Source organism: Sceloporus occidentalis, unplaced genomic scaffold (assembly GCF_023333645.1).
Source record: "Sceloporus occidentalis isolate IW3139 unplaced genomic scaffold, rSceOcc1.0.p SCAF_35, whole genome shotgun sequence".
Taxonomy (NCBI): domain Eukaryota; kingdom Metazoa; phylum Chordata; class Lepidosauria; order Squamata; family Phrynosomatidae; genus Sceloporus; species Sceloporus occidentalis.
The window spans coordinates 10710704-10780499 of record NW_028317015.1 but is presented as its reverse complement, the minus strand read 5'-3'; the positions used below and the strand labels follow the sequence as shown (position 1 = coordinate 10780499).

The following is a 69796-nucleotide window of genomic DNA, read 5'->3' as shown; positions in this document are numbered from 1 at the left end:
AACGTCAGACTAGCCAGTCAGTAAAGTGTTAACAGTCTCCACCGGATCAGCCCAGTTGCTCTAATCCCCGGACGGTGTCGTGAGACTGACACTAATTTGGACAGCCCAGTCGCCTGTCCCCAGTATATTATATTACTACAGTGTGTGTGTATGTGCCTCGTATCCGAAGGTTTCGGACGGTTGCGGACAAAGTTACGATATTGTTGCGAAATGGGGAACGATTACAGCGTTCCAAAAGGGTATTGTACACCCTCCCAAATAGTTGCGAATAGACGAGGGAAAAAGTACATCAAACAATTGTCAAAGTTAAAAAAGCGATATGACATACTGAAAGGAGGGACATTATCAGTTGGTGTTTGGCAAAACCTCCTAAATGACATGGCTGAAAAATTGAACGATGAAGGATTGAAAGATACTGTTAAAATTTAGCTAGATTGTAGCAAAGAATTTAAATCGCTAAATGGTAAAAAAATATATAATGACAAATATTCAAGATATCTGTATAGAATTCCAGTAGCGTCTACGCCACCGCCCTATGATGGCGCCGAGTTGTTGGATAGGTGGAGCTGCTCAGCCTGTAATGCTATGACGTCAGGTTCTTTTTATCATTACTGTAAGGCACCCCGCCCTCTGCCTGATTTGCCCACCCTGTCATGTGTGACAAAGGCATCAGCGCCATCTTGTGCCGCACCTTATCTACCGGCAGTAGTAGAAGGTCCCTGCCCACTGCTTACTCCGCCCACTATGCAATATCCGGAGCAAACGTCAGCGCCATCTTTGATAGCCGACAACGCCCAAGGCCAGGGCCTATCTCCAGCCCCGGCACCCCCTATGAGAACCCCCACGACATCACTGTATCCGGTGATCAACCCCGATGGCACATACGTGTTACCTTCTACGGAGTTGACACCTAACAACACAGCTCCTATTATGGTTGCGAGAAATAGTGCCGAATCAGGAAAAGGAAATACTATTATCAATATCCACATAAATAGACAAGCCGAGAAAGGTATATCAATTAAGGGAGGGAAAACAGTAGAAAAACCTAAAATGGTATTATTTCCACCCGCCCCTCATGGGACCCCTATAACTAGTCCACCAGCCCAGGTTATGATGATAAACCCGGAGGACAGTTCAGAAGAGGAGGAAATAGATACGACTGAGGGTGCAGCGGCTGCCCCGACCCAATCCGATGCCGACCATGGTATAATGCTGAAGAAGGGAAAAAGGTTACCTATACCAACTAAACCCCAGAAACGAACTAGACCCAAATATACGTTCTCCCCCAGATTCCAAGACCCACCTGTGCTCCTTTCTGAGGAGATAGGAACTAAGCCCAAACACCCATCTGTTAGTACCACTACTGAGGATGTGGGTATCTGTGATAGTCAAGAGGAAGAAGAGGAGAATTACTCAAATAATTACCAGGGTTTACCTCATCCACCTACTTCTTCTCCTCAACCACCTCCATCGATGAGAGATACTAATCCCAGAAACCCTATCTCTCCTCAATTTGCTGAAATTATATCTGATATGGCAACAATAGTAAAAGCAAGTCGGCTTGCCACTGAAAATACTGCTCAGGCCACCCGACTCGCCACTGAAAATGTTTCCCCACGAGATGGTCTCGCTTCTACAGAGCCGCGTTCTAAGTATGTAGCATTTAATCCGCAACAACTGTATACAATCATCAAAGATCTCTCTGAACCCGAGTCACATCCAATGCTATTTTACCGGAAAATCTGTCAGGCTTGGACTACCTATGGTTATACTTGGTCTGACCTAGTTAATATTGTCCAAGCCAAAACAGGAAACTATGCAGATCTTATTCTCAATCAAATTGTACGAGACCCATCTACCATGCCAGATGACCCCAGATCCACTGAATCAAATCACCAGTTCATCAAACAATTAGAAATCTGGGCAAAAGATAAATTGTCTAATCAAACAGTATTTTTACAAGATATAACCCAAAAAAAAGGAGAGTCCGTGAAAAAATTTGCCTACAGAATTAAACGATATTTTTATGATTTAGGATTCTCACTCCAAACAACGGCACATATTCGTATGTTGAGTCGGGCCTTTGTAGATGGCCTCCGCCCCGATCTCAATAAAGTACTCACCACCTGCCGTCCAGAATGGAGAGTAATGGATCTTAAGGGGGTTCTGATACCTGTAGCAAAAGGATTAGAAGCCGGAAACATCAAAAAGAAGTCTGCCATTATGGCAGTCATGACTGAAAACGATGTTGTAAAGGAAACTACAGATGGACAACGACAACCTCGCAAATATTATAGATATGGAAAGGTTGGTCATATAAAAAGAATGTGTTGTAGCCGCCATCTGTGGGCTGCTCATCAGGCTCAGAATCAGAACCAGAACTCTCTCCCGCCTCCACCTCCTCTTCAGCAATAGAAAACAGGCAAGCAAATGGAGGAGGGGGACTCTATTTGTATGGCCGTCTCCACCCCTCCTTCTGGCCCTTCTTCTAAGATCACTCTTGATGTAGCCGGAAAACCATGCTCATTTCTTGTTGACACTGGTGCTGCTCGCAGTGTACTCTGTGAGACGGATGCGCTACTATCCTGGCTATCAGATATACAGCTTTTTTATAGCGATATAACATATCCAACTCTCTAAATGTTTTGCTTGACCATCTTCCAGACACCCTATAAACCTCAGAGCCTATGGACATTGGACAATTCAAGGTTCCACCAGTTCAAGTTGTACTCAAGAATCCGAATATTTTTTTTACAAGACCCAATATTCTTTGTCGATGACCCAACAAGATGCAATTTTTACCCAAGTCGCGGCACTCCTAGAGTCCGGTGCAATAATACCCATCTCTTCTCCCTGCAATACTCCGCTGTATCCAGTCAAAAAGAAGCAGATCAAAGGACAACCTCCAGTATATAGGATGGTACAAGATCTGTGTGCTGTCAATGAAGCCACGGTTTTAGATGCTCCTATTGTGCCAAATCCATATATTTTTCTGTTCAGTATTCCACCCACGGCATCGTGGTTCACCGTAATTGATCTTGCAAATGTTTTTTTTTTTTATTCCATTGCACTCTTCGTGTCAATATCTTTTTACATTTATTTATGCTGGTTGACAATATATCTGGACGGTGATGCCACAAGAAGGTCAGAACAGCCCGTCCAGCTTCAGCAAAGCTATATTTTCTGTGCTTTCTTCATGGCAGGACGCTTATCCGGAAGTTGAACTTCTGCAATACGTGTATAAATTATTTCTCTGTGCCCCGGATCTATCCACATGCCAAGAAACTACCTTGGATTTGCCAGATGTACCACCCGTAGCAGGGGCGTAACTAGACGCCTCGGGGCCCGGGTGCGAGAATCTGTTAAGGGCCCCCCCACCCCCTCACCCCCCCAAAAAAACATGATTTTTACCCAACAATTTTTTTTCAACTAATTCAACAAATTCAATTTTCATATCTGTAAAAAAATCAAAGAAAAAGGGGCGCATGTACAAAGGGCATAATCCAGGGGTGTCCAAGTTTTTTCTGCAGTGGGCCACTTCATCAGAATTGTATACGTGCGCGGGCCGCACTCATTTTTCACTGTGAAAAAATATGGCCTTTAATAAAATATGCAGATTAAAATAAAGTAAAATGACACAAAACCTTTACTCTTCCTCTCACTGATTTCTGGGCCTTGAAAGTTTTGCGACTACAAATTCAGGATTCCCTAGATTTATTCTAGGGATGAACTAAAATGAAAATTCTGGACCAAAACATTCAGGGTTCACTTAGCCAAAACTGAAAATGACCCCCACCTTTAAAAATAATAATAAAAACTCACATGTTTAATAAAAGTAGGTAACACACAATTGGACAAAATTAGCAATATGACTTGGCATGATAGGAGTGTGATTGCTAACAGCAATCACACTCCTATCATACCCAGGCAACCAGTAAATGCTGGTACCTAGGCATGATGGGACTGTGCTCGCTGTGATTGCTGTTAGCAATCACACTCCTATCATGCCAAGTCAGCCAGTACATGCTGGTACAGGGTGGCTGTAAGTGATGTGCAGACCCCATACTGCTGGCAGTATCACTACACAAGGGGGGCAGCTATCTAGGTTTCAGCATGTACTGGCTGACTTGGCATGATAGGAGTGTGATTGCTAACAGTAGTCACAGTCCCATCATGCCTAGGTTCCAGCACTTACACATCCATCCAGTAAATGCTGGAACCTAGGCATGATGGGACTCTGATTGCTATTAGCAATCGCACTCCTATCATGCCAAGTCAGCCAATACACGCTGGTACAGGATGGCTGTAAGTGATGTGCAGACCCCATACTGCTGGCAGCATCAATACACAAGGGGGGCAGCTAGCCAGGTTTCAGCATGTACTGGCTGACTTGGCATGATAGGAGTGTGATTGCTAACAGCAATCACAGTCCCATCATGCCTAGGTTCCAGCACTTACACATCCATCCAGTAAATGCTGGAACCTAGGCATTATGGGACTGTGATTGCTGTTAGCAATCACACTCCTATCATGCCAAGTCAGCCAGTACATGCTGGTACAGGGTGGCTGTAAGTGCAGACCCCATACTGCTGGCAGCATCACTACACAAGGGGGGCAGCTGGCCAGGTTTCAGCATGTACTGGCTGACTTGGCATGATAGGAGTGTGATTGCTAACAGCAATCACAGTCCCATCATGCCTAGGTTCCAGCACTTACACATCCATGCTATCACACACACACACACACACTCATTTATTCATATAATCATTAATTCACAGATTCATTCCCTCAATCACACACACTCATTCAAACACCCTCCCCACCCCCTTACCTGCACTGCATCTCCCTTCGATGCCGCTCACAGACTTCAGCAGGGGGCGCGGCCTCCCTCTGCCTTCTCTGCTAAAGCACAGAGGAAGTAGGATGTCACGTGAACTCCGCTTCCTCTGTGCTGTCCAGAAGACCCTCCCACAAGTAAGTAGCAGGGCTTGAGGTGCGGCTCGTGTAAGATCGGTTGCCCTGGCTGCCGATCTTACGCGGGCTGCCCCTCGAGGTCTCATGTTGGACGCCCCTGCCTTATTTAAAAAAAAAAACAAAAAACTTAAAAAAGATTTCGGGCGGCCCCTTGGCTTGGGCCCCCCTGCCGCCGGGGCCCGGTCGCAGTCGCGACCCCTGCGACCCCGGTAGATCCGCCACTGACCCGAAGATGACCCATATGATTGTCTGACTATGATGCAAGCGGAAGTCAGTTCGCCTCCAAATATACAAGATATTTCACTCTCAAACCCAGAATGGACTCTCTTTGTGGACGGTTCCAGATATGCCGATGACAAGGGTCGCTTCCATACGGGAATGGCGGTCACGACTGACACCACTGTACTCTGTGCAAAAGCTTTACAACCGGATCAGTCAGCTCAGGAGGCTGAACTAGCTGCCCTCACTGAGGCCTGTATTATGGCTAAAGATTCTACCGCAAATATCTATACGGATTCCAGGTACGCTTTCGGAGTTGTATATGATTTTGGAGTAATCTGGAAAGCAAGAGATTTTATCACTGCCGCCGGGACTCCAATCAAGAATGGGAAAGCAGTGGAAGCTTTGATGACTGCGGCCCTACTCCCGAAGCAAGTTGCAGTGATCAAAATCAAGGCACACTCACGGGTTGACACTACGGAAGCAAAAGGGAACGCCTTAGCAGACAGTGCAGCCAAACAAGCAGCCCTCAAAGAAGACTCAACGGTCCCTCTGATGACGGTGACCAAGGAAGCACCAATGGAATTAGACTGGGATATTCTAATTCAATTACAGTAACAAGCTTCAACCAAGGAACAAAATCAATGGATACAAGAAGGAGCAACCAAGGATGAACGGAAAGCCTGGGCCAGAGGCCAATATTTTTGTCTACCCCGGACTTTATATCCTTTGGTCGCGTCACTAGCCCACGGACCGACATATCAGTCTAAGACCATTATGAAGGAGATTATTGACAAAATCTGGATCGCACCTGGAATCACTACGGTGTTGGCACGAACCACCGAAGCGTGTTTAATTTGTGCACAGTGCAATATCGGAAGGACAGAACCTACACCATCTAAATGTTTACCGAATGCTCAATACCCTTTCCAACGGATTCAAATTGACCATATTCAAATGCCAATGTGTCAGATGTTTCAGTATGTATTGGTAGTGGTAGATGTGTTTTTCGGATGGCCAGAAGCCTATCCAGTACGTAATCAAACTGCACCCACTACCGCAAAGAAACTTATTCAAGAATTTATTTGTTGTTTCGGCGTTCCTGAGGTCATAGAAAGTGATCAGGGACCTGCATTCACGGCAAACATCACTCAGGAAGTATGGAAAATTATAGGTTCACATCTTGCTTTCCATACCCCCTACAGACCACAGAGCAGTGGGAAAGTGGAAAGACTAAATGGTATAATCAAGTCAAAAATGCTAAAAATGACTCAAGAGACTGGTCTAAACTGGGTACAATGCTTACCCATTGTACTTTTTGCTATTAGACATACGCCAAAGGCGACACATAAATTGACTCCATATGAAATACTTTTTGGAAGTAGTTCTAGGCTAGGACAGTATTTCCCACATCAGTTGCAAATGTATTATGAAACAATGGCAAAATATGTTATTGCTTTGACTACTCAATTGTCTAACATACATGCCCAAGTTTTTTTTTCTATTCCAGATCCTAATACCCTCGAAGGTACTTACTCTCTGTTGCCTAAAAAATGGGTGGTCGTAAAGAAATATATCCGATCTATTCTGGAACCGAAATTCAAGGGCCCTTTTCAAGTGCTGCTAACAACCCCTATCTCAATAAAAGTTGAAGGGAAGCCCACTTGGATACACGTATCGCATTGCAAGAGAGTCAAAGGATACGATCCTCCAGCCAGCGACTCCTAGAATGTATATCCTTTGCAATAAAGTGGGCATTCTGCTATTATGGTTCATGTTCCAGTATATAAAAGTGATTAGATCCCACGGGCATACAGGATCTACAGCTCAAGCTATCAATCACCAGGAGGGTCGAGTAGCCATTACAAGAGATGCAGACCAAGCCCCCATTTTTTGGTACAATTCCAGTAGCACAACAGTAGCCACTTACTCATTTCTATATTGTATAGATTGTATCTCCAGCGCTGACAATTATAATTCTAAATACTGTAAGAGTAAATGTGTAGGGTACATATGCTATGTTGGAGGGCAATGGGGGGACGACTGTGAGTATTGGAACTCTGTTATAACCAACTCAGGCACCAAATGGGGATATAAGCTCTCTGAAGCCCTAGCCCTCAAAGATCAATATGACAAATTTTTATTTACACGAATTATTTTTTTATCCACCGGAACTAGTAATAATCAACGATTCACATTTACCATAGAAAATCCACGGCCAACTGATGCTCGAAAATATATTTTCGGGGTATTGCCAAGACCCAGGGTTATCGGCGACAAGACTTTTTTCTATTTTAAGGATATGTATAATAACCCGAAATGGAAAAAGCCGCAAAGTACCGTATTTGCTCGATTATAAGACGACCCTGATTATAAGACGACCCCCCAAATCTTAATATTAATTTAGGAAAAAAAGAAAAAGCCTGAATATAAGACGACCCTATAGGAAAAAAGTTTTACCAGTAAATGTTAATTCATTTAAACACTTTTTTTAATAAAAGCTATGCTTGAGAAAAATATTTTGGTTTTATTTCCTTCTATTTTCCAACCTGTCCCCCAGTTATGCACATCTGCCCCAGAAGTGCCTTATACCCCCTATATGCCACTGTGCCCCATGATATGCCTTTTAACCCTCTAAATGCCACAGTGCCCCATAATATGCCTTTTAACCCTATATGCCACTGTGCCCCATGATATGCCTTTTAACCCTATATGCCACTCTGGCACTTAGAGGGTTAAAAGGCATATTATGGGGAAGAGTGGCATATAGGGAGGTTTAAGGCATTTCAGGAGGCAGAGTGGCATTAAAGGGGTTAAAAGGCATTTCACAGAGCACTCTGCCTCCAGAAATGCCTCAAACCCACATTTAACACTCCCCCTCCCTCCTCCAAACTTACCGGTGCTTCTGAGTTGGGGGGGGCGCATAACACAGGAGGGTCCAGGTCCCCTGCATCTGAGCCCCAGGTGCTTAGTCCGGGCAGCATGTAGAGCTCCACGCGAATCGCGTAGAGCTCTAAGCACCGGGGACTCAGAAGCACCGGTACGTTGGAGGGGGCATAACACAGGAGGATGCAGGTCCCCTGCATCCTCCTGTGTTATGCCCCCCCCCCTCCAACTTACCGGTGCTTCTGAGTCCCCGGTGCTTAGTCCGGGCAGCGTTTAGAGCTCTACGCGATTGTATCGTGTAGAGCGTAGAGCTCTACACGATACAATCGCGTAGAGCTCTACACGCAGCCCGGACTAAGCACCGGGGACTCAGATGCACCGGTAAGTTGGGTCGGGGGTTAACACAGGAGGATCCAGGTCCCCTGCATCTGGGTCCCCAGTGCTTAGTCCGGGAAGCGTGTAGAGCTCTACGCGATTGTATCGCGTAGAGCTCTACACGCAGCCCGGACTAAGCACCGGGGACTCAGAAGCACCGGTAAATTGGGGGGGGGGGGATTAACACAGGAGGATCCAGGTCCTCTGCATCGCTGCGGGGGATCTGGATCTTAGTCTCATAATCAGACCTATTTGAGGTCTGATTATAAGACGACCCTGATTATAAGACGAGGGGTATTTTTCAGAGCATTTGCTCTGGAAAAAACCTCGTCTTATAATCGAGCAAATACGGTAATCCCTCAAAACAACCGGTCTCAAAACCACCAGAAATCCCGTACAATGTCTTGCGTGCCATCCAATGTATGATAGCTATTGCAAATCTCATTTATGATGATATTGTAGCCATAGAAACCGGGTATAATGATATTAATCTGTGGCTCGAGTGGATACAATATTCTGCCCTAAAGCACAATAAGTCCAATTGTTATGTGTGTGGTAGAGCCCGTCCCCATTTTGGAACGGTATCTTTACAGTTGCCCTATCAATTATTGTTATGTCTATTGTCTCTTCGTCCCGCCCCCTTGAAGACACGGTGCGAAGCTGTAGGGGGCGGGCTCACAGAGTCAAGAGCTCGTGTGTCAGTCAGTGCAGTGGAAGAGAGCACAGAGCAGGTGGAGAGAGGAAAAAAGGTCTGTGGTTCTAAAAAAAAAATAAAAAAATAGGGGCTGGCTGGGGGGCATCACTTACATCTTAAAAGAACGGCCACCCGATCGCCGCCATCGGAGGCGCGAGACACTGCTCGCAATGCTTGTCGCGCACGGGTATTAGCTTGCCCGTGCCTGCCGGGACCCGGGGAAACAACACCAGTCCCCGATGCCCGTGCTTGCCGGGACCCGGGACTGTGACAGGTATAAATACACAATGGGGGGCTGGCTGTGGACAACAGACAAGGGAGTTAGGGGTATCACATAAAGGGGGGCTGGCAGGGGCAATACACAAGGTTGTGGGGTCACCGATACACAAGAGGGCAGCTGGGGCCATTACATGATAAATCAATATTAAAGGGTTTATTATAATTTTAAAAAGAATGGGAGGCTAACCTTAGACTTTTTTGTAATTCTAAAAAAACTCTTCCAATGATGCTTAGCCAGCATCATGGTGGATACCTGGTTGGCTGAGCATCATGGGAATTGCTATTCACAGCTAACATCTGCAGCTTTATCAACTGTTAACTGTATTTCCCATGATGCTCAGCCAGCATTGGTGTGCTATCTGGGTGCTGGCTGGGGCATTGCCTGGATGGGAAATCTGGATCTTTGGAACGCTTGTGTGTACAACCTTGATGCAAAGTGATGCTTTGGAAGGTTTTGTTGTTGCAATCAGGTACTGTGGGTTTAAGGGATGTGGGGGCAATAATGTAAGGAGGGCAGGAGAATTCAAGTGAAGGGCTCTGATATAGATAATGCATGTTACTGTGTGATATTACCTGTCTAGGGCTCTGATATATGATAATGCATGTTGCTGAGACATATTTTCAGCATAAGTAGGATGGATTAGTACCAGTGTTAAGGCTGATCTGCCTTTGCTGTTGTATTAGATTATAATTTTTTTTTTTTAGTAAATTAGTTTGGTTGAATTCAATGTGTTGGTTATTTTTGTATTTGAAATACCCTGGGGTATTTAGTTTTCAAAACATATGTGGGCAAATTGAACTGACCGGGTTCAAAGATGCCCCTAACAGGACATTGGCGGAGTATGATGAGATTTTAAAAATATGGTTGTGAAGTAACAATTTGCAAATAGTAATATTGCCCTACAACTTGCAAAAAAAATAAAAAAAATTTGAAATCAGGACAAATATTAGAATCTATTTATCTAATTGTCTTCATTAGCTTTTGTAGATGATTAAACGATTTTTCAAATAAAAGTCAGAACATTTTTCACCATATTTTTTATTTTATTTTAGTACATTAGATGATGTAAGCAAAATAATGGTATCTAAAGAAAAACCTTCTTATAATATATAACAAGAATATATATTTTGTGTGGGTACCCCAAACAAGAGAAAAACAGCAACACCACAAAAATGTGAAAACAGCCATTGTCACAAAGGGTACAAAAAAAATAAAGGGTTGAAGAATAACACAATTTATATAATACACAATTTGACTTACAGAAACAAGGCAAGGAGCTTGCAATCTAGAAGGATTTGCAATGTATTACACAAGAGGTAAAAGTGCCACTGTAGGGAAGGACCAGCCACACACTAATATATATATATGTATATGTATTATCCGTAGGCATACAGAACTGTCAGGGTCCACTCTCTGCTGCCTGAACCATGGCTGAATTATACGTCAGGCTAATACTTCAGTTACCACTAGTGGCCACCCTCCTCCCTCTGGAGTGATCAGAGCCTGATTATCAGGTACAGCTGCGCCTCATGAACTGAGTGAAGCCCTGCCTTTATAAGACCTGCCCTGCCCATCAGTCAGGGCCTTGGCATTGTAGTTGTAGGACTGCCTTTGCTCTGAGCCGCTACCTGAACCCGTGCCCGTGCCTGAACCCGTGCCTGAACCCGTGCCTGAGCCGGTACTCGTGCATGATCCAGTACCCGTGCCTGGCCCGGTAGTACTCCGTTCCCGGCCGCCCTGCCAGTGGGCCTCCGTTCCCGGCCGCCCTGCCAGTGGGCCTCCGTTCCCGGCCGCCCTGCCAGTGGGCCTCCGTTCCCGGCCGCCCTGCCAGTGGGCCTCCGTTCCCGGCCGCCCTGCCAGTGGGCCGGACCTGTACCTGTACCTGCACCCGAGCCTGTACCTGTACCCGCACCCGAGCCTGTACCTGTGCCTAAACCTGCCTGTGGGCTTACCTGCCAGTGGGCCCTCACCCGAGCCTGTACCTGTGCCTGAACCTGCCTGTGGGCTTACCTGCCAGTGGGCCCGCACCCGAGCCTGTACCTGTGCCTGAACCTGCCTGTGGGCTTACCTGCCAGTGGGCCCACACCCGTGCCTGTACCAGTGCCTGAAACTGACTGTGGGCTTACCTGCCAGTGGGCCCGCACCCGAGCCTGTACCTGTGCCTGAACCTGCCTGTGGGCTTACCTGCCAGTGGGCCCGCACCCGAGCCTGTACCTGTGCCTGAACCTGCCTGTGGGCTTACCTGCCAGTGGGCCCGCACCCGAGCCTGTGCCTGTGCCTGCACCCGAGCCTGTGCCTGCACCTGCACCCGAGCCTGTGCCTGCACCTGCACCCGAGCCTGTACCTTCCTCTGCTCCCGTCTCTCTGCCTCAGGTCCCGTCCTTTCCAGTTCTGCTACTCTGTCTGTACCTATCTCTCTGTCACCATGCATAAAGGGGTACAGACAGAGTCCCCCGTATCCCCTGCACATGGACTCCTACCAGACCTGCTCGCCCGGGTCCTGACAGAATGCCAAGGCCATGCCAAGGAGTCCGCGGGGATGACTGCAGTTCTGGAGGTATTGGAGGAGTGTCTTCTGCAGCTGTGCATCTGTAAGGTCTGTGTTGGAATGCGATAGCACTTAACAAAAGCCTATGACCAAGACCAAGGGCAAGAAAGCTCCACAGAAGAGCTTTAAGCGTGAGCCTCTCACCAAAGAAGAGAAACAAAAACGGCGAGAGGACAGCTTGTGTTATTATTGCGGTGAGACCGGTCATAGGATAACATATTGTCCGTGGAAACCTGCTAAGCCACCCGCAACCCACACTGACCAACCCCGTGCCCAGGAAACCAGTATATGACACCAGCAACCTGTCACAGCTGGAGCACACCCCGTCTCCTCAGCCCGGTGAACCAGAGGTTTCTCATGTCACGGCACCAGGTGAACCTACGCCTTCAGAAGCCATGTCAGAGGAACCCCAGACCATGTCTGACGACCCTGACTGGTCTGACATGGACGATGCTTCTTCAGAGGATGATATGGCATACACACCCGAGCTCCAACATACCACGGGTGTTTGTGCGGTTGGGACTACCACTCCCATCACTCCTAGGAACCAGAACAAGGAACCCCAGAAAGCTAGACACTCCCTTGGGGCCCCCGGTAACGTCCTGGCGTCCGATGGGACAATCGTGCACAGGAAAGACCTGAACCGCTACGAGCAACTGCTGCGCGATCAGAGGTCTGGTACACCCTCCTACGTTCTAGCTTCCACCCAATCCAGTCCTGGTATTATCCAACGCCAGGGACTTTGTGTACAGGGGGAATTCCTAACCCCTGACGAATGCGGAAGTCGGACAAGACAATTGCTTCCCGGAACCATCGCATCTGCGCATTCAGCGGCTAAGGCCCATACCACCCAGGCCAGCGCACCTAAGGCCATGTCATCAGAGTGTGTGGTGGCGTCTAATGGGACTGTCGTACGTCGAGGTGACCTGCAGGTTTTCAACAACGCTCTACGTGTGAGAAAAGCTTTCAGCACCATTGGCTACTGCCACACCACTATCCTAGGAACGCCCGGAGGCCGCTCCTTGAGGGGGGGGGGGGCTCAGGCACAGGTTCAGGCTCAGGCACGGGTTCAGGAGCAAGCTCAGGTACAGGTAGCGGCTCAGAGCAAAGGCAGTCCTACAACTACAATGCCAAGGCCCTGACTGATGGGCAGGGCAGGTCTTATAAAGGCAGGGCTTCACTCAGTTCATGAGGCGCTGTACCTGATAATCAGGCTCTGATCACTCCAGAGGGAGGAGGGTGGCCACTAGTGGTAACTGAAGTATTAGCCTGACGTATAATTCAGCCATGGTTCAGGCAGCAGAGAGTGGACCCTGACAGTTCTGTATGCCTACGGATAATACATATACATATATATATATTAGTGTGTGGCTGGTCCTTCCCTACAGTGGCACTTTTACCTCTTGTGTAATACATTGCAAATCCTTCTAGATTGCAAGCTCCTTGCCTTGTTTCTGTAAGTCAAATTGTGTATTATATAAATTGTGTTATTCTTCAACCCTTTATTTTTTTTGTACCCTTTGTGACAATGGCTGTTTTCACATTTTTGTGGTGTTGCTGTTTTTCTCTTGTTTGGGGTACCCACACAAAATATATATTCTTGTTATATATTATAAGAAGGTTTTTCTTTAGATACCATTATTTTGCTTACATCATCTAATGTACTAAAATAAAATAAAAAATATGGTGAAAAATGTTCTGACTTTTATTTGAAAAATCGTTTAATCATCTACAAAAGCTAATGAAGACAATTAGATAAATAGATTCTAATATTTGTCCTGATTTCAAATTTTTTTTATTTTTTTTGCAAGTTGTAGGGCAATATTACTATTTGCAAATTGTTACTTCACAACCATATTTTTAAAATCTCATCATACTCCGCCAATGTCCTGTTAGGGGCATCTTTGAACCCGGTCAGTTCAATTTGCCCACATATGTTTTGAAAACTAAATACCCCAGGGTATTTCAAATACAAAAATAACCAACACATTGAATTCAACCAAACTAATTTACTAAAAAAAAAAAATTATAATCTAATACAACAGCAAAGGCAGATCAGCCTTAACACTGGTACTAATCCATCCTACTTATGCTGAAAATATGTCTCAGCAACATGCATTATCATATATCAGAGCCCTAGACAGGTAATATCACACAGTAACATGCATTATCTATATCAGAGCCCTAGCCAGGTAATATCACACAACATGCATTATCTATATCAGAGCCCCAGCTGCTAATATCACACAGTAACATGCATTATCTATATCAGAGCCCTTCACTTGAATTCTCCTGCCCTCCTTACATTATTGCCCCCACATCCCTTAAACCCACAGTACCTGATTGCAACAACAAAACCTTCCAAAGCATCACTTTGCATCAAGGTTGTACACACAAGCATTCCAAAGATCCAGATTGCCCATCCAGGCAATGCCCCAGCCAGCACCCAGATAGCACACCAATGCTGGCTGAGCATCATGGGAAATACAGTTAACAGTTGATAAAGCTGCAGATGTTAGCTGTGAATAACAATTCCCATGATGCTCAGCCAACCAGGTGTCCACCATGATGCTGGCTAAGCATCGCGTGCAGTGTCTCGCGCCTCCGATGGCGGCGATCGGGTGGCCGTTCGCCGAGGTCTGAGACGCGAGGGTCTACCCCGCTGCAGCGGGCTGCTCGCCAAGGTGGTGACCCCCGGAGACAAGCACTTACCCGATCTCGGCGCATCCATGGTCCCCACGAAGAAGACGGGGGCGTGACATAGCTGGAGGCGCGGTCTTGACTGCCGGCTGGCGCTGCATCTTTGATGTGATCTAGGGGGCGGGGCTTATGTCTGGCGCCGGATTTAAAAATCCAGAATCCTCTCTCCAGTTACCCTGTTGTGGTCTTTGCTGTGTGTACCATGCTGTTTAAGTTTCCTGGATATTTTTTGACCCTTTGCTTGCCTGATGTCTCTCTTGCCTTCCGATTTTGTACTGCTACCTATTCTGATTTGGCTACCGATTTGGCTTGTCTGACTAACCTCTCTGGATCTTGACCCCGGCTTGTATGACTACCCGATTTTTATGTACCGACCCGGCTATCCTGACTATTCGTTTGGCATCTACCCCTCCCTGCGGAGATCCTTTACTGGATCCTTCTATGCTCATCCTGTACCTTGTTGATCCAACTCCGTTCCTATATTACCTACCTCTGCCTGGCCTCCTTGCTGTTGGGATCATCTAAATCCTGGGGCGCTGCTGCCGCGGGCTTCTCCTTCAGCAGTAGTACTTTGGGTGGAAAAACCTCCGCGGTGTGTGCCAGTGTGGGGGTGGTCGTGACAATACCACCAGCCAGCCCCCTATTAGTATAGATGTGATGCCCCTAGCCAGCCCCCCATGTGTATTAATGCCCCCACAACCTTCCCCTACTGTAGGTTGTGGGGGAATTAATACACAAGGGGGGCTGGCTTGGGGCATCACTTACATCTTAAAAGGGGGCTGGCTGGTGGTAAAAATACACAATGGGGGCATTGAAACATAATAGAGGCATCAAAGAGATGGGGCAACAATACATAATGAGGAGAAGGCTGGGGCCCCCTTTTAAGATGTAAGTGATGCCCCCCAGCCAGCCCCTATTTTTTTTTTATTTTTTTTTTAGAACCACAGACCTTTTTTCCTCTCCCCACCTGCTCTGTGCTCTCTTCCACTGCACTGACTGACACACGAGCTCTTGACTCTGTGAGCCCGCCCCCTACAGCTTCGCACCGTGTCTTCAAGGGGGCGGGACGAAGAGCCGTTGCCCTACCGATGTCCCGCTTTGCCGTCCTGTCTTTAAATAGCCGGCTTCTGTGTGCCGTGCCGCTTCTGCAAGCGGCATGGCACACAGAAGCCGGCAGTTTAAAGACGGAACGGCAAAGCGGGACATCGGTAAGGGGTTAAGTGGCTTGATAGTCTGCCCAACATACTGGCCGGAACACTTCAAACATGTAATCAAATATATAACAAAATAATTGTGACAATGAAATATTGTCTTTTCGTCACAGTAGCAGAAAAGCTTTCACTTTGTTTAACGTGATGCAGGCCCAGACTGGGACAAAAAATAGGCCCGGGCATTTAAGCCTGAGCAGCCCATTATTTATTTATTTATTTATTGTTAAAGATGTACCATCTTTGCATTTACTCACTCATTCACACAGATCATTAACACATTCATCAATGGAGTCTCACAAATCATTCAAGCAATTCATCCACACATTCATTCATTCTCATACGCATTCACACTACCCCTCTCCCCATCTTATCTGCCCCTTCTCACTATGTACCCCTTACCCACTTCTTAAAATGTACCCCCTCTCACTATCTATCCCCTCTCCCCATTTCTCACTATCTAACCCCCCCTCTGCCCCTTCTCTCCCCCCCCCTCACCCTACTTACCTTGTTGCCGCAGCAAGCAGCAACTGCGACCGGGCCCACGGCAGGGCCGGATTGACTTAGGGGCTGATGGAGCTGCAGCTGCAGGCCCCTACCTTAAACTAGGCCCAGTCAGGACCGGACTGACTGGGCCTATGTGGCCTCTACGGCCGCATTAACGCAGGGCCCCTTAAGCCCGCCGCAACTGCGACCGGGTCCGCCACTCTAAGGGGCCAGGAAGCCCCCACCAGGGCTTAAATTAAAACAATCGTTTTTTTTTTAAACTTTATTTAACATCCTCCATGTTAAATAAAGTTAACAAAAACTTTATTTAACATGGAGGATGTAAAATAAAGTTAACCCCCCCCCCGATGTTTTAATTTAAACCCTGTGCGGCCGCACACCCATAAGGACGGCCCTGGTGGGGGCTTCCCGGCCCCTTAGAGTGGCGGACCTGGTCACAGTTGCGGCGGGCTTAAGGGACAGGTGCCCCTTATGCCCTGCGTTAATGCGGCCGTAGAGGCCGCATAGGCCCAGTCAGTCCGGTCCTGACTGGGCTTATTTTAAGGTAGGGGCCTGGAGCTGCAGCTCCATCAGCCCCTAAGTCAATCCGGCCCTGCCGCGGCCCGGCCCACCGGGCAGATGCCCGGTGTGCCCGATGGCCAGTCCGGGCCTGACGTGATGACATCATTTACATCTGTTTGAACCACATGCGTACCTGCCAATCCTGCAGAGCCAAGGAGCTTTTTTTCCTGTTCTCTTCTCTTGAAAAAATAATGGGGTCAAGAGAGAACCCAGAGTCTTTCTAGCGCTACATTGAAAATTGGATTTGAAGAGTTTGTAATATAATTGGTCCAAATGCAAAAAGAGGAGTGTTTTCTAACAAGCTGAATATTATCATTTTTTTTCAAAGGTTGTAATTAAAAGTCAACCCACTCAGATAATCCTTACCTCAAAGAACCCATATCTAAAATAATGGGATCCCCAAGGGGGTCAATTAGTGAATTATTGGCAAATGATAAAAGGTTGCCGCAAGTGGATTCTTTCTGAAAATAAAAAATGGTTATTGATTAACCTCTCTGCTCGGCCAAAATCTAAAAGTTGATGAAGGGATTTGGAAAATAATCTAGTTGGATCTGAAAGTGATTTAACATAAGTATTGTTATCTGCTAACTGTCTTTCTTACAATAGTATTTAGTATCAATCACCACCACTTTTCCTCCACGTATCTCTATATGTTAGTTGTTCATTAGGGGCTTTACTAGCATTTACACTATTTAAACATATAGAATTACCCTCTTTATCCCTATAGTGAGAAGCTATTGATGGTATAGAATTAATGGCGCCTGACAAATCACAAGATGTATTTGTGTTAAGACCTACTTTTAAGGAGGTTGAAATGGCCATGGACATTTCCGCTAAAAAAAGTTTTTAAGATGCCCCAATGAAGAGCAGACACACCTGACGTTGAACGCCGAGGCGGAGCTTTGGTGGGTGCAGGAGTATGGCTGGTCCGGTGAAGGAGGATGCTTTTGTGGCGGTATTGAGGGGACGGTCCGCTTTCTAAGTTGGGGGTCATGACTGGCTTTGCAGCCGAGGTGTCTGGAGTGTGGCTTTCAACGGTTATCTGGAAGCTCATTTAAATCAACTGAACAGCTGATTTCACGAATTGGAACTTCTTTACAAATTTGCTGATCATTAATCAAAAGTTGAATCAGGTGCAAAGTACAGATAAAATATTATATGTTAATCCTACTTATTTACAATGATCTATGAAGCTGTTTAAAGAAAGAAGGCTATAAATAATCCTGTACTCGGGTTAAACGTCAAATATTTAAAGCCTGTATAACTAAATGTCTTACCCTAGTGAACCTGTCGGGCAACTAACAACACTTTATTGAACCAAAGGCTGCTGCTCAAAGAGTAGAGCCTAGATACTTTGTTATACTTTGGACTGTTCTCCTAAATTTGACGGTTTGCCTGAGTTACAATTTTGCAAACATCTACAAAAGGTGGACAGAGGGCTTATTACATCCAGACACCTTTCCACACAGGCACTATAACCATATTAAAATTACCACTTCTTATACAAGGCCTTAACAACATACATTGCAGACATTAGATAACTACTTACGTTCCTCCCATGGGCTAAGGCTCTCCTCCTCACTCATCACCTCTTCCTTTTCCCGTCTACAAGATTTCACTCGAGCTGCCCCATATCTCTGGAATCTTCTCCCAAGGAACCTTCAGCATTCTCCCTCCCTCCCAACATTCAAGAAACATCTAAAAACCCACTTCTTCAGAGAAGCATACCATCTTAGCTGCTAGAACTTCCTTGTCATCGATACAACCCCCACAATACCTCTCACCCTTTCTCTATGCCTTATGTTTGTCACCCCATTTCCCTCTAGATTGTAAGCTTGCGAGCAGGGCTCTCTCCACCAAATGTATCGGTTTGTCTTAGTCTGTCAATTCTTGTCTTGTCATATCCCTTGAATTTATGTATTGTATTAAGCGCTGCGTAAACTGTTGGCGCTATATAAATAAAGGATAATAATAATAATAATAATAGAGGGCATCTTCTGATCCTACCTTAAATTAAAATAAAGCTGACTTTAGTTTGTGTTCCAGTTTGAAATTCAAGGTTAATTTAATTCAGTATAAAGATTTCTAATTACTGAAAGATCAGTATTGAAGTAGAGAAGAATTATCAACAACGCATATTTTAATATGCAAAACTGTTCCAACAATCTATTTCTCTCTCTCCTACTACGTTCTTGCTCCTCTGCCTTCTTTATCTTTGCGCTTTTGGATCATAACCCATATTTTTGAAACCCTATAAAGCTATAAAAATCAAGATACAATGCGTCCAAAAAATACAGACAAGGAAAGAGAGAAACTCTCAATGGCAGATAAAAATAAATCTATTAGTATCTTCTGCTCTCCAAAATCACATATATCAGCTCAGGAGCACAGCAACCTCTACCAGGTGATAGAGATTCGATATTATCTTGTAAAATTGAGGATCAATTGGTCACCCCAGCTCCAGCTCAACACTTAATCACTCAAGAATCTTCAGTATATTTAATGGAGGAGTACTATAAAAAATATTAAGCAAGATGTAGAAACAAACATAGCCCAGATTCGAGCTGAAGTACAACAATTTTCAGACATACTTGCCAAACATGAAACCTTAATATTAAACATCCAAGAAGATAAAATTCTTCATGCAACAAATCTGGCTCTGGAAAAAAAATTAGAAACTTGGAGCTCAGTATTACTGATGAAAAAGATCGAGCCCGCAGTAAGAATATTAGATTGAGAGAAATAATTGAATTAATTAAAAATGAGAACTTGGAAAAATACTTGAAAGACCTTATGACTATATATATATATATATATATATATATATATATATATATATATTCAAGAAGAAGAACTAGGCCCTCATCCATTTGAACGCTTACACAGACTGCAGAAACCAAAATGCTACTATATTAAAGATAAAATCATGTAGGGGATAAAGAGTAAAAGGGACTCCTACAAGGAAATTCAAATCTTTGCGGATAATTCAGCAGCAACACGGCAAGCCAGAAGATCCTTTACAGAAGATTTTACACCCATACCGAGGAATAGCAATTCACTATTAGACAGGGCTTCTCCACAGCATTAATAATTACCTACAATGGAAACTCTTATCAATTTAAAGATCACGCATCTGTCGAAGCTAAAATGCTTGATCCATCCTCCGAAGGACTAGGACTGAAGATCGCTCTACATGCCTACACGCCATAGAACCGACGAGGAAGAACGATACTAACATGGAACTGCATAAAATACTTAAAATACTGGCTGTAACAGATGTGAAGTTTGAAAATTAGGATTTCAGAGACCTAAGGATTAAGACAACCTACGCAATTAAAATCATTAAGCGTAACCTCCTTTATTACACTACTACTTATTTTACTTTTTGTGACGGAACCCTCCATCACTGGGACCACTGGAGAGGCCTGACTGCCACCCTATTGACTATGGGCCCTGGGTTTGTAAAGACTTCTGTGGCTACCCCAGCAGTATATCATCCCATCACTTGCTGAGGGGATTATCTCCAGCAGACAGCCAGGATCTGCAAGCAGGGAGTGACCACCATTGTTTTAATTTAATATCAGACCCCTCCACCCCATGGTGCATTATTTTGTTGCCCCCCCTTCCCCCCAGTTCCACTGCTACAGACATTTACCCCGGCCATCTCTGGAACTGGTTTTGGCCAGCAATAGATAGTGGAGGTTGGCACCCTATTGTATTGTTAATCCCGTTACTGCCCCTGTTGTCTCTGGGACGCAGATTAAGGGGGCGGTTTGTATCCCAATATCTTGTTTTATGTTAATGTGTGTTTTGCTGGATATAGCCAGCCGTTTTGTGAGAAATAAATCAGTCTTTGTTTTGGTTTATACCCTACACTGAGTCTCGGCTAGTGACTGGGGAACCGGGGAAAGTGTGGTGTCCCAGGCTAAGGGAGCACAAGTCAGCAGAGGTAGTCAGTCGGACTAGCCACCTCCGTGACACTTTTATTCAACACTAATTTTGTATATCCATTTTTGCATTGTGTAACTTTAACTTAATTATCAATTTATCACATATATTCCCCGACTATCCTTTTTTAGGAACACTTATATTTTACACATCACCACACTTACCTCAGCTTCCTTTTTCTTTTTTTTCTCTCTCCTATTTTTACTCTATTTCTACACTATAATATACACCATTTCATCACACTTCTTAGTATTTGTTAACACACATTTCATTATCACTAATCATAATTAATGAGACCCCAAGTCTCACTCTCCCCTGACTACTCTCCTGTGACGCAGGGCCAGGCTGGCCAACATTGAAAGGGGCCGTCATGCGGCTGCAAGGTTCAGAGTGCCCGTAGTGCGGTCGCAAGGTGTTTAGAGCGGCCATAAGACCGCATGCGCCGACTACCTAATAAAATTAAAGTGGCCGGCATGCACACACCCCGTGCCGCCCAATGGCAGTGCGGCTCTTCATCCCGCCCCTTTCAAGACGCGATGCTCAAGGGGGCGGACTCACAGAAGAGTTCCTTGTGTCAAGGAGAGGATTGTCCCGTCAGAGGAGAGCAGGAAAAGTAATAGGGATTAGCGCAAAGGGGACAAGAGGGTGGTTGGGCATCACATAAATCTTTACTAAAGGGGGGGCTGGCTGGGGACAATACACAAGGGTATGGGGGGCATCACATTAACCAATACTAAAGGTGTGGGGGGCATCAATACACAAGTGAGGGGGGTTGGGTGGTAGGCATCACATAAATCAATACTAAGAGGGGTCTGGATGGGGGGCATCAAAAATCAATATGCACAAGGTTGTGGGGGGACCACATTAATCAAGGGGTCTCGGCTGGGGCATTAATACACAAGGGGCAAAAATATAAAAGGAGGTTAATGACAAAGCAGTGTAGAAAATACATTCTCCGGGAAAGCTTTCCTTCCTCCTGCCAGGATCAAGGGGATTCGATGCCTAGTATGCAGGGTTCGCTCTGCGCAGTGCAGCTCCTTACTGATATGCTTGTCCCTGCTGGGAAAGATGGTCTCCGCGAAGTATGCAGTGCCCTGGCCTTTGGCCCAAATGAGAGTTCTTCAAAGATTTGTCCTCAACCATCTAGAAGACAACCCATTGGCTCTGGACAGGCGTGTCTGCCTTCCTCCGCATGTCAGAGCTTCCCTCTCCTGGTGGCTCCAACAGAACATCCTTGCCGCGGGGAGAAGATGGTGTCTTGTCTCCAAGGTACTTCTCACCACCGACGCCAGCATCAGGCGATGGGGAGCTATGTTTAAGAACCTGTTCGTGCAGGGTCTCTGGTCTCCAGCTATGACACTTCTTCCCTCGAACTGTCTGGAGTTACTTGCAGTAGAAAGAGCTCTGCATCACTGGGAACATCTACTCGCCGGCAAGGACATTTTGCTTCGCTCCGACAATCAGGCAGTGGTAGCCTATGTCAACAGACAGGGGGGCACAAGAAGTCCTCCACTTCTCCGTATATCGCTTAGGATTTCCTTTTGGGCAGAGTCCCGTCACATGACTCTGTCCGCTGTCCACCTCAGAGGAACTTTGAATTCTCAAGCGGATTTCCTGAGCAGAACTCCTGTGCTGAGCGGCGAGTGGGCTCTGCATCCGGCAGCCTTTGACCTCATCGTCCAACGGTGGGGCTTACCAGAGATCGACCTGATGGCATCCAGAGACAATGCTCAGATTCCTGTCTTCTTTTCCCTCAGGCCTCAGGATCATCCCTTGGCGATAGATGCCTTCGCAGAGGAGTGGAATTTCCGTCTCGCCTACGTTTTTCCTCCGTTTGCTCTGATCTCCAGGGTCCTACAGAAAATTAAGAAGGACCATGCTTCCGTGATCCTGATAGCACCAGACTGGCCGAAGCGAGTCTGGTATTCGGACTTGATCATTCTAGGCCTCTCTCCCCCTCTGAAGCTCCCGGCTTGGAGAGACCATCTGTGTCATGGTTCATTCCTACACCCAAACCCTGCCCCGTTCCACTTGACGGCCTGGAGATTGAATGCGAACTGCTGAGAGCTCAATGTTTTTCTTTTCCTGTGGCTGAGGCTCTTCTGCAGAGTAGAAAGAAGGTTACCTCTCTGCGATATATGAAGATCTGGAAGAAATTTCACGGTTAGTGTTGTTCCAGGGGAATTTTGCCAGCTTCCTGTTCCTCAGCTGCTATTCTGGATTCGACTGTGGACTTCAGCCTTCTACTATCAGGGTGCATATTTCTGCCATCAGTGCTCTCCTGGGGTTCAAGCTTATATCTCTGCCTGTGATCAGACGTTTTGCCAAGGCCATCGTCCGGATGCGTCCTCGTTCTGTCACCAGGATCATGGGCATAGGAACTGGGGGGGACGGAGGGGACAGATCCCCCCAGTAACTCACGCGGGGGGGACCGATAATGAAGAAGTCCCCCCCAGGGCCGTAGGACCCCCCCCAATAGAAATGCCGCAGGAGGAGAGGAGTGCCGAGAGGTTGTTTTCAGCAACCGCTCGGCGTCCTTCTGTCTCCTCTGCTCCCTGCCGCCACATGTCTCAACGCTGCCCCGACTGCAATGGTGGGAGTGTGAGGCGTCTGTCACGCTGAGCGCCGGCGTATGACGTCATATGCCGGCGCTCAGCAGTGAAGCCGCGTGTATCGTGAGCAGTGAGCAGAGGCCTCGCGCTTCCACCACAGGACTGCAGGTAGGTTTGCAAGTTATACTGTTGCAAGTTATATATTATTGTACGTGTTTGCAAAAAAAGAAATGGGGAGAAAGTGGGGATCTGATGGGGGAAAATGCTTCCCCCCCCTACGCCCATGACCAGGATGGTTCCGTGGGACCTGAATCTCGTCCTTCGTAGACTCACATTACCTCCTTTTGAGCCTCTTTAGTCGGTTTTTCTGTATTTATTATCACTGAAGACGACCTTTTTAGTAGCCATTACTTCTGCTCGTGGTTCTCTCTACCGCCAGAGTTCGCACCCAAGGTTCAGTCGGCTTTCCACAAGAACCAGGAGATCGTGCTTCCTACCTTTTTTCCTGCTTCTGGCTCAGCTGAAGAAGAAGTTCTTCACACTCTCTATCTGAAGAGATGCCTCACCATCTATTTGGAACGGACTCTGCCCCTGCGTAAGTCCTCTCGTTCGTTCGTGGCCTCTTCGGGGCCCAACAGGGGTGTCAGCATCTCCATCGCTAAGTGGATTGTAGCGGCCATTAACTTGGCGTATTCTGCAGCCGGCTAACCTGCTCCGATAGAGATCCATGCCCGCTCTACTAGGCCAGTCTCCACGTCCTGGGCCGAAAGATGTTGTCTTTCGCCCGACCAGATCTGTAAGGCTGCTACTTTGCGAACTCTCCACGCTTTTGTACAGCATTACCGTCTCGACCAGATGGCTCAGGAGAACTCTCTTTTTTTCGGTCGGAAGGTCCTTGAGGCTGTTTTGTCTCCTTAAGTTTACCCACCCTTCTGCTTTGGTACATCTATTCTTAGTGTCACCTGGGATGGCAGGGAGACAGGAAGTTCTACTTACCGAGAGCTTCTTTTCCCTGCCAATCCCTGGTGACACGTTTTTGTTCCCTCCCTTCCTTTCAATAAAATTTTGTTGCATCAGATTGCTTTTCCTGTCTGGTCTTTGGTATTCACTGGTGTTAGTAGGAGGGGCCTTTTAAAGTTTTGAGTCCTGCCCTATCTCAGGTACAGAGGAGGAGTCTATCCTTAGTGTCACCAAAGATTGGCAGGGAAAAGAAGCTCTCGATAAGTAGAACTTCCTGTTTCAATATGCAGATCTTATCACAAAGGTATAGTTGCAGAAACTTGGATGGTGGTTGGGATCTTCAGAGTCTGTGAAACCCAATTTAATTGTAAGGCTTGATATCATTATTCTCTACATGGGACAATTCCCTTTGGTTTCACAATCCTTCCCCCTTAATGGAGAACATTTTCATACCCACTGGCAAAACTGGAACTTTTTCTAAAAGTTTTTGCAGAAGCAAATGTTTTGATTCCATTATGTCTAATCTCTGTAACTAATTTGGGCCTTTTAACACTTTTGGTTTCTAGGATTTTAATTAAATAATGTGATAAAAATGTATAGTTATTTGGATGCCTAATAGTGTGACTATATATGTATGAGTGCTGCGTGTGGGTAAAAGAGCTCGACCACAAGATAAATATTTGGTGTTGGTGTCCAAATGTTTCCAGGGCTGCTTTTCATTCCCTATCCGGCCCTGCTGTTGCCAAGGTGTTAGACATTAATGGCTTTGTGTTGAGTTATTTTGAGGGGACAGCAAATTTTCACTGTTATACAGGCTGTACACTCACTACTTTACATTGTACCAGAGTGTAATTTCTTCAGTGTTGTCACATGAAAATATATAAAATATTTACAAAAATGTGAGGTGTACTCACTTTTGTGAGATACTGTAATTATTATAGTGAAACTTAATGACATCATATATACACTAGTGAATTGGTATGCTCCGAACCGGATACCATTAAAATTCATTACTAAAATAGAAAACATTCAAGTTGGTACTCATACTCGGAGGGGACTTTAACACTATTCAAGTTTACAAATTAACTCCCATAAAATGAGGTCCACCGATGGTGTGAAAACTCCCTCTGATATACAAAACTTTTTATACAAAAATTCACTATATGACTGTTAGAGGGTACACCATCCGCAGGAAAGAGATTATACTTTCTTTTCAAATATCCACCAGACCTGTTCTATTGATTTTTTCTTAACAAAGCCTTGATTAAGAATTCTAAAATCAGTAACATTACGCGTTCAGATCATTCCCCTGTCTTTATGTTGATTGAAAATAACCCTTAATATGAATTACAAACTAAATGGTGATGAAATTAAAACGTATTGAAATCAAACAACCTTCAGGAATTAACGAAAGAGGCACAACTGTTACAGGCCTCAGTAGAAGTATGGTTAAGGATTTAACTATGCAGAACTAGTATTTTATGTTACATCACCGACACCAGCTTGGCCTTGGTGGTAATTTTCCTCTCCTGATTTTTTTCTGACCATTAGTACCATTTTTTAGGTAGCGATACGCAGGTCTAGTTATGATACCTTATACCAGGGGTGTCCAAGTTTTTTCTGCAGTGGGCCACTTCATCAGAATTTTATAAGTGTGAGGGCCGCACTAATTTTTCACTGTGAGAAAATATGGCCTTTAATAAGATATGCACATTAAAATAAAGTAAATGACACAAAACCTCTACTTTTCCTCTCACTGATTTCTGGGCCTAGATAGTTTTGTGACCACAAATTCAGGATCTTGGATTTCAAGTAAAAATGAAATAGTTTTATTTATTCTAGGGAAACTGAAAATGACCCCCCCACCTTTAAAAATAATAAAAAATCCCACACTAAGTTACACACAAAAATTGTACAAAAAAAATTATAACAATGTTAACAATCATAATTCATATATATATATTAACAGCAATCTCAGGCACTCCCAGATTCCAGCATGTACTGGTTGGCTGGGCATGATAGTGTCACGAACCGAGGACACAGGTAGATAAGGAGCCCAGGTGCAGGGGATACGAGGGGCTCTGTCTGTACCCCACGATGCATGATGGCTTGGGGTTGGTACAGACAGGCGCAGGAAATAACTCAAGGACAGAAGATGCGGATTAAGAGTTGTATTGCATATGATGGTACAATATATATATACACACAAAGAAAGTCACTTGGCAGGAAGCCCTCTGGTTGGGGCACACACGGCAGGAAGCCCACGGGATGGGGCACACTCGGCAAGAAGTCCACGGGATGGGGCACACTCGGCAGGAAGCCCACGGGATGGGGCACACTCGGCAGGAAGCCCTCGGGATGGGGCACACTCGGCAGGAAGCCCTCGGGATGGGGCACACTCGGCAGGAAGCCCTCGGGATGGGGCACACTCGGCAGGAAGCCCTCGGGATGGGGCACACTCGGCAGGAAGCCCTCGGGATGGGGCACACTCGGCAGGAAGCCCACGGGATGGGGCACACTCGGCAGGAAGCCCACGGGATGGGGCACACACGGCAGGAAGCCCACGGGATGGGGCACACACGGCAGGAAGCCCACGGGATGGGGCACACACGGAAGGAAGCCCTCTTGCAGGGCACACGGCACGACTATAAGCCCTGTTGCAGGGCACACGACACGACTATAAGCCCTGTTGCAGGGCACACGACTAGAAGCCCTGTTGCAGGGCACACGACTAGAAGCCCTGTTGCAGGGCACACGACTAGAAGCCCTGTTGCAGGGCACACGACTAGAAGCCCTGTTGCAGGGCACACGACTAGAAGCCCTGTTGCAGGGCACACGACTAGAAGCCCTGTTGCAGGGCACACGACTAGAAGCCCTCTTGCAGGGCACACGACTAGAAGCCCTCTTGCAGGGCACACGACACGGCTAGAAGCCCTCTTCCAGGGCACACGGCAGGTTGCCCACTTGCAGGGCACTCGACTTGGGAGTCCACTTAGTGGGGCGCTGGCCGCAACTCAGGAACACGGCAGGTTGCCCACTTGCAGGGCACACGGCAGGTTGCCCACTTACAGGGCACTCGACTTGGGAGTCCACTTAGTGGGGCGCTGGCCACAACTCAGGAACACGGCAAGAGACAGATCAGGAACCAAAGCAGGAACCAAAGCAGGAACCAAAGCAGGAACCAAAGCAGGAACCAAAGCAGGAACCAAAGCAGGAACCAAAGCAGGAACCAAAGCAGGAACCAAAGCAGGAACCAAAGCAGGAACCAAAGCAGGAACCAAAGCAGGAACCAAAGCAGGAAGTCCTCAAACTTCAACGTCAAGGCCCAGACTGCAGGGCTGGGCAGGTTTATAAAGGCTGACTTGATCAGGTAAGCAACTGCAGCTGGACCTGATAATTAGTCTGAGTGGTTCTGAATGGCAAGGGCGGCCACTAGTGGCTGGAAACATGAAATTAATGGCACAAAGTTTAACCAAGTCCATACAGCAAAGGGTGAACGTTACAGATAGGAGTGTGATTGATGTCAACAATCATATATAAATTAATAGTTATTGTATTCTTTTGTCCAATTTTGGTGTGTTAACCACACTTTTATTAAAAGTAAGTAACACACCACAATTCGACAAAAAAAATCAACAATATGACTTAGCATGATAGGAGTGTGATTGCTATCACACACACACATTAATTCATATATTCATTCCCTCAATCACGCATACTCATTCAAAATCCCTCCCCCACCCCCTTACCTGCACTGCAGCTCTCACAATGCAGCTCACAGACTTCAGCAGGAGGCAAGGCCTCCCTCTGCATTCTCTTGTACTGCACAGAGGAAGCAGGACTGGAGCAGAGTCATGTGATTTCACATACATTCATCTGTGCTGTACAAAGGACCCTCCCACAGGTAAGCAGCAGGGCTCTTGTGATCCTGGTTGCCCTGGCTGCCGATCTTACGCATGTTGGACGCCCCTGCCTTATATATCTGCAGATCTTTGTTTATAATGTGGGGCAGACCCAGAGACTGAAGCTAGACTTCATATCGAGACTGACTGGTATGTTTATTTTTAATTTTCATGCATATAAGTTTTAATATGTTACACTCCACGTTTAGGATGTTATCCCTGTGGTGATTGTGTAGCATGCAAGAATATTGTTCGGGCCAACACATTCAAAACAGCAGCCGGATCTCGCGAATATTCCATCCACCAATATATATCCTGTAGTACTAAAAATGTGGTCTATTATGCAACATGTGGATGTCCTAAAATATACATAGGATTAACATCAAGAGAATTGCGAATTCGCAGCCGAGAACATGTACGAGATATTTTGGCGGCTAGAAATGCGTCAGATTGGACAATATTAAAAACACTACCACGTCATTTTAAAACCTCACATAACTGTGATCCCTAGAACAAAATACCGGGTGCAAAGACGTGGGAAAAAATAAAAATAATAATATAGTGTAATAAAATCTCAAATATTTTCTTGTTTTCTTTCTTGTTTTCTATTATAACTGTGATCCCTCAAGTCTTCAAGTAAAGGGAATTGAAAGGATCAACACAGGAGTACGAGGAGGTAATTTTAAGAAAATCTTAGCTCAAAAGGAATGCAGGTGGATTGTACAATTAGGTACTATGACACCTGCTGGCCTGAATGAGCAATTGTCCTTTTCTGCTTTTTTGTAAATATATTTTGTTCCTTTTTTCCATTGGTGATTTAAAATTTTGTTTTTATTTCCTTCTTTGTAGTATATATATGTTATGTAAGAATACCCCCAGCAATAAGCCTTTGAAGATCCAGATATGGAAAAAGAACAATCATGAAAATCAACATCGATGGAAGCCAGTAATGAGTTAATAACATTATTATATATAATTATTGCACTACTTTCACTTTAATATGTATGTTTACATTTAAACAGTCATCAATATGTTGTTTTTATGCACAGTCACTTTATTATTGATTGTATTTATATTTAATAATTATTTAATTTAATGAGATTTTTTCCATTTTAATATGTTGATATTTATTCACATTGATGACTAATGAATTAGTTATATATATATAGAGTTTTGAGCACAATATTTATTTATTTATTTATGAATATGCATCACATGCATGAGGAAATATAGGTATTTATGCACTCATCACTTTATTATATTTATCTATGTATAATATTTATTTATACCATACACTCTATGCACTTTACATTCACACATTCATATATATTTGTTATATTTATTTGTTAGGATCACTTCTGGTAACACAGTTAAGGGTCATTCTGGTACAATACGATCGTTACAAAGGCTAAAGAAGTTCTGACCCGAGACCTAGTGCGCCGGCGCAGCGATGGCCCTCCTAAGGTCCTGCTTCGGTCGGGCGCCCCGTCCGTGGTACGCATGCTCGAGAGATAGTCTCTCGGACCTGCGTGCTATGGGGTGGGGCGTCCGATACGAGGCAGTGAATGGCGGGGCGGAGACGCAGCATCTGCGCCAATTTGGGTTTCGGCGCTCAACTTCTGAAGGGAGGGGTATAAATACCCGTATATGACAAGGAAATGATAGCGACCCCTTGAAAAAGGAGAACCGAAACGGCGTAGGGGAAGTGGAGGTTAATATGGGTAAGCACTACAGCACTTTCAAGTTGACTTTTTAACCCCTTCGTGACAAAGGCTGATTTTACTTTTTGTACCCTTCGTGACAATGGCCGTTTTAACATTTCTGCACTGCTCGTGTTTAGCTGTAATTTTCTTCTTTCCCGTTTACTGAACCCACACACATTATATATTGTTTTTTTCAGGACAAGAAGGGCTTTCTTTAGATGACATTGTTTTGATTGTATCATATTATTTACTATTAAAAAAAGTATAAAATATGGTGAAAAATTTAGAAAAAAATGACTGTTTCTAACTCTTAGTTGAAAAATCTTTTACTCATCTATAAAAGGTAATGAAAAAACCTGCTAAATAGATTCTACTATTTGTCCTGAGTTTAGAAATACCCAATGTTTTTATGTTTTTTTGCTTTTTTCTACACATTATGGGGCAAAAAGTACAGGTAGCGTTTTGCTATTTCAAAGCCATTTTTTCCAAATCTGGTAATTCTTCCCCTCATGTGCCATTTTCGGCTACCACCAGCCTTTGTCAAACTTTGTGGTAGTCATTTTTTTGCATTTGTTTTTCCACACACATTTTAATTAGGTATGAATTAAAAGGTTCTGGTATATGTCACTATCATAAAACACCCCAATATGTGTTTAGCAACATCTCCTGAGTACAGCGATACCTCACATGAATGATTTTGCCTGGGTGTTTGGGGGCAAAAGGGCCACATTTGGGGCATGCGCATTTTCAATGTTGAACTTTGGCATTTGGGGATCCACTGCCCATGCCCTATTTGGTACATCTTTGAGCCGGGCCATTTCAGTGTGCCCAATAAAGCCATATATTTTTGAAAACTAGACACCCCAGGGTATTTTAAATGCTGGTATTTTAACTCTTTGCACGCACACATTTTACCACCAGCATTTTTTCAAAGTTTGCAGTAGTATTTTTTTGTGTATATTTTTCCCCCACACACCTACTTTATGTATGAATTTACAGCTCCTGGTTTATGCCGCTGTCACATGACACCCCTATATGTGTTCAGCAACATCTCCTGAGCGCAGTGATACTCCACATGCATGGGTTTGTCATTTTTTGGGGGAACTAAAAGGCCACATTTGGTACGTGTGCATTTTTCTAATTGGAAATTAGATGTGTGGCCATCCTTCCCCCCCTGTTATTTGGGACATTGTTGAACCCGGCCAATTCAATTTACCCCATCAAATCATACATTTTTTTAAAGTAGACACCCCATGGGCATTTAATATGCCAGTATTTTAACTCTTTCCATGCGAGAATTGTTTTAAGCTAATGTGCTAATTTTAGGACTTGCTCACAAAAATATATTTTTTATATATATATTTAATTTTTTTTGCCTTTTTTAAAAAAAAATGTAAATTTTTTTTTCAACTTGAAGGTTCCCCTGATAGTGACATCAGTGGGAAATTATTTTTACATTTTACTGTTTTTTTTACTATTTTTTTCTAATTATTATTAATTTTATTTTATTTTTTAATTTATTTTTACTAATCACACTGTGATTAGAAAGCTGGGCTCCATTGACTTGCATGGTTGAATGCAGTACCTGTATTCAACCTGCAAGTGGAGCCAGAGTTCTCTAGAGGGTCAGGAGACCGTCTAGCGAACTTTTTCACCTTTATTGTTTTTTTTCCCGGGCCGCCCCCATTTTGCAGATGGCGAAGATCACCGGCAGCTGCGGCTGTGACCGCTCTCCGGAGCGGTCACAGTCCATCCAAAGGTAAGTGTTTGGTGTCGCTGGATGCCTCCTGATCGAGGCATTCCAGCGACACCATTTAAGTTTAGGAGGTGATCGTTGATCGCCTCCTAAACGCTTTTAAAACGGGCGTCCGCCGCCATACAATGTATGGCGGTTGTTGACGCCCCGGGGAGGGGCCAGACATGGCCCCTGGTGCCGATCGTGGCGTTGCTGAATGCCTCGAGGTCGAGGCATTACAGCAATGCCGTTTGGGTGCAGAAAGCGAACGTAGATCGCTTTCTGCACCTGTTTAAAGGCGTGTTCTGGCACATCATTTGTCATAATCGACTTGTTTTTCCGTGCCGTGCCAGAACCGGCAATTGTCATTAAGGGGTTAAAGATGTATTCTTTGATTGTCCGGACTATTTATATATTTATTGAAACTATTAGTCCTTTACATTTCTACAGAATCAATAGGTGCACTCCATAGTGAGCAACTGGTAATATTATTCAAATGATTTAGCACTTTATGATTCACTTACTGTTTACATGCATTTATAAAACCATATTTCCTCCATATGCTCTGATTAGTTTCCTAGAAACCTCTGTTGTCTATATCATGAAATATCATTTATGTCTTGATTTTTTATATTCTTATGTATAATAAAACAATATATTTTTATAAGGGCTTGTGTAGAACTCTTTTTATATACTGTATATTCCAGCGTATAAGACGACCCCCAACTTTTCCAGTTCAAATATAGAGTTTGGACTATACTCGCCATATAAGACTACCCCTCTACCCAGCGTACAACAACCAGCCAATCACGGCAAGCGATGTACCTTACCGGTGATTGGCTGGTTGTTATACAGGCATATACATACATACACTGCCCTTACACACACACACACACACACACACATATATATATATATATATATATATATATATATCTCTACACATACTAACATACGCCTGTCAATACATACACATTTATACACTGCCCTCACCACACACCCCTGCCTTTACACACACACGTATATACATATATATATATATATACAGACACACACACACATGTATGTATATGTGTATATATATATATATATATACAGACACACACACACACACGTATATATACACACATGTATATATATATATATATACACACACACACACACATGTATATACCGTATATATATATATATGTACACACATGTATGTATGTATGTGTATATATATATATATATATACATATATATATATACACACCAGCTTACAAACACACAAACACACTGACCATCTCACACCAACATACATACACTGCACTCACATCCCTTACCTTTCTCATCTTCTATCTTCTTTCTTCCATCCAGTCGTGGGAGCACGAGGTCTGTCATGTCAGACCTCTGTTTACTGCTCCCTCATCACTACGCGCCGGCAATTGATGCCGAGCGCCGGGACATGACGTCATCACCGCGCTCGGCATCAATAGCCGGCGCGTAGTGATTAGGGAGCAGGGAAGCCGAGGTCTGAAGTGCCAGACCTCGAGCTCCCTAATGTCGGGCTAGTTAGAGGGATGTCGTGATCTCCCCAACCAGCCCTGCTGATCAGGGCTAGTTGGGGAGATCACGATCTTGCACCTACCTCGGCGTGGCCCTGAAGACCGGCCCAGGGGAGGCGGCTTCTCCACTCGCCCCTCCCCTAGAGGATCGTGGCTTCGTGGGACTCTCCGGCTGGGTAAGTATTCGGTACTCGGTTACTACCCGGCGTATAAGACGACCCCGACTTTTAAGAAGATTTTCTGGGGTTAAAAAGTCATCTTATACGCCGGAATATACGGTAAGTCACTTACTTGGGAGATGTTGCTGAACACATATTGGGGTGTTGTGTGACAGTGACATATACCAGGACCTGTAAATTCATACCTGTGAAAAAAAATGCAAAACAATGACTACCACAAATTTGGCAAAGACTGGTGGTAGAATTAGTGCATGGAAAGAGTTAAAATACTAGCATTTGAAATACCCTGGGTTGTCTAGTCTTGAAAAATATATGGTTTGATGGGGTAAATTGCATTGATCAGCTTCAAAGATACCAGAAATAGCATAATTACCAGACCTGGAAAAAATAGTTTTGAAATAGCAAAACGCTACTTGTACTTACTGCCCCCTAACATGCAGAAAAAAGCAAAAAAACATTGGGTACTTCTAAACTCAGGACAAATAGTAGAATCTATTTAGCAGTTTTTTTCATTAGCTTTTATAGATGAGTAAAAGTTGTTTCATGTAAAAGTCAGAAAAAGTCTCGTTGCTCAATTTTTCATATTTTTAACTTTTTATTTTTATAGTAAATGATATTACACAATCAAAATAATGGCATCTAAAGAAAGCCCTCCTTGTCCTGCAAAAAAAGCAATATATAACTTGTGGGGATTCAGTAAACGGGAAAGAAAAAAATTACAGCTAAACACGAGCACCGCAGAAATGTTAAAACAGCCATTGTCACGAAGGGTACAAAAAATAAAATCAGCCATTGTCACATTGAAGGGGTTAAAACAAGTCTGGGAGCTTTTTTGAATTAACCTGATTAATGCCACCCCCTATCACCCACCGACGAACAGGCTTTGTGAGAGGTTCAGCAGGATCCTCAAATAATGCTCTGGGCATTTAACAATACTCACCAGAACCGGAAGAAGTACCTTCCCCACCTATAATTTATGGGCTATTACCTGTTTGAGCGTCTGCTCAGATGGAGGGTTCATGACCCCCTGGACATCCTCTGGGAGTATTGAGAGGGGAAGTATGATCTGAGAAGACTCCAGCAGTTACATATGTAGTGGAGTAAAAGCACTCATGGTGCTAACCTTCGGGAGGGACAATGCAAAGAAGTCATTACACATGGGGAGCTTGGGTGGTATCAATGGTGCAAGTAACCCCTTGAAGCAAAGCAGCTCTGCCGGAATTGGTGACATGGCCTAACAACTTACCTCAGCTCACTTCCTTATGAAACAACCTGCACCTTACAGAGTGCAATCTCTTAAGCTATCAAAACGATTACACACTTTACTACGATGTTGCCCACCAAGTTATGTAACAATGGTATTAATGTTTTGGGTTTTTTTAGTATTAGTGATGGTGGTGGTTGTGGTGCCAGTGCATGCAGGGGAACCCATGGTATAGCTACACTGCTGCTTCTGCAGGGTAAAAGGAGCATCACATTTAACAGAGATTACTGGAAGATGTGTCGCTTAACTCCACCTTCTTTGGCTCATAATCTAAATATTAATGATTTATTGTTTTGTATTGCCCCAAAACTAGAGGTTTTGCTGGTAGCATAAACGTGCGGTCATCTTAAACTCTTACTCAGGAACATTATTTCCAGAAAAAAAAACTGTGTGCATGCACAGTCCAATGCCTAATTTTGTCACAGATATTAACGATTTATTGAGGTTTTGCCTAAAATAATTTTTAAATTGAAAAGGCAGTGCTAAAATAAATTAATTATTACATAAAAAAACTTGTATAACACCGTGAATGAACCTAAAGATACGTGCTACTGTGGTAAAGTGAAATAAAGTGAAACGAGTAAATAAATAAATATACAAAATAATACTTCCCAAAAAGACCGCAGCTGCCCAAACGACACTCTTCCTCAAAGTGTAGAAATATAAACAAACCAAAAGAAGGTGATTCAGACCCATCGGCATGGAATATGATAAATTCTTTAATGTTCTTCGTATAAAGTCTAAAATATCACGTAGAATCACGTAGACATCTACACGCTGCCCCAGCTACACACCGGGGACTCAGAAGAACTCGGTAAGTGGGGCGGGGGGGGACAGGAGGATCCAGGTCCGCTGTAGCTGCGGGGGATCTGGATCTTAGTCGTCTCATAGTCAGACCTATTTGAGGTCTGATTATAAGATGACCCCGATTATAAGACGAGGGGTATTTTTCAGAGCATTTGCTCTGAAAAAAAACTCGTCTTATAATCGAGCAAATACGGTAATACAATCAGTCATTTTATAGATACACACATACATAAGAATCATTAGAGCCTTTGGTGGGTTCTCTTGCTCTTTTCCTTGCTCTTCTTCTTTCCTCGATTACATAGATTACACAAATTATCCTCTTGATTTCCGTGAACTGTTCTGAACCGCTTGTCTTCTTTCTCCGCCTATCGGGAGGTTCGCTTGGAGACCGCCCTGAATATAGGCTAGATAGCCTTCGTTTCTTTTTTACAACATTATCGACACACGCAGGAACAACTAAAGAACACAAACGATACGTGATGACATCAGGGGAAGAGGTCAATACGCGATGACATAGGAACATAGAAAGTGACGGCAGATAAGAACCAGTAGGCCCATCCAGTCTGCAAAACCTCTGAGTACTTTCCTTTAGTACTTGCCCTTATCCTATATCTAGCTTGGCCTTATGCCTATCCCATGCTTGCTTAAATGACTTTACTGTATTAACATCTACCACTTCTGCTGGGAGGCTATTCCATGCGTCCACTACCCTTTCCGTAAAGTAATATTTTCTGATGTTACCATTAAACCTTTGCCCCTCTAGTTTATGCTTGTGTCCTCTTGTTGTGGTAGTATTTCTCCTTTTAAATACACTCTCTTCCTTTACCTTGTTGATTCCCTTTAAGTATTTAAATGTTTCTATCATATCCCCCCTGTCCCGTCTTTTTTCCAGGCTATATAGGTTAAGATCCTTTAACCTGTCCTGGTAAGGTTTATCTTGTAATCCATAAACCATTTTAGTAGCCCTTCTCTGCATTTTCTCCAACATTTCTATATTCTACTGGAGATATGGTCTCCAGTACTGTACACAATACTCCAAGTGAGGTCTCACCAGTGATCTGTACAACGGCATGAGCACTTCCCTCTTTCCACTGCTAATACCTCTCGCTATACAACCTCTGCTAGCATTACCTGCTGCTCTACTGCATTGTCTGCCTACCTTTAAATCCTCAGAAATAATTACCCCTAAATCCCTTTCCTCACACGTTGAGGTTAGGACAGTACCAAATATTCTATACTCTGCCCTTGGGTTTTTAAACCCCAGGTGCATTACTTTCCATTTATCTACATTAAATGCCAATTGCCACCGCTCTGACCATTTTTCCAGTTTTCCTAGATCGTTTGCCATTTTGCTTCTTCCTCCAGGAACATCAACCCTGTTGCAAATTTTTGTGTCGTCAGCAAATAAACATACCTTTCCATCAAGTCCATCTGCAATATCACTAATAAAAATATTAAAGAGAATGGGTCCAAGTACAGATCCCTGAGGTATCCCACTGGTAACAAGACCTTGTTCTGAATATACACCATTCACTACAACCCTCTGTTGTCTGTCACTCAGCCACTCCTTAATCCATTCAACAACATTGGGATCTAAACCCAGAGATTGCAGTTTATTTATAAGTCTTCTATGTGGGACAGTGTCAAAGGCCTTACTGAAATCCAGATACGCAATGTCTACTGCACCACCTTGATCAATTACTTTAGTCACCCAATCAAAAAAATCAATAAGATTTGTTTGGCAAGATCTTCCTGAGGAAAACCCATGTTGTTTTTGATGTCACGGAAACGGCTATAAAAGAGCAGATAGAAGGAACGGAATCACTTACCGATTACTGACTGATTTACCGATTGATCTCCTGAGGAAGCCCAAGGGGCGAAACGCGTCGAAGGATCAAATTGGACTTCATCACACCCTACCTTTTGGTGGACTTTATACAAAAACGCCTGCATATGCACTTTCGTGCATGAACAAATTGAGTGCATTTTTACCGGCAAAACTTGTATTTTACCTTAAGATATTGCACCATTTTAGTTTGTTTTTTAGACTTTATACGAAGAACATTAAAGAATTTATCATATTCCATGCTGATGGGTCTGAATCACCTTCTTTACTTGTGAGTGCAACGCATCACCTTTCATTAATATTGAATATACAATCTACACTATATTGTATTGTGTTTCTTCCCTCTATATGTACCTGCGCCCCATATATTTTTGGTTCGTTTATAAAAAAAACTTCTACTGCAGTTCTTGTATAAGTGTATATCATGAACTAATCATGAACTAATCATGCCTAGGTACCAGCATTTACTGGTTCCCTGGGTATGATAGGAGTGTGATTGCTGTTAGCAATCACACTGCTATCATGCCAAGTCATATTGCTAATATTTTTGTCCAATTGTGGTGAGTTACCTACTTTTATTAAAAATGTGAGTTTTTATTATTATTTTTAAAGGTAGGGGGTCATTTTCAGTTTTGGGTAAGTGAACCGTGAATGTTTTGGTCCAGAATTTTCATTTTGGTGCATCCCTAGAATAAATAGAACTATTTCATTTTTAATTATCCTGAATTTGTAGTCACAACACTTTCTAGGCCCAGAAATCAGTGAGAGGAAAAGTAAAGGTTTTGTGTCATTTACTTTATTTTAATCTGCATATTTTATTAAAGGCCGTATTTTCTCACAGTAAAAAATGAGTGCGGCCCTCGCAAGTATACAATTCTGGTGAAGTGGCCCACTGCAGAAAAAACTTGGACACCCCTGTACTAGGGCCATCCCAGTTTTTTCTGCAGTGGGCCATTTCATCAGAAATGTATGTGTATGTGGGCCACATAAATTTTTCATTGAGAGAAAATATGGCCCAATCTGACCTAAATTTACAACAATATGCAGTATTACTAATATGCACAGTGTATAGTAAAACTGTAAAATAAAAAAAAAAGTAATCACTTTAAATTGAGGTTTAGGTCACTTACATTAATCATAAGATGTCATTAATAATTACTTAATTGATTTGGGTTTTGTATTCATAATAAATCAAAATCACTTGATGCCCCCTATAAGTGACAACTATCACAGATATAGGGGCCATCCAAGGTAAAGAAAAAAAACTATTTATTATTTTAATATCTGATGATTATCAGATCACTCCTGTTGGTCAGGAGCAGTCTGGTCATCATCCCACTCAGTTTAAACTGCTGCAGAGTCTAAATGACAATTGACCTGATAGCACTGTTGACGCTCAGGCCATTGCTCAGGACATTTTTTTTATTCTTTCAATGCTGGTACAGTCTCTGCCACTGAGCCCCGGCAACTAGTATTGCCCACAGAAGCGGCTGCTACATTTTAACAGATCCAGCGTCAACGTGACTCTAGTGTAGCTGTGTCCCGCTTCCTCCCTACAGTGTCAGTCCTGTCTGGCACTGAAGAAGTTATTCACTGGAGTCTCCGAAGGAGGAAGCACAGCTTGGCGAGTGCACTCGCACAGGGTACAGGGTGTCCCATCACACAGGGTTTTCACATAAAACCAACCCTTTTTCTCCAGAGGTTAAGCCTCAGGGTCCCCTGTGGCCACAGGACTAACTGCCTGCTACAGCACGCAAGGATTGGAGATTCAATTCACTAACATACAAAATCATGTTATCTAATACATGTACTATCGATGATAACAACTCTATCTCCATTGTGAATGCTGGCCCAATATAGTCCTCTAAGGATTACTATATATTTGTGAGATCTCGTCCTCTAAATTGATCCACCCATCTATCGATCTACTATTGGTTTGCTAGATGGTAAGTCAGGGCCTTGTTTGGGTTAGGCCCAGAAGAATACCACAAATAAATACCAGTGAGTGTCAAATTGATAACATAAGCAAACATGTTCAAATATATATATATATGTATGTATATATATATATATATATACATACACATACACACACTGGCCACTTTATTAGGTACACCTTGCTAGTACCAGGTTGGACCCCATTTTGCCTTCATTGTTCGTGGCATACTTTCTACAAGTTGCTGGAAACATTCTACAGAGATTTTGGTCCATATGGACATGATGGCATCAAGCAGTTGCTGCAGATTTGACGGATGCACATCCATGATGCAAATCTCCCATTCTACATCCCAAAAGTGCGTGACTGTGTAGGCCATTGGAGTACAGTTGATGTTGATGTCAAAGGTCAGAGGACAATGGGCAGACTGGTTTGAGATGCCAGAAAGGCAACAGTAACTCAAATAACCACTCGTTGCAAACACGGAATGCAGAATACCATATCTGAATGCACAACACGTTGAACGGTCTTCTGCTGCTGTAGCCCAACAGGTGCCACTCCTGTCAGCTAAGAACAGAAAACTGAGGCTACAATATACACAGGCTCACCAAAACTGGAAAATGGAAGACTGGAAGAATGTTGTCTGGTCTGATGAGTTGGATTCCAGCTGCAACATTCAGATGGCAGGGTCCCTTTATAACCACAGTGTGTGAGTTTTGTGACATGGTCCATTATCCTGCTACAAGTAGCCATCAGAAGATGGGTATCTTCTGACGGCTACTTGTAGCAGGATAATGGACCATGTCACAAAACTCACATTATCTCTGGTTTTATGACAATGAGTTCACTGTACTCCAATGACCTCTACAGTCACCAGACCTCAATCCAATAAAGCACTTTTGGAATGTGGTGGAATGGGAGATTTGCATCATGGATGGGCAGCTGAAAAATCTGCAGCAACTGTGTAATGCTATCATGTCCATATGGACCAAAAATGTAAGAGGCAGGCAAAAGATAAAAAGAAAAATGGGGCAAAGAAGATTGAGAAAAGGCAGAAAAAGATGCTAGCCAGTGAGGCGCAAAAACGGCATTGGGCAAAAGAAATTGCCAAACAAATAAAGAATACAACAGAAGGAGAAAGGGATCACAGTATGACAACCAGAGAACGGTTACTTCCTATATAATTTCTCTAGGACCCGAAGCGAATTCATTTGGCCTTGCCTTTAGGCTAGATTTTTACAACTGCTGGCCAACAATATGTAGTGTGTGGATGATTGATGTGTATACCATCATTTGTGACCTATAACCCCCTTCAGTCTTCTCCGACGGTTACGCAGACAGTAAGCCAAAACGGGGAGGGCTACGTGATGACATCACCGTTTTACCGTCACTGACGTTGGTGAATACAATGCGCATGCGCATGACACGAGAAAGAGGACCTGACCGGTTGGAAACGTTTTTGAAACCGGTGCAGTCTACCCGCCTGCCTGAAACGGACAAGTAAGATGAGGGTTGTTTTAGTAGCGCGACGTACTTACCGCTTTGTTATGCGATTTAGGGAGTGTCCACCTCCGTGCGGTATGTCGGTGAACCAGCCACTTTTACTGTCAGTGGTAGCCTGAAATATCTGTTGTGTACTTGTGTTGTGATGTACGTATACATGTTGGCAATTAACTCTTTATTAATAGATGTGTATTTATTCTTTAAAAGAGCCATTAGTGTAAATAATCATATAATAGAACAGTGTAAATCTCGATGCGTTAAATTGCAAATAAAACACGTTAGCATTTACGCAAACTAACACAATTATCTCCTTTTGGAGTATTTTCGCAAAACGGATGGCGAGGCCCTCTGTGTTGTTCACAATGCCTGCTATCTGCAGGCAGATTTGGTTTCTATTACGTGTTTGTCATTTTCAAATGCTTGATCTGTTATTTCACGTTAAAGGAGCACTTTTTTTTTTTTTTATTCATGATATTTTTTTTTGTAAATGTCGACTTGGGACAATAGCGATTATGCATTCTCTTGAAAAGTGATATCATCACCAAAGCATCCAAGGTAAATGTCATTCAAGCAGGGTCTTTTCCTTGTGTTTAGCTGTAATTTTAACTCGTTTAACCCCCTTCAGTGTCCTACGGACGTACCGGTATCTCCATAAAACACATCCTAAGAAACCCCTATGGACGTATCGGTACGTCCTGCCCTTCTTGCAGCGGCAGGGACACATCCCTGCCGCTACATGGGAGAGTTTGACAGCCTGGACTTTTTAACAAAAACAAAAAAATCACTAAAATAACACAATAAAGTGAGCTCTTACCATACTGCACTGATATCAGTTCAATTTAAAAATAAAATACAAAAAATTATAAAAAAAGAAAAAACCCTTACTTCTCGTTTCCCTAACACAACATCTAAACCCGTTAAGCCATAAGCATAAAAAAAAAATCACTAAAATAATACAATAAAGTGAGCTTATACCATACTGCACTGATATCAGTTCAATTTAAAAATAAAATACAAAAAATTATAAAAAAAGAAAAAACCCTTACTTCTCATTTTCCTAACACAAAACCCAAACCCGTTAAGCCTTAAGCATAGAAATTCTACGAATAATGTACACTTTATAGCATGTTCCCTATAAGTGCTGGGAAAGTATGGAAAGTCTATATAAATGAGGTATTTCTGAAATCAGGACACCTGAATTGAAAAACTTGGAGGGGATTTTCCATCACTTTACCTAATTTTGTGAGGATTCAGAGGGAAAATGTAAAAAAAAATTAGTTTAATTTTCTAATCTTCGCTAGTTTTTACTAAATTTCTCATTCTAAATTTTCAGCTAATCATCCAACTATGGTATCAAACGAAAGCTCTATCTCTCCTTGAAAAAACAATATATAGTTTATATGGGTACACTATTCACAGGAAAAAAGAATCATCGCTAAACCGACATACCCCAAAAATGGCAAAATTGCTCTGGGCTTTGAGGTACCAAAAACCCCTGGGATTGAAGGGGTTAAAATAATTTAATAAACAAATTATGATGTTAAATACAAACGCAGAATAAAAAAAAAACTGATAAAATGCCTCCCACATATGCCTCCCACATATGCCACTCCACCTCCCACATATGCCACTCCACTCCGCCTCCCACATATGTCACCGTGCCTGATATGCCTTATACCCCCTGATACACCACTCCATCCTCCCCAGACATGCCACACTGCCTCCCAGACATGCCACGCTGGCCTCCCCACATATGCCTTATATACCGTATATGTCCTATACCCCCAGATATGTCACTCCATCCTCCCCAGATATGCCTTATACCCCCCAGATATCTCATAGTCCCCTCAGAGTCACAGACCTGTTCACAGCACACTGACACCATACTTTTATAAATAAGTACTGGGTTAATCTTCACTGCCCCCAGGATTTAGATTCCCCTTAGTCTGCCCCCCTTTACCTCTAACTGCGCCTTAAGTTAACTTTATTAAATTAACCCTCAGTCCTCATCATTAAATTAACACTAAACACCCCATTAACCATAACTACCCCTAAATTAACTCTAAATACCCCATCAAACACAACTACCCTAAATTAACCCTAAACACCCCATCAACCACAGCATCCCCTAAATTAACCCTAAAGACCCCCATCAACCACAACAGCCCCTAAATTAACCTTAAACACCCCATTAACCATAACTGCCCCTAAATTAACCCTAAACACCCCATTAACCATAACTACCCCTAAATTAACTCTAAATACCCCATCAAACACAACTACCCTAAATTAACCCTAAACACCCCATCAACCACAGCATCCCCTAAATTAACCCTAAAGACCCCCATCAACCACAACAGCCCCTAAATTAACCTTAAACACCCCATTAACCATAGCTGCCCCTAAACACCCCATTAACCATAACTGCCCCTAAATTAACCCTAAACACCCCATTAACCATAGCTGCCCCTAAACACCCCATTAACCATAACTGCCCCTAAATTAACCCCCACCTCCCCTAACTTTCAGCAGCTCAAATATTAATTTTATACTTAGTTAGATGAGTATCACAGCCATGTGGTTCTGGCCTTCTGGGAGAAGGAAGGGTGCGGGGCCAGTTGTCACAGTGATTACAGGGAGGGACTGGTAAGTAGGAGCTGCTGCTGTGAGTCAGACTAAACGGATTATATAACGAGGGGTATTTTTCAGAGCGTTTGCTCTGAAAAAACCCTCATTTTATAATCGATAAAAATCGATTCAACTAATCGATAATGAAATTCGTTGGCAACGATTTTCATTATCGATTATCGATTTTATCTAGGGCTGCAACTAACGATTATTTTAATAATCGATTAGTTGGCCGATTATTTTTTCGATTAATCGATTAATCGGATAAAAAAAACAATATGCAAATTTTTTGTTTATTTAAAATTTAATGAACTGGATGTTAAAAAACAACTTAAAATTTACATTAACATTCTTATTTTGTTATGATGTAATAAAAAAACAATATGTTCAAAGTACAAAAACCCAAACACAATATTTATGAAACAAAATAACCCCAAACATTCTGAAAAGAGGTGGACTATTACTGTTCAAGAAACTTTGCACCCAGCACTTTGCACCCAGCCCTGGCACTTTGCACCCAGCACTTTGCCCCACCCCTGGCACTTTGCACCCGGCACTTTGCACCCGGCACTTTGCACCCGGCACTTTGCACCCAGCACCCAGCACTTTGCCCCAGCCCTGGCACTTTGCACCCAGCACTTTGCCCCAGCCCTGGCACTTTGCACCCAGCACTTTGCACCCAGCCCTGGCACTTTGCACCCAGCACTTTGCCCCAGCCCTGGCACTTTGCACCCAGAACTTTGCACCCTGGCACTTTGCACCCTGGCACTTTGCACCCTGCACTTTGCACCCAGCACCCGGCACTTTGCACCCAGCACTTTGCCCCAGCCCTGGCACTTTGCACCCAGAACTTTGCACCCTGGCACTTTGCACCCAGCCCTGGCACTTTGCACCCAGCACTTTGCACTGTGCCCCTGCACCCAGTCTCCAACTCTGCCCTGCACCCAGCCCTGCCCCCACATTCTGCCCTGCCCCCACACTCACACCCTGCACCCACTCTGCCCTGCCCCCACACTCACACCCTGCACCCACTCTGCCCTGCACCCACACTCACACCCTGCACCCACTCTGCCCTGCACCCAGTCTCCAACTCTGCCCTGCACCCAGTCTCCAACTCTGCCCTGCACCCAGTCTCCAACTCTGCCCTGCACCCAGTCTCCAACTCTGCCCCCACACTCACACCCTGCCCTGCATCCCCACCCCCACTCTGCCCTGCATCCCCTGAAACCCCACCCCCACCCCCGCGAATCGCTCTGTGCGAACGGTGCCACTCGCACAGCGCGAACCGCTCTGTGCGAACGGAGCCACACGCAACTAAAAGAAGGCGGAGAGTGCAGCGGAAGCGGGGAACGCTCGCGGAGGTAAGTAAAAGGAGCCGAGTGCTCCAACAACGAATCGATCACTCGATTAATCGATAACGGAAATCGTCGACAACGATTTCCGTTATCGATTATTATCGATTTTATCGATTCGTTGTTTCAGCCCTAATTTTATCGATTAGTTGTTGCAGCCCTAATATATATATATTTTTTTGAAATTGGTTAATGTGCGTTCACGTTGACCATAATGGAAAAACTGTTTTTGTTTTTTTGTCATGAATATGCACGTGGTAAAAAAAGTTTAATAATAACTATCATTTCTTCCACATGAGAACTCACCTAGCCATGATCCTCTGTGAGAACTAGCTTCACAATTCGCAATTTGGAAGCCTCTGCTTAAATATTTATGCTGCAAATGTTGTCAAGTGTGTGTGCGCAAAACTCATATTGTTGCAGAAGTAGTAGATGCATCTTTTTGACAATCCTCTGGCTTTATGTACAGCTCTTTTCATGTCCCCTCAGACTAGTACCACCCCCTGGTATCTGAAGGCCAGCTAGGAAAGGTACCCCTTGACTCCTGGATAACACTGGAGGCAAATCACACTGGGAAAACAACATCTAAAGAATGTCCATGCAAAACTATGCTAGTTTCTCAGCTGCTCCTCGAGTTACAAAACCCTTTTAGCATGAGTTAATAAGTACATTACTGACAATACAAATGTCACCTGCAGAAAACAAATAATCAGTGGGAGTTCCCCTTTAAATAAACTAGTAGTTTTGTGTCCATAGACTTGCCTTTTACTAATACCTTTTTCAAATTCAGTTAGCAAATAAAATCTAACCTTTATTTTATTAGCCTCTGATTGCGATTTTCTTTTCTTCTACTAGGTTTTGTAAAAATGGTTGGTGCACAGCTACTGGAAATGTCTGAAGTTCAAACGACAGTGGTACAGGTGCAGCCAGCTGCTCAAACTGCCGAAATAAGCGACAATCCGTATGAGTGTCATGAGTGTGGCAAAGTTTTTAAATGGTCATCTAGACTGATACATCACCAAAGGACTCACACAGGGGAACGGCCATATAAATGTTCAGAATGCCCAAAGGCTTTTAAAGGTTCTTCAGCACTGCTCTATCATCAAAGAAGCCATACTGGGGAACGTCCTTATAAATGTGCAGACTGTGGCAAAGCTTTCAAGCGCTCTTCGCTTTTGCAGATCCATCAAAGTGTTCACACAGGTTTGAGGTCCTTCAAATGTAACATTTGTGGAATGACATTTAAGTGGTCTTCTCATTACCAGTACCATGTGAGGCAGCATACTGGTGAAAGGCCATATAAATGCACCATATGTGAAAAAGCATTTAAAAATTCATCTAGTTTAAGAAGACATAGAAATATTCATACAGGTGAGAGACCTTATGTATGCAATGTGTGTGGAAAAGCTTTCACTCAGTCTACAAATTTAAGGCAACATCAGCGCATCCACACAGGGGAGCGCCCTTACAAATGTGATGAATGTGGTAAATCTTTTACTCATTCCTCCAATCTTCTGCTCCACCAACGTACACATAGTGGAAAGTACACACACAAATGTGACTTGTGTGGCAAGATGTTTATTTCTGATGCTTTCTTGCAGTCACATTTGCAGTCTCATACTATTGAGCAAGCATTTGTGCAAGCAGATTCTGAAGTATTCTTGACTGCTACAGCAGCAATGGAAACAGTGGAAATGTTTTTTAAATGTGGTGCGTGTGATCTGACTTTCAACAATGAAGATATGCTTATTGGACATCAACAGAATCATGTGGAAGAGCAGACATATTCTTGTTTAACTTGTGATAAAGTATTTAAAAATGCCTCCGCTCTTTCACGCCATCAAAATTGTCACTCCAGTGAAAGGCCATTCAAGTGTTCCATTTGTGAGAAAACATTTGTACAGCTCTCCAACCTGCTTGTTCACCAGAGATCTCATACAGAAGAGCAACAGCTAATTCAAACAGAGGCTGAAGTTACATGTCCGCAGACTTCAGAGATAGTTCAGCCTTCTAGCATTACAACTGCTGCAGAGACTGTTGATCGTCCCTACAAATGTACTGAGTGTGGTAAAGCCTTTAAAGGATCATCTGGGCTACGTTATCATATGAGGGACCATACTGGAGAACGTCCTTACAAATGTTCAGAGTGTGGTAAAGCTTTTAAGCGTTCATCATTGTTATCTATTCACCAGAGAGTCCATACAGGAGTGAGAGCATTCAAGTGTGCAGAGTGTGGACTAACTTTTAAATGGTCTTCCCATTATCAGTATCATCTCCGACTGCATACGGGGGAGAGGCCTTATATTTGTAATGAATGTGGAAAATCATTTAAGAACACATCTTGCCTTCGCCGACACAGACAGTTGCACACTGGTGAGCGCCCTTTTGCATGTGTAATGTGTGGAAAAACGTTTACTCAAACTTCAAATCTACGTCAGCATGAACGGACCCACACAGGAGAAAGGCCCTACAAGTGTGAAAAATGTTACAAGACGTTTACTCATTCTTCCAACTTGCAATTGCACCAGCGCACACACTCTGATGATAGACCATTCACTTGCACTGTTTGCGGTAAAGGTTTTGTTATGTCTTCTTACCTTCAAAGACATATGCGAACTCACGTGTTATCCGCTACAAACAGCTCACAAACTTTACGTGGGTCCCAGGGATTAAAAGCTACAGCCACCACACAGGGAGTGCAAATTATGCCAAGCATGTCATTCCCAGTGAATATTGAAGTAGGGAGCCACCCTAAACCCTTAACATCACAAACATTTCTCTTGGTACAAGTGCTGCAACAAAATGTTCCAAAATTCATACTACTACCCAGCACACAGTTAGTGCAGTCTCAACAAAAGATCCCTATAACTTCACATATTTCTAGTGAAGTGATACAGAAACAGAGTAAACCTAAATGTAACAAGTCCAAACCAAAAAAATCATCTACACCTTATAGCTCTTCTAACCAGAATATTCTTATTATGCCTAGTCCAGGAGCGTCTATGTCAAGTGTGCAGCCTCTTCAAAACATTGAAAATAAAACCATCCAGGAATTGCTCAGACCCCAGGGTTTGTCTTTAGGGCATAATGTTATTGTTCTACAAAATGTTATTGAGCAAAGCCCTCAGCAGTTGCCTACAATGCAAACAAACACTGGCACTGTCAATAACAGAATAGCTAGCATTCCAATCCAACCAATACCTATTGCAACAGACATGGCCACAACACATCTTAAAACTTTATCTAACTCTCAGGAAAATTCACGTATTCAAATTGGACCCAAACAACATTCTCAAGATATAGTAAATACGCAAACATTACATAATCACAATTTTTCAAATATACCTCTTCAGACAATGTCTGATGCAGCCAGCGGTTCAAGAATTCAGGTACAAACTGTTCCAGGAGGCCAAGGTAGTCTAAATGAGAGTTCCAACTTAATTGTAGTACAAAATCCTGAAACTGAACAGCTGTTGAGTACTACAGACAGTGTTGATAATTTTCAGTCCATAAAAGATGTTCAGGATGTTTGCTTTGAAACTTTACAGACCGAAGAAGGTTTGCAGAACGTCCTTATTCTACAAAATGCTCATGGCGAGCAAACACAATTGTGTGTGCAAGAGGTGGAGAATATTCAGAGAATGCAGGACGGGTCTAGTGTACACATTCAATCCATGTCTAATTTACAGGAATCCACTGCTAATATCGCTGGAGGGCAAAACGTATTTATTATACACAGCACTCCAGGAGAGCAGACACTTCAAGTGGTGGATAATTTTCCAGAATCACAGAATCTACAGGTTGTGGAAACAATAGAAGGTTTGCAGGGAGGGCAAAATGTACGTGTAGTACCAACCAACCCAAACTGTACCAATGTTCAGATATCGCAGAGCATGCATTTAAGAACTATGCCAAGTGGTCAAGGGAGCCAAACTATTCAGAATCTGCAGAATTCTGAATTGTGTTCTGGAAACCAGAACATGAAAACATTACAGATGCAAAATAATTCAGAGCAGGAATTGCAGCAAAGCCTTCCTTCTATTCACATATTGCAGACTGTTTCTAAAGTACAACTTGTTCACACATTCTAACTTGGCCTCATGACAATTTGTGTATTACTTGAATAGATGTGGGTATGACAGTAGTATTGCATTCACAACCTCATTGCTGATTCTGCTGAGTTTGAAAAGGTTGATGATGTTAGGGAACAATTTAAATATTTAACACATTTATACAAAAGCTTCTTTAATGCAAGTGTACATTAATGTGTATACAAATGTTTTTGATTTTAGACCCAATCTGACAAGGTATAGGTATAGGTTAAAAAATGAATATGCAAATATGCATGCTCAAGGAATAACTCATATGTGAAAGAAAGAATTGCATATAATTATTTACTTTTTTTTATATGACTATTGAGTAGTTATATGGGCTCTTAAATACTTACTATCTAGGTACTCCTTGAGTAATGATGAAACCATTTTTTTGTTATTATTATTATTGGCATTTCATGTTTTTTTATTTGTCAGTTACACTGTATTCTCGATCTACAATGAGTTGCATATTTTACAGTTGGTGAATTTAAAATTATTTTGTATCCTACAAAGTTGCAGCTTCATGTTGGTTTGCGTTAAATCTTTGCATGCATTATTTTCTAACATGCTGAGAAACAGACCTCTTGCACCTTCATACACCCCCCTGCTGTTTTACAATATATAATTCAATACACCTCCCTATACAATGCAAACCCTTTTCACCATACCAGCTGTCCCAACTTAAATGTAGCTTCTTATTTCTGCAGCTTTCCCTAATTATGCATCCTCTTTTGCCTTACTGTCAAAAACCCAGCTTGTCCTAGAAGGCCCTTTTCTACCATTAGAATTCTAGCTGCATTTTATGTGGAACATGTGAACTAAAACATTTACTAAAGCAGGACACTTGATAGATATGCCCTGCCATAGTTACAGTATAAATTCCCATTTAAATGCATACATTTAAAGTACATGTATGTATTTTTTAAGAAATTACATGGTTTTTAGAAAAGAGGAACAAATACAGAATATAAGAAAATTACCACTGTCTGAAGTAGGATAATATAGCAGCTGTTCACTTTTTTAGTGCTAATCTGAGTCTACAAAATAAATGTATTCTGTATTATGTTGCACCAGAGTAAATGCTGTGTGTTTTGTATTTTTAAACTGGAGCATAATGTAATGTAATCTTTCTAATATGGAAAGCTGCATACCATTAGGATGCATAATTGAATCACAGTGAATAAACTAATCACTCCATGCAGGAGTGAATACAGCCCATGTCCATGCTGGAGTACTGGCAATGAAAACAGCCCATGTCCATGCTGGAGTACTGGCAATTTTTGAGGCAGAGATCATCTGTGTTACCAAAGGAGACTCTGGCCATATAGTACTACACTTCAGCTCTGAGTCAGTAGACCCGTCCTCTGCTGACATAAAGAAACATCCAGGAAGCAGTGTGTAACAACACACCAGTAATGCAGCAGCAGCAGTTAACACTATATTTATTAGATTAAGAATATTAAACTTTTGGCTCGCTTAATATGTTCCTCTACTGGGAAAAAATGGAAGAAGGAAACACATACTGTACATGAGCAGAATAGCAATCTGAGGTACAGAGCATAGTATAGCTTCATTCCCATGCATCATGCAAGCATGTAACTTTGCAGAGTGATGTGACCTGATGAGCTTTTGTGCCCATTACTATAATTAAAGAGGTGTGGTTCTTTTAAGGTTAGATAGTCCTTTGTGTATTGCTACTCCAATTGATTTTAATGTCTCGCTCTCATTTACTAGAATGGAAGTGCTATTGACAGATTACCAATTTATATACCTTGCTGTCTGATGATTGGGGGGGTTGCTCTAGCTAAAGTGTATTTATTGTTTTATTAGTTGTGATGTATGTAAATTGGCAGCAAAATAAAAACTTTGTTTTATGTGGTACATACATCTCATGACATTCCGTAGCCTGTTTGCATCCCTTAGGACATACTGGTACATCCTTAAAAGCTGCACAAAGGGCATACTGGACACATGGATTGTGATCAGCAATAACAGTGTGACCAGAACAGACAGGGGAATAGAGGAAGAAACAAAGTCTCAAAAAATTAAAGGAACAATTAAACAAATTTAGAAAAAAAAAAAATATTGGGAGCCAAGTGATATCATTATGGAATCTATGGCATCAAAAATGATGCCCTCAAAGGGATTTTGACCCCTTATCCCAATGATATAATAAATATGTAATCAGGAGATGTTGCTGAACATACGGATCATTGTTCAGTTGATATCCATTAATCAGGAGTATTCAATCAAATGTTATGTGGCTCAGAGTTGTTCTTGCAACTCTACATGGGCAAGAACACATAACAGTTTTAAATTTGTTAAAAAAACATGTCATCAAATAAGTGGTTAGCAGTGGTAAGTATTTTTACGTTAATGTGTTTTAGAGTGGTCAGCGTGTTTTAAGTGAATGACCACATAAGTGAGGGAACACACTGAGGCCCTAAGTTTCACCACAGAGAGTGTGTTTTAGTTTGCATCGATGTGGATGAAAGTGGCCAGTGAGATAAGGACTAGACAGACTTGTGCTTTCGGATTTGTACAAACTTGTTTTCTATGAAAAGTGCCTGTGTCATGCATGTTCGTACAAATCTCCGATAACAAGGGTTATCGCCCACTAAACTGCCGAAAGCGAAGTGCAAGTGCCGACATTTCAGTAAGAGTCGTATGTTGCGCCGTCTACAAGCCATTTTGGTGCTCCTTAATGAGGTCAGATGGGAAGGGACTCGGTGTAGGAAGGTACATAGCAATGACTGATGGGTAGAAGTAGCCAACAGAAATGAGAGGTGGTCTCATTGATAGTTGTTTTTTTTCCACTCTGGCCAATGCTTTATAAGGATAAGGGACAAACAAGCATTATATATACGTGTGCTGTGTGTGTGCGGACACCATTTTAACCCCTTAAGGACCAGGCTGTTTTTTACTTTTTGTACCCTTTGGGACAGAGTTTTAACACTTTTGCAGTGCTCATGTTTAGATGTAATTTTCTCCTCGCTTATTTAGTGTACCCATGCAAGTTATATGTTGTTTTTTCAGGACAAGAAGGCTTTCTCCAGATACCATTTTTTTGATCATATTATCTAATTTTCTATAAAAAAAAATAAGATATAGAAAATAAAGATCAAAATTGCCTAGAGACCCCCAAATTAAATTATCTAAACATAAACTAGTTTTAACTTAAAAAAAAAAAAATAAGTATTCTAGCTAAATAATCACTGTGGTAGCCAATGTTACCACAGTGATAATATAGCTATGAAAAGTCACATTCCCTTTTTAAAAATGGCCGATACTATATTTGAATCCCATGATCCCTTTGATCATGGGGTTAAATTTAGCCAATGGTAGAGGGAGGCAATTTTTGAAATCCTGATGAACTGTAAATAAACTATTATTAAAATCAGCCGTTTAGCCTATGTGGTATGTGAGTAACCATCTCATCCCTGGAGCTCCTTGCATTTTTACTGCAAAACTTACCATATTTGCTCGACGACCCTGATTATAAAACGACCCCCCAAAATCTGAATGTTAACTTAGGAAAAAAAGAAAAAGCCTGAATATAAGACGACCCTAAAGGAAAAAAGTTTTACCAGTAAATGTTAATTCATGTAAACTATTTTTTTAAATAAAAGCTATGATTGAGGAAAATATTTTTTTTGTTTTTATTTCCTTGTATTTTCCAACCTGTCCCCCAGTTACGCACATCTGCCCCCAGGCTTGCCACACCAATATGGCACTGTGGCCCATGATATGCCTTTTAACCCTCTATATGCCACTGTGCCCCATGATATGCCTTTTGACCCCCTATGTGCCACTCTGCCTCTAGAAATGCCTTATACCCCTATATCCCATTCTGGCATTTAGGGGGTTAAAATGCATGTTATGGGGCAGAGTGGCATATAGGGAGGTATAAGGCATTCCAGGAGGCAGAGTGGCATTAAGGGAGTTAAAAGGCATTGTATAGAGCACTCTGCCTCCAGAAATGCCTTATACCCCTATATGCCACTCTGGCATTTAGGGGGTTAAAAGGCATATTATGGGGCAGAGTGGCATATAGGGAGGTATAAGGCATTTCAGGAGGCAAAGTGGCGTTAAGGGGCATTTAATAGAGTACTCTGCCTCCTGAAATGCCTTATACCTCCCTATATGCCACTCTGCCCCATAATATGCCTTTTAACCCCCTAAGTGCCAGAGTGGCATATAGGGTTATAAGGCATTCCAGAAATGCCCTATGCCCCCATTTAACACACATGCACACACACACACTTACCGGTGCTTCCAATTTCCTGCTGTATTGCCGGGGCAGCAGGTTGACGTCTCCTTCCGCTGCAGCCGGAAGGAGGTGGAGTTGGCAGCGGGGGTTTGTCTGCGTCCGTCGCGCATACCTTCCCCGGCTGTCAGAGATCAGAGTACTCTGATCTCTGACAGTCGGGGAAGGTATGCGCGACGGACGCAGACAACCCCCGCTGCTAGCCACACCACCTTCCGGCTGCAGCGGACGTTGTCTACGCGGATCGCGTAGATGTCAACCCGCTGCCCCGGCAATACAGCAGGAAGCACCGGTAAGTGTGTGTGTGTGGGGGGGTGTTAAATGGGGGGAGACAGGAGGATCCAGGTCCCCTGCAGCGGTGCAGGGGATCTGGATCTTAGTCTCATAATCAGACCTCTATTTGAGGTCTGATTAGAAGACGACCCCGATTAGAAGACGAGGGGTATTTTTCAGAGCATTTGCTCTGAAAAAACCTCGTCTTATAATCGAGCAAATACGGTATTTTTGCTGTAAACCAGTACTGCCACTGTATTAAGGAAAAAATAATTTACGGTAAGTAAAAAATTTCTGTTTTTCCTGTCCTACAGTGGCAGTACCAGAGGGATGTATCAAGATACGCGCCGAAGGGAGGGTAATACTCAGGAGACCACAGACCTGTCCCTCTGCGGCGGATTTCAGAAAAATCCGAAATCTGCCGCAGAGGGGGAAAAGACATCTAGCCAATAATGTGGAACGAAGGTACTAAATAAGGACCAAGTAGCAGCTCTACAGATTTCTTCTGGTTTAGCAGCCGCTTTTCCACTCATGAAACCGGCATGGCGCTGTGACTGGAAACCCTAGCGGTAGATTACTGACCGGGTAAGATATCCGAATGGTCTCAGCCATCTTGAAAGGGTAGCTTTTGAAGCCGCTTTTCCTGAAGATCATACCAAAGACATTGACAAACAGGTGATCGGTGTGCCGGATGGCAGCAGTACAAGAAATATATATCTCCAGAGCTCTTTTGACATCCAACATATGCCATTTACATTCTTCCGGGGAGGAGGGAGATGGGGGGGGGGGGGAGGAAGGCAGTATCAACGTTGATTAATATTTGACTTGGATATGACTTTAGGAAGAAATGAGGGCTTCAAATGAACAACAACCTTGTCTTGATGAAAGAGTGAATTCGCTTGAGGAAGATAATGCTTGAATTTCCCCCACTCTTCTGGCAGACATAATCGCCACGAAAAAAAGGGGTTTAAAAGGATAACATCTTTAAGGAAACGTCCTCCAACGGTTTGAAGGGAGCTGAGTACAGAGTCTGTAGGACAATAGTAAGATCCCAGGAAGGAAGGTGAGATCTTCTTGGAGGGCGTTGAATGGTCGCCGCCTTAAAAAAAAGCCTGATGAGTAAATGGGATGCCAAGTCCGAGAGTAAAAAGTGATTAAGGGCCTGAAACAAAACCGTCTTGTAAAAACAGGAGAACGGAGTTAATAGCCTTGATGGAACACCAGAGAAGGAACTTCTTCCAAATACGCAAACAAATTCTGCATGTGGATCCCCTGACAGAACATTTGAAAAAGCTCCGGACGAAGATCTGTGTTGTCTAGCAGATGAGCCGAAGCTGGTTCCCAACAGGCTATGGTCATGTGAGTGAGCGTTGAAAACCAACTGCGGCTTGGCCAGTAGGGGATAATGGCCAGAACCCCTGCCTTGTCTGTTTGTATCTTTTGCAGGATTCGGGGAATTGGTGCCACCGGGGGGAAGATGTAGGCCAAATGGAAATTCCACTTTATAGAAAGGCTGTCCAGGAATTGTGGTGAGTCCCGCTTGTAGAGGGATGCAAACACCGGAACCTTTCTGTTCCGTCTGGTCGCCATAAGGTCCACCTCCGGAAGGCCGAATCTTTTCACCAAGAAGGAGAAGATTGTTTGGTTCGAGGACCAAACAATCTTCTCCGTCTTGGTGAAAAGATTCGGATCTGCTGAGATCGTCCGCGATCCAATTGTCGCAGCCTCTGATATAGGTGGCCGCAATATCTTCTAGATGTCGTTGGGATCATCAACTCTGTGCATAAATCCTGAAGCTTTCTTATCCGCGTCCCTCCTTGTTTGTTTAGGTAGGAAACAGTAGCCATGTTGTCTGACTGTATTCTCACTGCTTGACTTACTACCTGGGGTTTGAAAACCTTTACAGCATGAAGTACTGCCTTCAGTTCCCGGTAATTGGAGGACTGCAGAGTGTCTGAAGTGGCAGCCCAAATGTGCTCCCCAACCCCTCCTTGAAGCATCTGTTGTCAGAGTGATCCAATTCCTCAGTTGGAATGACAGACCTTTGGAGAGATGGGCTGAGTTCCTCTACCAGTTTAGTTGGGATAAAACCTCCTGGAATTGTGAAGACCGAATCCAGATCTTCCTCTTGTCTTGACCAATTTGACAGGATGTGCCATTGCAGGGGTCTTAGCCGTGCTTTTGCCCAACCGACTGCTGGGATAGATGCTGTGAGAAGTCCTAAGACGCTCATAGCCTTTCGGAAAGATTTCTTTGCAGTGTCACAATCTCCCTCTTTATCTTTCTGATTCTTTGGGTTGGAAGCAGAAGGGAAACCCGAGTCCACCACCAACCCCAAGAACTGGACACTGGTGGAGGGAATAAGGTTGGTGATCCAGCCAGTTGACGATTCTAAAAACTGAATCGTCGCAGTCTTTTTGGGGATGAGGCTTTGATGAGCCAATCGTCTAAGTATGGGACAACAGAAATCCCCCTTTCTCTCAGGTTTGCTGTTAACAGACACAAAATCTTGGTAAAAATCCTTGGAGCAGACGACAGTCCGAAAGGCAGCGCTCTGAACTGAAAATTATGGATTCTCCCATTTGAACGAATCGAGAACCTGAGGAACTTCCTGGGCATTTCGGCAATCGGAACATGCAGATAGGCATCCTTTAAGTCCAGAGTAACCATGAAGTCTCCCATCTGTAAAATTTGAGTGACGGATAAAATGTTTTCCATCCGGAAATGTTGATACCAGATACACTTGTTTACTTCAGATCCAACACCGGACGGAAGGGCCCTTCCGTCTTTGGAACCAAAAAAAGTCTTGAGTAAACCCCTAGGAACTGCTGATGACATGGTACCTTCTCTATGACGTTTTTGTAGAGGAGAGTGAGACATTCTGCATAAAGAGCTACATTTTTATCGTAGGAGGAAATCAGGAACTGGCGAACGGGAAGTTGGAAGTATCTGATCCTGTATCCGTCTGAAATGACTCTTTGAATCCAGGTGTTGTGAGTTGTCTGTTCCCATGCAGGCCAGAACTGCTGAGGTCTTCCCCCGACTCAGAATTTCTCTTTCTCCTGTTTGGTGCCAGGAAAGGTCTTAGATCGCTCCTGGAACTTTCTATCCCCGTATTGACCACGAAATTTGTGGGATCTGGAAGATGACTGAAAAGTCCTGGTATTCTTATATGGATATCTCCTATTCCACCTAACTTTTCTATCTTGAGGAAGAGCTCTTTTGGTATCTGACATCTGCTTGAGCATATCCTCCAGAGGGGTTCCAAACAATTTCTTCCTTTCAAAAGGCAATTCACACCTTGGACGCCGAATCTGCTGTCCAGGTTCTCAACCACAGAGCTCTCCGAGCCACCTAGGATAACCCCATACTTCTAGATGATAATTTTAGCATTCTAAATTCTAGCACTTCTAGATGATAATTTGTCCTCGTGAAGAATCTGTCAAAAACTGTTAGAGAGCTTCAAGTTTCTCATGAGACTTGCAATCTCTGGATCTGAGTCGGTTGAGAGGCAGTCGTCTAGCGCATGGATCCAAAAACTTTGTGCCCTCGCCACAGCTGAGCTGGATACTGCCGCCTTACATTGAAAACCAGATGCTTTAAAAATGTGCTTGCAAGATGTCTCCACTCTACTATCCATGGGATCCTTGAGCCCGGAAACTTCCCCAATGGAAATAGTAGTTTTTTACCTTGGGTGGATCCTCCCATCTGTCCTCTCCTTGGAGCCTGCACAGTTGCTTGAATTGCTTGAAAATAAAGGGTCTTTTACCCAGATTTTTCCATTTCTTCTCAATAAGCTCATTTAATTTAGGTAAAATAGGAAAACCTTTGATCTTAACCAGATCTCCATCTAGCAAAAGCCAAACCACCACCTTCGTGAACTTGCGCAGCTCTTGAGGAGGAAAAACAGCCTCACCCTCTGAACTATCACTTGAGGAAGAAAATGACGAGTGAGAGATTTCACCCGAGGAGAGGTCTGACCGTGAAGAGGACCTGGATCTCTTGCGTTTACGTGAAGACTTCACCTTTTCCTTCACCTGAGGTTGAGAAGCAGACACCTTAAATGCCTCAAATGTCTGGGTCAAATTCTCCTGCAACCAACCCAGAAAGGATTGCATATCCTTTTGCTTCTCCTTAGTGATCTGTTCTGCAGAGCAGGAATTACATTCAGTACAAGCAATATGCTTGGATTTGAATGCAGCTTTTTTGGGAGCAGGTGCGGGCATTTTATCCTTCTCCAAAACTTCCGGAGAGACAGGACTAGACATCTTAAACTCCTCTGAACCATGTGGGGGGGCGGTGACACGGATCTCCTGTAATGACTAGCGCTACTGCTGTCAGACAGGAACAAAAAGCGATTAAATTGCTTGAAATTGTCGCCCCTATAGAAGATCCGATTCGCGCATGCTCAGGATCGGATCTTCAGTGAAACGCAACGCCACCCGGGCGTGTGTTCAACCACAATGCGTATGCTCCACACAGCCAGGAAGTAAGAACTCTAACGGGAAACGCGTTGCTCCTTCACAGCGTCTCTTCTCTTGTTCCGCCCAGGAACAGGAACTCAGCGGAGTCATGTGATTTTACGTCGCCTCCTGTGACTCCGCTGGGTTCCTGGGCAGAACAAGAGAAGAGACGCTGTCAGGGAGCAATGCGAAGGCAGCTTTGCGGGACTGCGCAGGAAATCTGCAGTTCAGATAAGGGGTGGGCGAGATTGACCACATATGTGGCGGGAGCGGGGGGATTGGACACATATGTGGCGGGAGTGGAACACACGCGGGTTTAAAAAAACAGGCCCACGCAGGGCTCTGGTATAAGGCATATCGAGGGTGTGCAGAGTGGCATATAAGAAGGTATAAGGCATATTGGGGGGCACATTGGCATATGGGGGATATAAGGGATATTGGGGGGACATTGGTATATAGGGGGTATATTTGCAACATACCTGTAGGATACAGTCTCTCAGTAAGCGCCGTACCCCGCCCCCCAAAAACTCGCGATCTCGCTATCTTATATACTTTTGTCTTAGCCAAAAGTTGGCATTGCCCCATGGGATGACCTTGACTATGCCACTCAAAGTTGTTTACCACGAACGGACACCTGCAAACCTTGAATATGTCACTCAAAGCTGTTTACCACGGAACCCACCTATAAGATCGTGACACAATATCTAAGTTTTATAAAAACAAAGCTCAAACGTAGACAGTTGACCATCGTACATTATTATACAATATTATAAATGAAAGTGTGAGTACACTAAATCTTAATAGATAATTATATATTGCATTAATCTTATCATAAGCCATTACATTAATCATGAAGAATAGAAAGGTTAGGTAGAAGGGTTGAACTTGATGGACTTAGGTCTTTTTTCAACCTTATGAACTATGTAGCTATGTAAATTAAAAAGTAAATATTTTATCATAAGCCTATAACAGCGGAGGTAACACAGACAGAGCTTGTTGTTTTGTTGGTGCTGTTGCCATCGAGACGACGCCATTCGGGGGGCATCGGTTGCGATGGTGTCATCGCGTGTCCATTGGCCCAGTTTCCTGTGTCCCCGCCTTTAGTCTTATTTAAACCCCATTACCCTGTTCTATAGTGCCCGTGCAACGAGTCACTATTACTGTACTCTGGGTGTGTTCTGTGTTTTTGGTTCCTGTAACTCTGCTGCCTGATTTCCATGTACCAGACCTCGGCTATTGTTTCCTGATATTGTTTCTACGCTGCTTGCCCCGACCTCGGCTTTGTTTCCCGATTCTGATTCTACGCTGCCTGCCCCAACCTCGGCTTGTTTAGTTCTTGTGCCTCTGCCTCTGGCCCTGGTTTGTCCTATTGCCTCTGATTACTTGCCGTCCATCTGCGAGTACGCCACAGCTCCTGCATAGTGGGCTTGCATAACAGTTTCAAACAAATGAACTGAAAGAAGAAAATATATTGCTAAAAAAGAAAATAGAAGATTTGGAATTAAAGATAGGAGGTCTTGAAGATTGCTCAAGGCGAAACAATATACGACTAAGAAACATTCCTGAATCTATAACCCATGATAAAATAAAGGAATACCTGAATAAGTTTCATGCTGAAAAACGATAAAAAAAAAAAAATCACTAAAATAATACAAATAGAAAAACAATAAAGTGAGCTAAGTGATGTCATTGTGACATCACTGGCATTAATAACATGTTCAAGAGGTCCCTAAGAGGACCTCTAACTATTAAAAAAAATAAAATATATATATATATATATATATATAAATATATATAAAAGATAATAAAAAATTAAAAACCTTTACATCCCATTGCTCTAACACAACATCTACCCAGTATACCCCTCCTGCCCCTGTTTGCAGGAAAAGGGAATAATCGCTGGACCAACATACCGCAAAAAATGCCAAATTTGATTTGAGGTACCAAAAACCCATGGGATTGAAGGGGTTAAAGTTAACCAGATGGTCATCAAGAAGCGATAAATAAAATTAAAAAATTAACTTAATATTATCTTTGAAATTATTTAGTTGATCTTTTTTCATGACACTTTTTATGGTATTTATGGACTATATTACATCAACATTTATATAACATTCTACGGAATATCATGCTATTCAAAATATATAAATTTCATGCTTTAAAGGAAGGGGGAAATGCTCCTACTGTACTGTATTATTTATTAGATTAATTGCACTTCATCATTAATTCAAGCATGATAACTGTATCACAAATATTTTATGGTATTTATTGATTGTATTATACTATTAATGTATCCTGATTTAAATTATTCACAAAAAATACACACGAAATATTATGCCATATATATATTTTTAGAAATCACTGAGTCGATTTCTCTTAATGACACTACTTTAATCAATAATTTAATTATGATATAACTTATTCACAATTACCTGTTCACTTAAGATTATATGAATTATTACTTTATAAATATTGAATCAATTATTTCATATATATATATATATATATATATATATATATATATAAAACATCCAAAAATAGTTACCGGCACTCCAGGGACTTCTTTAAATAATCACTCAAGAAACTGCAGTTTTCTAATCAACGTTTCAGTCTATTTATTAGACTTTCATCAGGACATCAAAACTGTGTGTTTTATGATTTGCTGTTGCAGCTACTTGGCACCAGGCTAAAAAGGTGGTGATTGGTGTGCAATTGTTAATTTTGGACATGGTGTGTATATATATATATATATATATATATTTAAATATTTTATTAACCCCTTGAGGACCGGGTTTTTGTTACTACGTTTGCGCTAAAAGACCAGAGCAGTTTTTGCTATGTCTTTCTTCAACAGTAAATTCTCTCTTCTCAATTAGTGCACCCACACAAATCATATATTGTTTTTTTCAGCACAAGTAGGGATTTCTTTTGAAATAATAATTTTATATATATATATAAACCATCATTAAGTATGAAAAATATCTAAAAATGTGGGAAAAATTAGGAAAAAAAAAGGAAATATTTTCACAATTTCACCTATAAAAACTTAATATAACCAGTGCAAATGGGAAAAAACCTCCAAAAGTGTATTTAGGTATTTGTCCTGTTTTTGGAAACACTTCATATGCCTGGTATTTTCATTTGTTTTGGCACTTACAGGGTTAAATACGAATGCATCACTGTTTCTAAACAAGATTTTTTTTAAATGTGGTATCCTGGGAGTTGCGCCCCAATAGTGGCCAGAAAAAACTGCTCAACAAAAGTATATATTTTTTGAAAGATGACATCCCAAAGTATTTCACTTGGGGCATATAATCAGTTTTTATTTAACTATTTTAGTGCCAGTCTGTCCTAAACATTGCAGTAAAAAAATCTTTTTTTTCACTTTTAACAAACCCATTCTATCAGAACAAAGTATTTCAGTATTATTTTTTCCCGGGTACATAAAATGACTGAAACAACTTGTGATTTGTATTTAGAAACACCCCCCGAGTACAAGAATACCCCATATACATGGGTAGGGCATGTCTCTTTGGCACTGCGGGTTCAAAATTGGAACATGCGCATTATAGTTTTCAAACATGGAATTTTGACAGATCAAAAGATTTCATCCTAAAACTAGACAGCTCAGGGAATCTAGTTAAGGGCATATTTGCCTGTCCTATGCAGCTGATTCCACACCAGAGCCTTCCAAATTTAGTGTAACAAAAAAAGAAAACATTTTTCACATCCACTTTGCGGTTTCACCATGTTTATTTTTCTGAGTGGATGTGTAAAAACACAAAATAGGTCTTGATTTGTGTTCAGGAACACCGCCCACTTTGGTTCTGCAGCAGTTACTAAACTCACAGCATTTTACCTGGAAGCACCCTGCACTTTTAGTTCAGTGCTGTTATTTTTTTTTATTTTTTAACTTTTTCAATGCTGATGCTCCATTGAAGCACAACATTGACTGATATTTAGTCCCCACAAGCTTGTGATGGGATGGGGTCAACGCTGCAGTGATGCTCTCATGGAGCGATCAGGCAGCGGGGAATGTTGTGTCAGGTCCCCAAGCAACAAACAAGCTTCCCTGAAGCTGCCTGTGGCAGCTGAAAATGCGGTTGCTGGCTTGCCGGTATTTGCATTGTGAGCTGAAAAAATCACTCCGTGGGAGTGATCGAAGGCTCGGGGACGGGCTCTGGGTGGCTGTGCTGGCCTGCCCAGACAGCAGCAACAGCGCCCCCCGCGATCACCGCGATTGTGGCGACGTGGGTACGTCCCGGTATCGAAGGGGTTAATAACTGAATCACGATATAACTTATGCACAATAATTTGTTCACTTAAGATATATAAATTATTACAGATTTTTCATTACATTATTTTAAATAAATGAAAAACTTGCATATTTTTTATCCGATTAATCGAAAAAATAATTGGCTAACTAATTGATTATGAAAATAATCATTAGTTGCAGCCCTATATATGATTTGATTGGGTAAATTGAATTGGCTGGGTTCAAAGATATCCCAAATAGTATATGTGGGCAGAATTTTCAACATGTCAAAAATTCCAATTTGAAAGATGCACACCTCCTAAATGTGGCCTTTTAGTCCCCCAAACAACCCAACAATCCCATGTGTTTAGGATTGACATTTGTTCATAAATTCTGTTCTGCTCCAACTGAAATAGTACCTCTTTTAAAGCTGGTGTATCTGGTGATTTCCACTTCCTAGCTATCCGTAATTTCCCAGCTAGAAAAAAAGTAAATTTTCGGTTATGAGAGGGAACTTCATCAGGTAGCATATGCAAGATAATCAATTCTGGAGAGGCTACTAGGTGAAGATGCGCCACCAGATAAGTAACAGCCAGCCCTCTTCATTACACCCTTTCCAACATAGAGATGAGCTATTAGGAAACATATGTGCTAATAATTTCGGGGTTACGTACCACCTACAGGATATTTTCTTTTGTAATTCTAAATGATTGGTGCAATGTGTAAACCCTTTCATGGCTTCTTCAGCATCTTGCCAAACTAATAAGGGGAGCAATTGATTCAGTTCCTTCTCCCAAGCCGTTACATGTCGACTGTCTTTCAGTTGTTTAAAATTTAAAACTTGTTCCTGTAGTTTAACAAACTTCCACTTAGGGGTGCTCGTCAAAAAAGAGACAAGAAAAAAACAATAGTGTAGCCAATAATAACATATATAATATCTCAGTTGGTGGTAAGTATTGCACTCACGATATATCTGTGATATTCACGCTTTTCTGACAATCTTTACGTCTAGAGGTGTAAATGAAGAGAGAAAACAGGAACAAGATTGCGCAGTATCTCACACAAATGAGAAAAAGATAGAGGTGGGTTGCACTTACAAGAAGTTGAGCACATCCAAATATGTATCCTGTGTAGTTTAAGACAGTTGCTCATTTATGTTACCAGTGAAACCTCTAAGTTGTGAACAAGTTAATTTCTTTTATCTATCATATCATCTATTATTCTTCATTCATAACTATTGGTGACAAAACCAGACATTTTACACAGTGACTATTCTTCAGTTGTTTAAAATTTAAAACCTGTTCCTGTGTAGTTTGACAGTTGTCCATTTACCTCCAATTTGTATTTTTTTTTATTTTTCATTTTTTTTTTTTTCAATTCTTTGTTTATTGAAACATGCACAATGATAAAACACATAGATGACAAGGTCTTGCAATTATTGTACAATACAGAGTAAATGGCAAAAGCGATCCACGGTGTTAGACAACAGAATGAACCATGTCAGTTACAGAAGAGGATCAAGGTACGACCGCATGCCAGTCATGTGAACACCACAAAACATAAAGGAAAATCCGGAGAAGACAATTTTGCGACATATATCGGAGGAATGTATGAAACTAAAACTAACAACAGAAAGGAAAACTGTGTATCTCACTGCACAGCAGGGTCATCAAAAAGTTGTACATTACAGCAGGACGAAAGATAAAAGGTCAGACACACAATACAGTTAGTGGGAGCGGGTAGAGCCGCCTGAGTAGCCCTGCAAGGGGACGACTGGGTAGAGTGCCCGTAGCCTACGTCGAAGAAGCGGGCCGAGGTCATGAAAGACAACCAAGGGAGCCATTTGAGGCCATTTTTGTATTCACGCCCCCGGGACGCGGCCACCAGATCTTCCATCGTCAATTGGTGGGGGTCCTGGCCTTTTCCAGAGCCGTGGGATAATCGACTTGGCTGTTTGGAGCAAATGGATAGTTAAGGACCTCTTGTAGGTACCAAAAGAAACATGTGTATGGAGAAGCAACAAAATCTGGATCAGACACATCTACGATTACCTTGGTCACAGCCTCCCAGAACGGATGAATATCCCTACACTCCCACCATAAGTGGAGAAAGGAGCCATCCGCCTCGCCGCACCTCCAGCACAGGGGTGAGACCTGTGGCAGGAAGCGGTGTAACTCCAGGGGCACCTCATACCATCGGGACAGCAACTTAAAAGCACATTCTTGTACTCTAGAGGAGATTACACTTTTGTGAGTGAGTAGCACCATTTTATGCCATTCATCGTCAGCAAACTGGGTGGAAAGATCTTTCTCCCAGAGACTGAGATAGAATGGCTTTGAGGTGCAGTGGGCATCAATTAAAAGTTAATAGATATGAGAGAGGAAGTGGGACGGTTCATTAGATAAAACACACAATTGCTCGAAATTGGACAGCTCCCTGGTGAGGTGTGCGTTAGGAAGGGGGAGATGTAATGTTTCAGCTGGTGGTGCAAGAATACCGTCCGAAAGGGGGGGGACCCTGTCTGGTCAGTTCAGTAACGGGTTTAAACTCAGTGCCCCGAAGAAGGTGATAGACTGTAACATGTTTTGTTGCCAGGTGGGGAAAAAGGCCTGACATGCGTCTTTGTAGAAAGGATCCACTAGGGGGCGCTCGTGTATACCGGTTCGAAAATGGAAGCAAAAATAAAACAAGAAAGAAAATAATAGTGTAGTAATAAACACAGGAGGTCTAGGATGGATTTGATAATACACTCACAGTGTTTATAATGTTGGTCAGGCCTTATATCAGTCAATACAATGGTGTAATATTGTCATATGCTGGAATATGCCAGAATTAATGCACACTTACAGTTAGCAAAGGTGTGTAGTGCCTGTAGAATCTGGATGTCTCTCCATGATGTTCCCCGCTTTTTCTTCCAAATTCCCTTTTTTTTTGCTTTTAAGCCAAGTATTGGTGTATGCTGAATAATAATACACCAAAGTGTATATAGAAGTAAAACTGAAATTTATTCAGGGCACCTGCCCCAATCAATAGATAAAATGAGATAAATAGTACTTAAACAAAGGTACTATATCTTTAAAAAAGTAAGTGATAAAAGTCCATATGAATAAAATGAGCTGAATGTGGCTTCTTCAGGAGTATCTTCTGTGTATGTTCGTGGTTCTTTTATTTGTGTGCGTCGCCATCTTGGTTCATCCGCGTCCGTGCGACTGACGTCAATCCGTCATGACTCGTCCGTTGCCGTCGCCCGTCATCACTATAGTAAGTGATCGCCTTCTTCTTCCTCCAAGGTAAGTACCCCGTATGTGGAGAAAAAAGAATGAATGACCGTATTGTTGTTGTGATCGAAATGTATTTTGTATTTTGTATACATGTGGTGCCGTAATGCATCCCACACCGGATGTCTAGAAGGTTTGATTTTATTTTATTTTTATTTTATTTCATTTTATTTAAAAAACAGATCACAGTTAAAAAAATTGGTAAATCAGAAAAGCTTCTCCACTGATTTTATATTATACATGTAGGCATCTAGGGTTCACACAGTGTATCCTATTGACACATGGACACAAAATAAAAATAAAAAATAAATAACTCTAAACCAATATTTAAAAACTTTTAAAAGCATTAAAAGACACTACCAAATACTTCATTAAATTGTTTTTATTTCATTTTAGTTTATTTTTATTTGATTTCATTTAATTACCAGAACATAGGTTATAAAATCAGAAAACCATAGAAGTAAAGCTTCTCCACCTACCTTTTATTAATTAATTAAATAATCACTTATCCAAAAGAAATTCATTTAAAAATCATTCACTCTAAATTAGTTTAAAATACTTTCAGTACAAGTAACCCAGTGTACAATTAAAATCCACTCGTCTTCAAGTCGGGAATGTCAACCTGTTTCACCCTTTTGATAGGTTATACACTGGCCGTCTGGTCTGTCTTTCTTTCACTACATCGGTACTCATTGTACAGACCCAATCTGAAACTTATCAGAGACCTGATTAGCACGTTGCAATTATTGCACTCGACTGGATAATACCATCATTTTACTTACCGTCACACCATAAGGTCGGGTCCTTTTCTTTTTCTCCCTCCCCATACCGGGGCATAATAATAACAGCTTGTTATGTTACCTCGAACGGTGAGGGGGGGGGGGCAATATCTTCACCGTTCTATTTTCTCATAACCGCTCAAAGGTTTATCCAGTTCGCAATGTCATATATCCTATCTTCACTCCATATATGTCTAGCGGGGCATATACACATATACAGTTGATTTTGTAATCATCGTTCTTTATCTTTATTTTTATATTTTTTTATATTATTTTTTTACACTATACGACACCTCGTACACATTCGGCATACGGCGTCCTTATCCCTCGATTCCTCCGTCCGGTGTGGGATGCATTACGGCACCACATGTATACAAAATACAAAATACATTTCGATCACAACAATACGGTCATTCATTCTTTTTTCTCCACATACGGGGTACTTACCTTGGAGGAAGAAGAAGGCGATCACTTACTATAGTGATGACGGGAGACGGCAACGGACGAGTCATGATGGATTGACGTCAGACGCACGGACGCCGATGAACCAAGATGGCGCTGCACACAAATAAAAGAACCACAAACATACACAGAAGATACTCCTGAAGAAGCCACATTCAGGCGAAACGCGTTGAGAGCTCATTTTATTCATATGGACTTTTATCACTTACTTTTTTAAAGATATAGTACCTTTGTTTAAGTACTATTTATCTCATTTTATCTATTGATTGGGGCAGGTGCCCTGAATAAATTTCAGTTTTACTTCTATATACACTTTGGTGTATTATTATTCAGCATACACCAATACTTGGCTTAAAAGCAAAAAAAACCCGGGATTTTGGAAGAAAAAGCGGGGAAACATCGTGGAGAGACATCCAGATTCTACAGGCGCTACACACCTTTGCTAACTGTAAGTGTGCACTCATTCTGGCGTATTCCAGCATATGACAATATTACACCATTGTGTTTCTGTATTTTTCTGCGTTTCCTCCAACATATACCCCATACACGGACCCGGAAGTATTGACTGATATAAGGCCTGACCAACATGTAAACACTGTGAGTGTATTATCAAATCCGTCCTAGACCTCCTGTGTTTATTACTACACTATTATTTTCTTTCTTGTTTTATTTTTGCTTCCATTTTCGAACCGGTATACATGAGCGCCCCCAGTGGATCCTTTCTATATTTTCCAACACCAGGAGAGTGTTGTTTACGGGCTGTAGCAGGGTATCCGGCAAATTGGAGAAAGGAAAGTATAGAATTTTTTCCTTTTAACACCTTGTACACTGGTTTTCATCACTTCTCTGTTTCCATGCCCCTTAGTAGGTCAGCGGGGAGCACTGGGTTATGTGTGAGTGGAAACAGGGGACTCGGCGAGGTAGTAAGGAGGCGACGGCTAGAGAGCCGACCCCAGACACGTAGTGTGGCTGTGATCGTGGGGTGTTTGTGCAACAATAGCCGTCGAAAACGGTCTGGTAACCATGGAACTGCCGAGACATGGTGCACCAAAAACGAGTTCTCTAAAGGTATCCACAGCTTCGGAACCTCCAATGACCACTCCATGACACGGCAAAGATGTGAAGCTAACCAGTACCATTCCACACTTCGAACCCCCAGACCCCCTCTATGTTTGGGCCTAACCAGATGTTGGAACGAAAGCCTAGGATGACGGTCCCCCCAAATACATTTACGGAAGGCCCTGTGGCAGGCTTTAAAATAAGCCCTGGGGAGGAAGATAGGGAGACATTGCAATAGGTATAAAAACCTAGGGAGTACATTAATTTTTATTACACCTATACGGCCGAACCAAGATATATGTGGCACAGCCCATTTACGGAGACCACTGAGCACCGAGGAAAGTAAAGTGTAAAAATGCATGGTCTGGAGAAGGGAAAGGTCCGACGGAATCCAGGTATTTGATAGCTGTAGGCTGCCACCTGAAGGGGAAGGTCTTAACCAAGCTTTCCCGAAGGGGAAGGGGCACATTGATTCCTAGTATCTCAGATTTCTGTAAATTGATAGCATAATTAGAGAGGTCCTTGAAGATGTGTAATTCCCTAACAATGTGTGGGAGTGAAGTGGACGGTTGCGTGACCATGCAAAGCATGTCATCAGCATAGATCGCAAGCTTATGTGTATGGTTGGCGATATGCAGACCGGTGATGTTAGCATTCCTCCTGAGTGCGGAGGCGAGCGGCTCCATCCTCAGGATGAACAGTAGCGGGGAGAGGGGACAGCCCTGCCGGGTGCCGTTGTTAATGTGGAGGCGCCATTCACTTTCATTTGTGCGGAGGGAGTGGAGTAGAGGGATCTCATAAGATTAAGGAAATTCCCCCGGAGGCCAACCGATGACAGTGTTTGGAATAGGAAATTCCAGGCAACTCTATCGAATGCCTTTTCGGCATCCATAGAAATTAAAGCAAGGGGGATCTTGTGTTCAGTCGCGTATGCTATCAGGTTCAACACCCTGATGGTGTTATCCCTGGCCTCCCTCCCAGGGACAAATCCGACCTGATCCTTGTGGATCGAGGAGGGAATAAATGGGCGTAAGCGTAGCGCCATAAATTTAGCCAGCAATTTGAGGTCAGTATTAGTCAAGGATATGGGCCGATAATTGGAGCAGTGATCTGCATCTTTTCCGGGCTTGGGGATGACTACAATATGTGCGAGGTTAGACTGAGGGTCAAAAGCCTGGCCCCCGCCAAGGAATTAAAGAGTTTTGTCATATGGGCCCCCAGCACTGGGAAGAAGCGGCGATAATAGCCGTTAGTCAGACCGTCTGGTCCCGGGCTCTTGCCCTTTGGGGATTCTTTCAGGGCAAGGGTGATCTCATCACTAGTTATAGGGGAATTTACGGAGTCTACAACGGAGTCCTCCAGTCTCTGAGGTAAGTATTAGTTCAGGTAGGCCTTAATGGAGGATAAGGACTGTTGGCAAGGGCGATCCGCAGGAGTTAAGTTGTAGAGGGCCGTGTAATACTCATGGAAGCACCTAGCGATCTCAGTGGTTTCATATCTGAGAGTGCCCTTGCTATTTCTAATTCTGGGTATACACGAGGAAGAGTGTTGCACCCGGAGTGCCCTGGCCAGTAGTTTACCTGGCTTATCGCCCAGCTCATAAAAGTGCCTTTTGGCCAGCAGGAAAGAACGTCTCGTTCTATCCTCAAGAAGGGAGGCCAACTGGGCTTTGTGGGATTGCTCTAGCCTGTGTATCTGTCTAGTAAGCGACACCTAGTGGCACCCAGTTTAATAAAGTGGCCTCTCATAACGGCTTTATGAGCCTCCCAAATTGTAGGGAAGGGGATGTCATCAGTGGCATTATCAGCAAAATCATTCTTGAGGTGCTCAAGTGGGGGTAGGGTTATCTAATATGTTCTCATTAAGCCGCCAAGTCCAAGGTTTAATCCTAGGTTGGGACAATGTAAGAGTAATATGCGTGGGAGCATGATCACTGAACGAACATATATCTATGCTGGAGGAACGTAGTTGTAGAAGGTGATGGTGTGACAGAAAGAGCATGTCTATTCGTTTATATCTATTGTGGACTGCGGAAAAATACATGAAGTCCCT

The 69796-nt window shown here is 42.9% G+C and overlaps 1 protein-coding gene across 1 annotated transcript; it reads left to right on the top strand.

Moving 5' to 3' along the window:
• The first annotated feature begins 45680 nt into the window (after positions 1–45680).
• LOC149298091 (uncharacterized) lies at positions 45681–69585 on the top strand. The gene is made up of 3 exons (XM_089487980.1): positions 45681–47597; positions 69044–69114; positions 69522–69585. Exons 1-3 carry the CDS (start codon positions 45681–45683, stop codon positions 69583–69585), a joined length of 2052 nt encoding a protein of 683 aa, XP_089344106.1.
• Positions 69586–69796: the final 211 nt, after the last annotated feature.

Bases quoted from the DNA above. Each gene is read 5' to 3' on its own strand.
- LOC149298091 (XM_089487980.1), top strand. From the start codon at position 45,681: ATGGTTGGTGCACAGCTACTGGAAATGTCTGAAGTTCAAACGACAGTG. The intron at 47,598-69,043 runs GTACAAGTGCTG...GGATTCTTTCAG, and splicing joins CATCACAAACATTTCTCTTG to GGCAAGGGTGATCTCATCAC. The intron at 69,115-69,521 runs GTAAGTATTAGT...CCCAAATTGTAG, and splicing joins GGAGTCCTCCAGTCTCTGAG to GGAAGGGGATGTCATCAGTG.